The 72089-nt window shown below is 34.8% G+C and overlaps 1 protein-coding gene, 1 long non-coding RNA gene and 1 pseudogene across 3 annotated transcripts in view; all 3 read right to left on the reverse strand.

Annotated features, from left to right (window-relative positions):
- Window positions 1–1906, reverse strand: part of LOC136232204 (uncharacterized) — a 2249-nt gene extending 343 nt beyond the window's left edge. The window contains exons 1-2 of the long non-coding RNA XR_010690393.1: window positions 1681–1906; window positions 58–162 (exon numbers count right to left, since the gene is read on the reverse strand). This is a non-coding gene — a long non-coding RNA (uncharacterized lncRNA). The remainder of the gene's footprint in view (window positions 1–57; window positions 163–1680) is intronic.
- Window positions 1907–16423: 14517 nt separating this feature from the next.
- LOC136233626 (ethylene-responsive transcription factor ERF105-like) lies at window positions 16424–29217 on the reverse strand (annotated as a pseudogene).
- Window positions 29218–31776: 2559 nt separating this feature from the next.
- Window positions 31777–33296, reverse strand: LOC136233387 (peroxidase N-like). 2 transcript variants are annotated; one of them, XM_066023025.1, is made up of 4 exons: window positions 32883–33296; window positions 32620–32802; window positions 32377–32542; window positions 31777–32295 (listed from the first exon to the last, which is right to left on the reverse strand). In XM_066023025.1, the coding sequence occupies exons 1-4, from the start codon at window positions 33192–33194 to the stop codon at window positions 31892–31894; spliced, it is 1065 nt and encodes a 354-aa protein (XP_065879097.1). In that variant the 5' UTR covers window positions 33195–33296; the 3' UTR covers window positions 31777–31891. The 2 variants fall into 2 exon arrangements, with proteins under 2 accessions (XP_065879097.1, XP_065879096.1); XM_066023024.1 differs by having other exon boundaries at window positions 31777–32310.
- Between the last annotated feature and the right edge of the window lie 38793 nt (window positions 33297–72089).

Consider the following 72089-nt stretch of genomic DNA (forward strand, 5'->3'; position numbering starts at 1 on the left):
CTCTGTTTTTTATGCAGTGAATTTAAGTGTTATATGAAAAAGATTCTCAATACTTACATCATAAAATGTATCAACAATCTTCAGTGGACCAGTAAAATTAGAGGATCTGAGCAGCTATATTCAACTTTAAGAGGGTCACAAGAGCGGTGCCATCTACCTGAACTGTACAGGGATGTGCAAAACACTAGAATAAGTAACATTAGGAACATTTTTTTTGGGTTAGAAATCGAAATATCAGTCACTAATTAGATGATTGGTAAAGATTGACAAGTGGTTTTCAATGCACAAATCGCAAAGTTTAGCAAACATCTAATTGTTTTGACCAAAAAATTAACATGATCAATATTATAGTAAAAGCATCTAGGCCTTTAGGTGCATTTTTCTAAAATGGATGTGAATTCCCGTGACATCATTATCATGGACATACATCAAGTTCAAAGTATGAAACTCAATAACATATTAGTTCACACATTTAGTAACAAGTCATTAAATCTAATGATTGATCAACATCAAATATTCTCAAATTCGGGAAAACATTTCAAGCAATATAAATGATGAAATTATGATCACCGATCAGTAGCAAATATTCTCAGATGAGACATCCTTATTGTTCAAGAGGCAAGTCAGTTTCAACTTGACTTAATGATAACTGAATAAGCTTCTAGTGGTTGTGTTCCATTAATGCTAACAATATTGGTCTAATGCTAGGTTGGAAATATCAATAAATAATAATACATAAATGGAAACCTCTGCTAAATAGCTTGTCAAAATCCTTTTTGGACATTAAGTAAAATAGAAACATAGCCTTGTTTGTGAATTTAAAAACTATAAAAGCCTCTGCAACTTGTTTAGTGTTCAATGTACTCAAGTTTAGTCATTCATATGAATTTAAATATCATCACTTGCTCCACTTTTAAATAGCAGAAGGTGTTGTTCATTCCAAATATAGGACCATCTTATAGAGCTAATCCTAAACATGAAAATCAATGGCTGCCTCAAAAGGAATTGATCAGGAGTAAGCAATCCTACATATGGCCACTTCAAGTAGAAATCCTACTCATGTCTAAGAACCGCAATATAGAAATCCTAAACATGAATTTCTATATCCATCCTTAAATATTGAACTTAAAGAACAAGATAAGGCATCGTTGCTTAGCCTTTTAACCCCAAAAGCAGAACCAACTATCTACACTAACCCCACAGTCAGAAACAATTATATATATTAACCCAAAAAACATAACTAATTTGCAGGTAACCGAGGATAGCCGAAAAGACAATTGTATCTATTTAAAACTATAATATCAAAAGCTAAGTTCAAGACTTCATTCAGGATTCTAGCCAACATTTTAGCATTTAAAATAAACTAGAGACTCCACCATAAGTAACACCCATAATGGAAATGACCTAACCAGTAAGTTATTAGCTCATCTTAACTTTTCAGCAAACCTAAACTTTTCGCACAACTGGAAAAGGTAACAACAGAAGCATAATGGAAACCACGTACTATAGACCAAACTAAAAACACTTCAAACAAAATGAATGCTTCAATGCCAACATCAAACACTTCAAGCGCTAGAAGTAAGAGTCAATCAAACAACTTATTTAAGATAGCAGAAACCCTAGAAATAAGCAATTAAAAGTCAATTAAAAGGACAAAATAAGAGTAAGACTGAGACTGACCTCCCTCACAGCCTCCATTAAAGAGAATGAGAAGCTTAAGAAGCAGATAGTTCAAACCCCATCAAAGGGAGAAGAAGCTTAAGAAGCGGAAGCCATCATCGACGACTTGAAGAATCACCATTATTGAAGGGTACAAATCGCAATTGCAAGTGGGAAGAATAAGAGGCAGCAACCCAAAGTTAGGTTTTCAGATTTGAGAGGGGAAAGAAGTCGATCTGGTAAAAGGAAAAAAAGAGCGGCGGAAATAAGTGGGAGAGAGAAAAAGTTAGGTTTCTATATTAGGTTTCAATCTCAAACCGTCCGATCGGAGCATTAGTCAAGATTTAATCATGTTAGTGAAAAAAAGATCATTTTGCCCCTTTTTCCTATTATATAAATTACATTTTTTACACTTGAACTTTGATACGTTTATACTTCAATATCTCAAATTTAGGGATAAGTGTAAAAATACTTCTGACGTCTAAAATGGTACGAGACCCCTAACGTTGGCAGCTAAGAGCAATTTTACCCCTAACATTTGCAAGCTGTGTCAATTTTAAACATTTTTTATAAAATACATATATTTTGTTTATTATTCTGCACCAATTGCATATCAGTTGGTTCTAAAAAAATTATATTTTTTTGTGATTTAATAATAGAATTGGAGTTTAATATTTATAAATTCGGCGAAAGATTTTTTTTGTCCATCTCATAGAAAAGACAATATTTTTTTAATTTTTTTCACGTCTAATTATATGTTTATGAACTGTTAGTAATAAATGATAAAATGAAACACATGTGAACTGTATATAATAAGATTCATAACCGATAAGACAATTTGATGAATTATTTATCAAATTGACCAATTTGTCAACTTTAGGGGTAAAATTGATATTCATTGCCAATGTTAGGGGTACAATTGCATCATTTTGGATAATAGGGCTAAATTGCTAATGGATGTAAATGTTAAGCGTATTTTTGTACCATACCCCCTCAATTTTTTTTTCACTTAAAAACTATTACTTTAAATATTAAAATACAATTTCATATTTTTTTTTTGTTTAAAAATATATTACCGGCATCTCTTTCCTTTCTTCTCTATTTAATTTGAGTCAAAATATAATTCAAATATCCAAGTATATATTATATGTAAAAGTCCCTAAATGGTCTTAAAAATTTACAACCATAAAATATATTTTGAAACAGTGTTCAAGTCTCAAATGTATTTCACAAGTGAGATTCTCAACTTCGCAACCGCAAGTTGTGCTTTGCAACTGACTTCAATTCGGTTGCAAATATCGGTTGCTATTATATTTTTTTCTTGTAGTGTTTGTTGGAAACTTTAGCAACGCAATATGTGCGTTTAGACCACATAAATTAGCATAAAAGTACCTAGTAAAGATGAGTTGTGGAATTTTGTACAGGTACAACCCTTAGTCTATTTGTTTAATTAAACTATCACATATTTTTCCTTGTCCTTTGTGATTTAAATAGTAATATTATTGTATCGTTTATGTTAATGATGATTGATTTCATGAATTCTATAGAAAAAGTATATTATAAGTGAATATGGAAAACCATGGGTGATGCGGACTATGCCCGATGCTTGGAGGGTATACAAAAGCCGCATCAAGAAAAAACATTACAAAGCCTATGATAATGATAATGATAGGAGGAAAAACAAATCGAACTTTTTATCAGACAAAGAATTTGATACGCTCCTCCAATTATGGAATGATGTCAAAGTCGAGGTAAAATTTTAAATATCTCAAAACTCAATTTGATATTGTAATGATGTTTTCTATTTCAAATTTTCAGAAATTGGCAGCACAAAATTCAACAAACCGAAAACAAATTAAGGATCAACATACTTGCGGTCCAATTGGATTTGCACGAATCCGCAAGAAGTTGGTATGCATAAAATGAGTTATATAATTTTGTTTACAATTAATATGATTATTTTATACTGAATAGTGACATTCAATTTCATTTCTGATCCATGTAAGAAACTTGAGAAACCCGATCACGTGGAATCGTCAAAGGCAGAACTTTTTATAGCAACACGGAAAAGAAAAGAAGGTCACCAATACAAAGATGAAGACAATTCAACTATTGACAAACTTGTAAGTCAATGATGGAATTAAGGTGTTTGCTATTTTTGTTTCCTTATTTAATTTTGGAAGCTACTTGTTGGATGTTACTAAGCATGGTTAGCTAATATGTGATATATACCGATGAGAGTTAATGATATTTCGAATTCCATGTTGTGATATTATGTGATTTTGGTCTTTGATTAAATGCTGAAATGAGTATAGTTTAGGCAACAAGATCCACTTTAGTTTTAGATTGGCTTTTTGCTTTGGGTTTCCTATAATTAGTGCTGATATAGTTCCATGCTATGATATTATGTGATTTTGGTCTTTGATTAAATGTTGAATGAGTGTAGTTTGCAACAAGGCCCACTTTAGTTTTAGACTGGCTTTTTGATCCGAGTGAAGAATTAAATTAATTAATAGACATGTTAATTGAACGAACGTCTACATGCGATTAATAAATATTTAGAGCTGTAATTTATGTTATCTATAGATATAGTTTGAAGAATAATGTATACTGTCTGGATTTCTATAAAAAAACACCTTATTTTTGTCTTTATATAACCTGGAATTAACAAATTTGCAGATGTTAGTGCAACTTTCTAATTGGTTGAGAACCTCTAGAGAAATCTTTGCTTGAGATAAATTCAAGACAATACTAAAAAATATGATAACATTTGCATTTTTTTAACATGTTTCATTTGCATTTTTGTAAGATCTCAATTTTCTTATTATGATAACATTTGTAAACTGGTACATGTGCATATAAACTGTATGGTTGGATGGTTTACTTTTGGTTTCTTTTGTAGGTTAAAACTAATTTGAGTCATTAAGGTCAAATATTGATTGAGTTTTGAAGATTGGATTTACTAATTTGAGTCATTCTTTGAGTTCAATTTTCTAATGTTATTTCATTCAATAATGATTTTCATTATTTGGATTTTAGGCCAGGATTGAAGAAAAGTTGTCATCTGGAGGTGAAAATATGGAGATAATTGAAGAAGTAGAAAAGAATCATCTCATGGTCGTTCATGGCTTGTTCGTAGGATGTGCCACATCAAGAAAACAAAAATGATTGCTGAAACTTCATCTTCTATTAGTAAGACAAACATTTCTGATGAGACAATCAAACAAATAAAAATCATAGTTAGAGAGGAAATGAGGAATGAAGTTAGATAGGAATTAAGGAACGATGTCAGAGAAGAAATAGAAAATACCATGCATGCCCAACTAAAGAGTGAAGTTAGAGATGAAATGAAAAAGACCATGGAAGCTCAAGTTACAACTATTATACAACCTTGAATTTAAATTTGGATGGGGTTGTTGCTTCTCCCAATACCGCTGACTCTTTTGATTCATGTTGATGAAGGGGAAATGATTTATTTATGCGTATGATTATTGAATTGTAATATTGGGTACTTTTTGATAAATAGTTTCCTATTTTGATGTTGAATTGTAATGTTAAGTACTTTTTGATAGACAATTTCCTTTTTTGTAAACGAATGTTATGTTGCCTTGTACTTGAACTTTTGTTGCCTTTTAGATTATCAAAGTGTTGCTTAACATATTTTAAATCGTTGCTTTATATAATAAGATATATTGCATTTAAATCAAACATCGTTGCATTTGAATGTTGCTCTTGGGTATAAATAATGTTGCGTTTATGATCAATATCATTGCATTAGTAAAACAAATAACTATTGCTCACAATAAAGTGTTGCCTATACTATACAATGTCGTTGCTTTTGCTAATAAAAAAAGCGTTGCTTTTGGCAACATAATGTTGCCTTAGGTCTAAAATAGCATTGCATTTGTATAACATGTTGCTATAGGTTACGAAACATTACCTTTACTCTAAATAATCGTTGCTTTGCATTTGGTTAAAAAATGTTAACAAAAGCAACAATTTATTCATCTTACAAGTGTTACTTTAGGCTAAAAGAATGTTGCCTTTAATATGCTAAGGTATTTCGTGGCCTTTGCTGTAAAAATCGGCAACGTTTTTAGTTACTTTGCATTGAGAAGGTAAGTGTTGCCTCTGACAGCAAAGGCAATGGTGAATATACCAAAGGTTTGAATATGGCCAAAAGTGTTGCCTTTTACCATTTTTTGGTCTATCGTAACACTCTTAGGCTCCAAATGCAAGACGTTGTTGTCGTTGCAATAGGCCATCTATGGTGTAGTCCCCTGCTGGCTCAACATCACCAACACCATTCCCAGCTGAGTAGCTGTCCAATTAGAGGTTTCGACCTTGGTAGCCCTACAACGCATTCTTGCTTGATCTGCCTCGTCACTCCAACTATCAACAGTCCCATTTCCTCCCTCCTAGAGCACTCACACGCACACAATGAATCTTTATAACTTGACTCATCAATCCTTGGGCACAACTCATGAACATGGTTTGGTTGATCCTACTTGCTTTTCAAAGGCAAATAAAATTCTGAAATGGAGACGTGCAATGTTTAACTAGATTAAAGCATTACTCGATAATGAAATGTGGGAGCTTATTCCCCGACCATCCAATTGAAATATCATGACTTATTGATGGCTATTTCGTACAAAACATCTTGTCAATGGTATAGTTGAACGTTATAAAGCACGTCTGGTTGCTTGGGGGTTTTATAACATTTTAGTCTGGATTACAAAGAAACCTTTATCTCGGTTGTTAAGGCTATAACCATTCACACAATTCTTGCTCCTGTTGCATCCAATGGATGGTTCATCAACCATCTTGAAGTCTCCAACACATTTCTTCACTGTAATTTGACTGAAAGAATATCCATGGAACAACCTCGAGGGTTCATAGACACCACTCATCTTGATTTTTTGTGTCGCCTGGAAAAGTCCCTTTACAAACTCAAACAGTCACCCCACAAATGGTTTACCCGTTTAAAAGAATTTCTCGTTCAAATTGGTTTTGTCATGTCTCTAGCGGACAATTATTAATTCATTAAAATAGATGATGTTGCAAAGTTCTACACCTTATGTTATGTCGTTGACATTCCCATCCCTGGCACACTCCTGACTCTCATATAGCAAACCATTGCTCAAATTGAACAAGAATTTCCAATTCGGAATCTTGGTAGAGCATCATATTTTTTGGGCCTTGAAATTTGCTATCTTCAATCAGGAATTTGTATCTGTTAGACCAAATATGTCAATGATATTTTAGATCGGGATGATAAGATGGTTGATAGCAAGCATTGTCTAACTATTACATCTTCTAATCCACCCTGTCTAAGGAATTTTGAAAACCACTTTCCTCGATACAATGTATCCTAATGTAGTTGGTGCACTTCAATATCTCACCATCACTTGTCCAGATCTTTCATTCTCAGTCAATAAGCTTTGTTAGTTCCTTCATGGTCCGACTGATGAACACTAGAAAGCAGTCAAACGCATTTTGTGTTACATTTAAGGCACTTTTGACACTAGTCTTATGTTCTCCCCCGACCCCATTCGTCAAATGCATTGCTACACTGATAGTGACTATGGTGGATGTCCAGACGATCACCACCCCACTAGAGCTTACTACATCTATCTAAGTTAGATCCTTGTGTCCTGGCACACCAAAAAGCAACCAATCATTGCTAGGTCATCCACTGAAAGCGAATACAAGGTCGTTGTGAACACCACAGTTGAACTTTTATGGCTTCACTCCCTTCTCAAGGAGTTGGGACACCCAATTCCTTGACCTGTAACTCTCTAGTGTGACAATGTTGGGGTCATCTATTTAACTATCAATCATGTGTTTCATGCTCGTACTAAACACATTGAATTATACTATCACTCTATTCGTGAACAAGTTCAGTCTGGCTCACTTGACATTCAGTTTATCTCTATAGATGATCAAGTTGCTGACATTCTAACCAAGCCTCTCCTGACAACTCGTTTTCAACACTTATGCGAACGCCTTTGTCTCACATCTCGGTATCGGCTTGCAAGGGAATGTCAATGATAATTATTTTGAAATAATTATCTTAATAACTTTGTAATTAAGTAAAGATGTAAGCTTTATAAATAAAAACTAGTTGAATGTTTAATATTTTTGAATATTAATGTGAGGTATGTATGATATAAGCCTTATGAGAAATTGGTAAAAACATAATTGAATTAAGTATTAATCTGATGGTGTTATTTGAACTAAACACTAGAATATGAATATGCCAAATCTATTGACCTAACACCTAGCTAGTTTTACTACTATTTTAATAAAATAAATCATATCTTATATCTTATGGTACAGCTATAAATAGATTCTCACATAACTTACTAATGTATAATCCAAATACATTAATACAACAGAGGGTGGATTAACCCAAATAAACCTTCACTAATTACGACATTTAACTTAATTTAATTTAGGGTAAATTACAAAAATGGGTCAAATAGGAGGTCCGTTTACATATTTAACCCATTTACTCAACCTACTACATATCTAGACTGATTTTGTGTGAATTTTCCATAATACACTCAATATTTACGCGCGTCTGTCTCCCTCCCGTCTGACTTCGCAGATTTGATCTTATGCGAAGCCTGCGAAGCTAATGTTTGGGTTTACTTGATGAATTTAATTAGCATATGTGAAGCCTGCAAAACTAATGTTTGGTTTAGTTGATGAATTTAATTAGCATATGTGAAGCCTGTATGTGTTTTGAAGCTAATTCGCGAAGTGGTATATAACAAAAAAAAAAAAAGGCAAACAACAATGAATTCTATCATTAAAATCATAACATTATCAAAATTTACCATAATATTGCTACAATAAACTCCTAACAAATCATTTCATAATACATAGGCTCATATTCACTACCGATGGATGGATGTGTCTCACGGTACAGAACAAGATTGCCACAATAAACTCCTAACAAATCACTTCATTATACATAGACTATTATTCACCACCGACGGATGGATATCGCACGATACATAGGCTCTTATTCACCACAGGGATGGACGTGTCCCAGGGTGTAAGCTCTTATTCACGACCGATGGTTGGAAGTCCATGCCTTTTGGAATGGATGTCTCTCATGACACCCTAACACGCCGGTTTCCAGGAATGAATATTATGTATTCAACCACCTTCAGAAAAAATTAATCGTGTTAGTTAGAAAAAATGAAGATTTGGCTTCGCAAAACGATGATTCGCTAAGTATGCGAACATAAATGTGCAAGGAAGATGGTGATTTTATTTAGCGAAACAATGATTTCGCGACGTCTGCGAGGAGGAATGTGACGCTCTGACTTCGCGAAACGATGATTTCGTGGAGTCTGCGAGAGAAATTTATCGAATTACCTCGCAAATTTCGGGTAATCATCGTTTCGCGAAAACCGCATATGGTAAGTGGATTTATGGGAAAAACGCAGAAAAAACAGTATATACTTACATTTTTCGACGAAACCAATATGATAAACTGGGAAAAATAATGAAAATAACGTAGAATCACCATTTCTTCGATGGTCACAAGAAGAAAAAAAACCAAGAAACGAGCAGAAAATGGAAGATGAAGAACCATGGCTTCGTTTTCTAGGATTAGGAAGTTGCAGAATCAAGAGATGAAGAGATGAAGAAGAGAAATACATTGTGATTTGGAGAAATGGTGCAGATTTCATGCAATTTAAAGAAAGATAGGAATATCAAAAGTCTTGGAATCATTAAGGGTATTGCTATATACCGCAATATTTTTTCCACCCACCGCACTCTTTTGATATTTATGCCCTTGTCATAATTTTTTTATCAAAAACCAAAACTTTTTTTTCCTCTCTTTCTCTCCCAAGCCTAAAAACCCGAATTGGACGAAAATGGACTCGAGCATTCCCGAAGACCATGATTTCGAACACGAGGTAATCCTACGATATAAATTTAAATTAAAATTTCGTTTTTTGAATTTCGATTTTTTTAGCCTAAACGGGCAGCGCGCACCGTTCCACCGTACGGTGGAACGGATGCGCCGCTCGTTCCGCCGTAAGGCGGAACGAGCATGGCTCTCGTTCCATCGTACGGTCGGTGGAACGAGAGCGCCGTTCGTTCCACCTTACGGTGGAACGAACGGCCGTGCCGTTTCCACCACGGGTGGAAGGGGCAGTTCGTCCGTTCCACCCGTGGTGGAAACGACACGGCGATTCCGTTTACCTTATATTCATATGGGTTCCGCTTCCGATTCGGAGGCGGAACCCGTGATTTCTGAGTAATTTAAAAAAAAAACTTAACGGAGATTTCATGAAGCCTCTACCCGCTCCTGGCTTTGGCGGCATGTTGTTTTAGGTCGGGTTTTTTGAAAAACCAAAAAGCTAAAGAGGATTTGAGATTTTTGAATTTTTGAGTTTAAATTATGAGGAGGGCAAAATTGTCAAAAAAGTGCGGTAGGTGGAAAAAATATTGCGGTATATAGCAGCCCACAATCATTAATGGAGGAGCTGCCAACCGTTTCGCGCAACCAAGGAGAAGAGGGGAGAGACTGTTCACGTTTGGGGAAGTGAGAAGGTTAGAGGTATTATGGGAAAGTCACACAAAATTAGTGTAGATATGTACAGTAAAACCTCTGTATAGGAATACTCTATATAGGAATAACCTCTATTTTGTTATAAAAAAAACTCGGTCCCAACTTGGGCCAGTTATAAATAGGAATAACCTCTCAAACGTTATTTGTTTTACACTTTTCAAGTCTCAGCTTTAGAAATTATGTCTCCATATAGTAATAATTACATATTTATATGTATATATTAAGAATTCAAACTAAATCATAAAATATTAAAAAAAATTATTGAAATTATCTATGAGTTGAAACCCAAACTACAACTTGAAATTATAAATATTTAGTATTCTCATTGATGTTCACATTTTTCACATAAAACTCTTTCAATTATCTATATATTGAAAACCTAAACTCTAAATTGAATTTTTAAATATTTAATTTATTCCATTAATGTCTATTGTTATACATTATATATAAACCATGCATGCCTATGATAATCTTAACCAATTTCAAGTGGTATTATTTAAAATTTAAAATTATATGTATTGAGAAATTTTATTATACTAAACTCTATTTAGTAATAACCTCTCAATTGTTATACAAATAGTCCGATCCCAAGTGTATTCTTATATAGAGGTTTTACTGTAGTGGGTTGAGTAAATGGATTAAATATATAAATGAGTCTCTCATTTGACCTAGTTTTGTAATTTTCCCTTTAATTTATACTAATTAAACTTGATAATATCCTTAAATTGATCTACCCATATATATATTATATTCATTTAGTTATATACATACATGGTGTGAACAATGGGATATCGAGTCAATACATGAGATGGAAAAAGCCAAGTCAACCCTTCATGATCTATTCTGCTACATCACATTTTATTATAACCTTTTCTTTTTCTGTGTACAGGTGTTTGAACTTTCTTTTGGTTTTGCCTCCTGGATTTTAATGAAAACATTGAGCTTGTCTCTTGGGCACATTATTATTATTATTATTATTATTATTATTATTATTATTATTATAAAATAATATAAAGAGAAAATTATAATTATTGGACTTTTTTTTTGTGAAATTAAAAGCACCTAGAAACTTCATGGACTAGCAAATACGTTGTCATAATCAGAAATGTATTTAATTTAATTTAATTTTTGTTTTATTTTGGTACGTTGGAAATATTTATAGAAGATTAAATACGTAATTGAGGCCGCCAAACTTTAATATAGGTTATACTAACTATATTCAACTTCTTCAATTAAGTAGTTTGGTCACATATCGTTGCTAATGGCTTATATTATATCATATATAATGTGAATTGTGAAGTAGCTAGAAAAATGAAATAAAAATTAATTCAAATAAGCAAGTATCATGATGATAATATTATATGTATTTTTTGGCTAATTAGTAGTAGTCATAGTAGTATAATGAGATAAGAGTCGATAAAATGGAGATTTGGTCCTAATGTATGAAATGGTTCAAATGTAATTCTAATGTTTCTAAACAAAATCAATTTTAATACTACGTTATTTAAAAATTGAAAATATTAGTTTGACTGTTATTTAACTGTCATATCGGATATTTCAAACATCAATTACGTCTAAGATATTTAATGTGTCACTAACACAGTTACAAAAAAAAAACTTATTTTTTTTTTGTAATAAGGGAGGGGTTATAACCCCGGAGGCAGAAACCGGAAAACGAAAACGGAAAAAAGAAAAACTATCCGGTACGAGTCATCCTAGCGAAACACGTACCATATAAATCTGAAAAAAATGATGTCCTGGATGCTTGCAAGAGGCACCTCACACCCGTGAAGGCCCAAAGCCAAACTTCCTACGTAGTTCGCCATCCAATCAGCATCTTGATTACCCTCGTGTAATACATGTATGAGCTCAACCTCCCAGTCCCAGCTATACAGCTCAACTAAGTCTGCCACATACAAGTTAATCATCAATTTTTTTTGTCAATGTTTTAAATTTAAATGTTTACTATGTTATTAATAAAGTGATAAATAACCATAAAAAAAATGTAAGAAACTATTTCAATTTATCGATAAACTCGTTTGCAGTGTCTGATGTAACAGTTAAATAACAGCTAAATTAGTTTTTTCAAAAACATTTGGTAACATTGAACTAAAATTGATTTAAATTTGCATTTACTATGGCTAAATATACAATGTTAGGGTCAAATTTATATTAGTATAATATTAAAGGTAGAGATTATGGGTATGAAGAGATGAAAAGGAGTAATTTGATGGTTTGAGGTGATCAAAGTTATTGAAACTTAAAATCACATTGAAGAGTATTGAAGTAATGATAGGTGTTTATGATATTTTAGAAAGTTAATTATATTTCATGACTATAAATAAAATTAAAATATTGATATGGAAATTGGGTATTGTGTTGTGAGTCATCATTTCCAAGAGGTTTCATGGAATGAGGCGCATTTCCTTGGTTTGAAGACACTTCCTTACACCAACTTTACTTAATTCATTTCTTTAACCTTAATCTAACCCTTTCATCTTCTTTCTCACTATACCTATAATACTAACCCCTCTATTTCATTTCTCTTTTTTTTTTCTATTAAAAATAACTATATTCCATTTTGTTAACAATAAAGACTTATAATTTGTGTAGATTTTCAGTGGTCGGATTGTTAATTCTGCTTTCACGTCTAGTTGCTTTCTATAAAACAGAGGAAACACGAATTATCAGATAGTGGACACTCCAATAAAAGAGAAAAAACAAAGTAGGTTAGGAGTTGTAACTTACTTTAAGGGTCCGTTTAGTTTACCTGTTGTTTGTTGTTGATGTTTGTTGTTACTGTTAAAAAATGTTGCTTTTCTAAAAAGCAAAGATTCTTTGCTTTTTGTAAAAAAACTGTTTTCCACCTATGAAAGACAAACATTGAGTGTCTAGCTAAACACTTAAAAGTCTCCATTTTAGGATGAAAAAATAAACAGTGGGAGAAAATAGAGTCACCAAACACCCCTTAAAACTCTGTAAACCTATCTTTTACAATCTCATTCCAGTTCTAATTAGAGTAGGTATTCACTTTCTATTCTGAAACTAATGTGTTGATACGAAGCTACCACCATCTCTCTAGGGAACTATCCACGATGGACTCTCAAGGCTTGTGTTTCTTAATCACTCTTCTTCCTGTAAGATCTGAATGTCCAGACATCCAAGTGTGGACTATCGAGCTCAAACTGCTCATCGGCACCCAATAGATAACATTCACCTCTTATCAAGGGAGTTAATTGCACCCGTGGTTCTTCAAGTATTATGACTAGAACACTAATGCCATAAAACTTAAGTTTTTGACATCAAAATCATCCAACTTTATAGTTGATTTATCCTATAGTCGTTTTCTCCAAATTCGATAGGTAATAGTCACCCAAAAAAACCACATGAACGACATGTAAACCAACTTTTTTTATGGCTTAAAAATTAATAAACGTACAATAAGTTTAGCCTTTTTAGTTTTATTAATTTGAAAATCGATAAGGATGTGTCATCTACATGTTATCATCTGAATATGAATAAAAGAGTTACAGGAGAAATTAAATGTAAAGTTGGATGATTTTAGTGTTAAGAAATTAAGTTTTGTGATATTTTTTAGTCTACTCATCAAGATTTCGATCCTTGATTAAATGATTAAATTGATCCAGTACTGTAACCATATGACCGGAGTGCTTAATAGTAAATTTTGTGATATTAGTATTCATCCATGATAGTTGAATGAGCATAAATGTAAATAGCCCCTTATGAAGGACAAAAGTATAAAATTTGTTGGAGTTTGTTTGGTTACATTAAATTTCTACAAGCTCCACTCCACCATTTTGCTACGGTTAACCCACCACTTTTGCTTTTCCTCACGCAAAAAGCACTCCTAACCATTCCTAATTACAACCCACAATGTAAAGCAACCAATTAATTATTAATTACTACTTTTTTTTATTTAATCAATATCATTATTTCCCTATTATTTAATTATTTATGGTTTAAGCCTTACCTTAATATTAACAAAACTTTCTTTTCAAAATTAGTTCAAATAGCTATATAAATTTAATTATCCCATAATCTTTTTTTTGGTAATAATTATCCCATAATCTAAATTTATTAAAATGAAGATGAGAGATTATTAAAATTCCAGAGTCATTTTGGTGTTATTATAATATTTACACTATTGCTTGAAAGAAAAAAAGTGATGATTTTGTATAGTAAGGTTATCTAATAATGACTAGACTAATCAAACAAATGAGGAATTAGTGCAATCCTAATCCTATAGGTTATCTAGAATATGTACATAATTAATTAAAGGGGAATAGATTATATTATCTCTAATTAAGTGTTTGATGGACTAAATGTGAGCTACCAAATAAGAGAGAATGGAAGAATTATTGAAGAGCATTTGGGTTTGTGGAGAAAGTGGTGTGCTATTACCTAAACCAAATCAACCAAAACTTTTGCCCCTTTTCTAATTGCTAGATGACCCCATTAATCTTGCCTAAGTTTTTTATTTTATTTCTAATTAAGCTAGCAATGTGGTCCCTAGAAAATTTTCGTTTCGGGCCGAATATTCATCCGTTATTATTTGAATGGACCGGATCCATATTTAGGTTCTTGATACATGATCTCCTATTTGCTTCCGAGATTTGAAGGAATCTTGTTTCTATAACATTTATTTTATAAAATAGTTTTAAAAAGCTATAGAATTGTATATCCTTTGCATTTAATTCATTTACATGTATATGGTCCGATGAATGTGAGGACTAGGAATGACGCCTACTATTTAATCACTTTGATGTGGTTAGACATATGATGACTGAAGCAAATCTACCCATTTGTACATGGAACAACTTATAGGTTTCATTGTACAAGGTTGCAAGAAAAGGCTTTGTGAATTAAGTAAAACAATTATTGGCCTTAAATAATATTCTGGATAATGACACATTCAATTTCATAATAAAATGATATCAATAAGTTGAAATTAATTTATGAAGTATATCAACAAGTTGAAATTAATTTATGAAGTATATCAATAATTTATCAATAAGTAAATCAATAAGTTGAAATTAATTGAAGAAGTATATACAAAACATTCTGAAAGTAAATTTATCATTCTATTATTATATATTCATAATATTATTATAGCTTGAAATGTCATTGAATAGGTAAATCAAATCAAAGTTTGACTCAACTCGAGTTTTGAATTGAAAGATATGGGAGAAACATCGTATACTATTGGAGTTAAGTTGAAGAGATCGTTCAAAGAAATATTTTATCATTGTCTTAATACACATGCATCAAAAAGGTCATCGATCTTTTAATATGCAAAATTGCAAACTCATTGATAGCTTAATGGAAAAAGTATAACTCTTAGCATTAAAATGCATCACCAAACATAATAAGAGATCAATGATATGAAAAAACGATCTCTATCATATATAGTATCATAGGTAGTCTGATATGCGACATGTTTTGTACAAGAACTAGTATCTGTCACACTGTAGGGATAATAAGTAGATATTAGTCGAACCTTGGATAAGCATATTGGACTAATGTGAAAAGAATACTAAGGTGTCTCAAAGAAACTTTGGATTATTCTCTGTGTTATTAAGGAAAAGATCTTTATATGTTTAATTCCGTTTAATGTTTTCTTAAAAAAAATCAATTATAAAAATAATTCATAAATAAAATTAAGGGAAAAGTATAAAAATAAACTTTGTAGTTACATCTGTTTTCAATCGGCATTCTTGTGGTTTAAAAGTTTGTAAAATGGTACTTTAAGGTTCATTCCATTAGCAAACACATGCCAAATTGACTAACGGTGTTAAAAGTCAAAGGAAAAAAAGTTAATTTAGTTCTTATATTTATTTATTTTATAAATTAACCCCCTTATTATCTAATTATCACAAACATACCCTAACATAAAAAAAAGTAAAAATCAAATACACCATCTTCTCCATTTCTCTTTCATTTCATTTCTTTCTCTCTTTTCTGTGTTAATTTCTTTCTCTAAACACAATTGAATTTCCATCTCTTTCTAAATCTAATCTTTAATTAACTTCCTACTTTAAATCTATGACCAAATTAATTCTTTGTTTTGGGGTTAATAGTTGTTTTAGGTCTGGTTCAACTAGGGTTTGGAGCTGCTTTGGTACCAATGGCAAGAAAGTCCTTTTATTATTACTTATTACTGTTTCTATCATCGTTAGATGAGTCCACGCACTCTTCAATTTTCTTTTTCTTTGTGGAAATATCATTATTCTGGTTCTTTGATGATACGATTTCAGATTCTTGCTGAGAAATTGAGTGATCGGAATCGGGATTTGAATTTGAATTTGAATTGTAATTTGATTTTGAATTACTGATTTCAAGAGGAAAATTCAGGATCGCTTTGCTTCCTCGTAATCTAAACGCAGTACTATCGTAAGCTTTAGGAGCTTCAATGGTGGTATCGAAAGTCCCAAGCCAAACACAAGCACCATTCTTATTAGGATCGTGAATCTCCGCAGCGTATTTTCCCCACGGCTTACGACGCACACCTCTGTAATGCTTTTCTCTGTTACTATTGTTATTAAGCTAAGCAGGCAGCTGTTGCGGCGGGAGGAGGACGGCAGTTGCCGGAGAAGGAATAGTGATTTTCGTCATAGCCGGTTTCCTCTGTCTGAGAGTGGTGGAAGGAGATTTCAGAGATTTAGGCACAGGCTTGGAGTAATTGGTGTTTTGCGTAAGGAAGAAATCAAAATCTAGAGATTTAGGTTTGACGAAAAGATAGGAAGTAGAAGGGGAGAGATTGAAGTTATCGATGGAAGCAAAATGATCAGTGAGAACATGTTGTCTAATAAGCTCCAAAGCTGAAGATTCATCTGAAGACGCCGTTGATGAAGAAATGAAATGAATTAGAATTGTAATTGGAATTTGGTGATTTAGAGTAGTAAACTAATTAAAGATTAGATTTAGAAAGAGATGGAAATTCAATTGATTTTAGAGAGAGAAATTAACAAAGAGGAGAGAAAAAGAAAAGAAATTAAAGAGAGATGGAGGAGATGGTGTATTTGATTTTTATTTTTTTATTTTAGGGTATATTTGTGATAATTAGATAATAAATGAGGTTAATTTATAAAATAAATAAATATAATGACTAAATTAATACTTTTTTCTTTGATTTTTAACACCGTTAGTTAACTTGGTCTGTGTTTGCTAACGGAATGAACCTCAAGGTACCATTTTGCGAACTTTTAAACCACAAAGATGCCGAACGAAAACATGTGTAACTACAAGGTTTATTTTTGTACTTTTCTCTAAAATTAATATATAAATAAACATAGGGTTAAGGTGGAAAAATACCCCTAACGTTTTGGGTCAGGAGCAATTTTACCCTTAACGTCTAAAATGATGCAATTTTACCCCTAAAGTTTGTAACCAGGAGCAATTTTACCTCTAACGTTGATAAATTGGGTCAATTTCAGACATTATTATAAAACACATACATTTTTGTTCTTTATTTTGCACCAATTGCATATCAATTCATTCTAAAAAAGATTTCATGTCTTTTGTAATTTAATTATAGAATTGGAGATAAATATTTATAAATTCGGTGAATTTTTTTTAATTTTTTTTGTCTAACTCGTACAAAAAACAGTATATTTTTTTATTTTTTTCACATCCCACCATATGTTTGTGATTTGTTACTGATAAAATGACACGTGTGTGAAGTGTAGATGACAAGATTCATGACTGAGAAGACAGTTTGATGAATTATTTATCAAATTGACCCAATTTATCAACGTTATGGGTAAAATTGTTCTTGGTTACAAACGTTAAGGGTAAAATTGCATCAATTTAGACGTTAGGGGTAAAATTGCTCCTGATTCAAAACGTTAAGGGTATTTTTGCACCTTAACCCATAAACATATTATATTATAACATATATAAATTATTTAAAGGACCAATGCATTATTATATTATACTATATTATATTATATAAATAAATATATTATATTATAACATATCGTAGAATCAATATATATATATATATATATATATATATATATATATATATATATATATATATATATATATATATATATATAAAAGAGATCATGTGTGACACATTGCTTATGGTGCGACAAGCCTTATTGTGTGATAAAGATTAATTTTGTAATTAACTAAAAGGAGATAGTAAATTTGTAAATAAAAGGAAAGAGAAAATTGTTTTATTTTTTTCTTTAAAATGCATTTTTCCAACTTTTCCAACCTCATTTTTCAAAAAATTTTATACTGTTGGAATCGTCTTAATTAAACGGTCATTTTAAGATCCATGAAGTTCAAGTAAAAAAAATTTCGATGAACGAAATCCGGGTGGGCATTTTTCGGCAAGAAAAAAGTGTCCAGAAAATTCTCAAAAAATTTCAAAAAATGTAAAACATTATTCTAAGAAACTTTAATTCTTGGATCGGAGAGATATTTCTTACGGTTTAGTCCTAATAAAACGTTTTCCTTAATTTTATCATTTTACATGCTTCAACAATTTGTTGCGTAAAAACTGTAAGGAATCTCACTTTGAGCCAAGAATTAAAGTTTCTTAAAATAATGTTTTACATGTTTTGAAATTTTTTGATAATTTTCTGGATATATTTTTTGTCCTACTTACGTTGTTCCAAATCAATGTACCATTGTTCCAACATAATACTTATATTGTTCCAACAGAAAATTGTTTTATTTCTTTTCTTTAAAATACATTTTTCTGACATTTCTAACCTCGTTTTTCGAAAAATTTTAAACTATTAGACTCGTCTAAATTAGACAGCCATTTTAAGATCCTTGAACCTCAAGTAAAAAAAAAATTCGATAAACGGAATCCGAGTGGGCGTTTTCTGGCAAGAAAAAAAGTGCCTAGAAAATTCTAAAAAAATTTCAAAACATGTAAAACATTATTTTAAGAAACTTTAATTCTTGGGTCGAAGTGGGATTTCTTATGGTTTTGTCCCAATAAAACTTGTTTCTTAATTTTATCCATTTTACATGCTTCAACAATTTATTGGGTCAAAACGGTAAGAAATTTCGCTTTGAGCCAAGAATTAAAGTTTCTTAAAATAATGTTTTACATGTTTTTGAATTTTTTGATAATTTTCTGGGCACATTTTTTGTCCTACTTACATTGTTCCAAATCAGTGTACCATTTGTTCTAAATCAGTGTACCATTTGTTTCAAAATAATACTTGTATTGTTCCAACAGAAAAATGTTTTATTTCTTTTCTTTAAAATACATTTTCCCGACATTTCTAACCTTGTTTTTTGAAAAATTTTATACTATTAGACTCGTCTAAATTAGACGGTCATTTTAAGATCCCTGAAGCTCAAGTAAAAAAAATTCCGGTGAACGGAATCTGGGTGGGCGTTTTCTGGCGAGAAACAAAGTGCCCAGAAAATTCTCAAAAAATTTTAGAAAATGTAAAACATTATTCTAAGAAACTTTAATTCTTGGGTCGAAGCAGGATTTCTTACGGTATAATCCCAACAAATTATTGAAGCATGTAAAATGGATAAAATTAAGGAAAAAGTTTTATTGGGACTAAACCGTAAGAAATCCTGTTTCGACCCAAGAATTAAAGTTTCTTATAATAATGTTTTACATTTTCTGAAATTGTTTGAGAATTTTCTGGACACTTATTTTCTCACAGGAAAACGTCCACCCGGATTCCATTCACCGGGATTTTTTTTACTTGAGCTTCAGGAATCTTAAAATGACCGTCTAATTTAGATGAGTCTAATAGTATAAAAATTTTCGAAAAACGATGTTAGAGATGTCGGAAAAATGTATTTTAAAGAAAAGAAATAAAACAATTTTCTCTATCCAATTTTTAATTTTATTTACCAATTTGTCACTTTGCCCTTTTAATTATCATCAAAACTACGTAGTTTTGTTATGTCACACAATAAGCTCATTGTCACAACTTAAGCCCTTGTCACGGTTCGAACCCTAACATCCTCACTGCTTACCACTGAGCCATTTGCTTTCCTTATGTATTCTGCTGCGCGCTGATTAATATACCAATGCCCTTGTAGCTTCTATTGTTTAATATTTAATGCATGCACTTATTAATATTGATTAAATTCGCATAATAATTATTAATAGAAAAAAACAAATGTGCATAATAACTAATTATTAATAGAAAAAAAACCAAGAACATGCTCTAATTTCTTATTTATTTAATTCCTCTATATTTTTGTAATTTATGTTTTAAATTGTTAAGGACGATGTTCTAAATATTGTTACATATGTTCTAAACTTTATAATTTGTGTTCTAAAAATTAAGATAATGGTTTAAAAAAAATAGTAAATATATGGACCATTTTTTTTGTTAAAAAAAAACTCACATTCTAAATAACATAACGTATGTTCTAAAAAACATAACATATGTTCTAAAGTTTATAGTTTGTGTTCCAAAAATTAAGTATAATTTTCTAAAAAAAGCAGTAGATATCTAGATCGTTTTTTAACTTGTTCTATAATATAATTTATAACTCATGTTCGAAAAAACATAACACGTGTTCTAAAAAACATAACGTATGTTCTAAAAAATATGTCGTACGTTCTAACTTCATAGTTCGTGTTTTAAAAGTTAAAATATATGTTATAACGTATGTTTTAAAAAATATATAGTTTGTGTTCTAAAAATTAAGTATAATGTTCTAAAAAATAAGTAGGTATCTGGATCGTTTTTTCATTTGTTCTATAATATAATTTATAACTCATGTTCGAAAAAACATAACACATGTTCTAAAAAACATAACGTATGTTCTAAAAAATATGTCGTACGTTCTAAACTTCATAGTTCGTGTTTTAAAAGTTAAAATATATGCTCTAACGTATGTTTTAAAAAATATATTTTCTTATATAACCTAAATTACAAAAATATAAAAGATATTAAATAAATAAGAAATTGGAGCATGTTTTTGGATTTTTTTCTATTAATAATTCATTATTATGGACATTTTCTTTCTATTAATAATTCATTATTATGCAAATTTCTTTTTTTTCTATTAATAATTTATTATTATGCACATTTAATCAATATTAATAAGTGGATGCATCAAATATTAAACAATAGAAGCTACAAGGGCATTGGTATATTAAGTAGTGCGCAACATAATACACAAAAAAAGAAAATGGCTTAGTGTTAAGGAGTGTGGAGTGTGAGTGAGGAGGTCATGTTTCAAACCCCAGTAGCATCAGTGTTTTTTATTAATTTTTACACTCAAAACTACGTAGTTTTGAGTGGTTCTCACCTAAGAAAGGGTTCTCACAAGAGCCATCTCCTACATATATATATATGAGAGATCAGGTGTGACACATTTCTTATGGTGTGACAAGGACCAATTTTGTAATTAAATAAAAAATGTGGCAAATTTGTAAATAAAAGGAAAAAGAAAATTGTTTTATTTCTTTTCTTTAAAATGCATTTTCCCGACTTTTCCAAACTCGTTTTTCAAAAAAAATTTATACCATTGGACTCGTCTTAATTAGACGGTAATTTTAAGATCCCAGAAGCTCGGATAAAAAAAATTTCCAGTGAACAGAATCCGGCGATCTGTTTTTCTGTGAGAAAAATATCCAGAAAATTCTCAAAAAATGTCAGAAAATATAAAACATTATTCTGAGAAACTTTAATTCTTGACTCAAACTGAGATTTCTTACGGTTTAATCCCAAATCAACGGAATCTGTCGATTAGATAGGCGTTTTCCGGTGAGAAATACGAAAGTGTCCAGAAAATTCTCAAAATATTCCAGAAAATGTAAAACATTATTTGGAGAAACTTTAATTTTTGACTCGAAGTAGGATTTCTTACGGTTTAGTCCCAATAAATTGTTGAAACATGTAAAATGGATAAAATTAAGGAACAAGTTTTATTGGGACTAAACCGTAAGAAATCCCGCTTCAATCCAAGAATTAAGTTTCTTAGAATAATGTTTTACATTTTCTAGAATTTTTTGAGAATTTTTTGGGCACATTTTTCCTTGCCAGAAAACGTCCACCCGGATTCCGTTCACCGGAAATTTTTTTACTTGAGCTTCAGGGATCTTAAAATGACCGTCTAATTTAGACAAGTCTAATAGTATAAAAAATTTCGAAAAACGAGGTTAGAAATGTCGGAAAAATATATTTTAAAGAAAAGAAATAAAACAATTTTCTGTTGGAACAATATAAGTATTATATTGGAACAAATGGTACACTGATTTGGAACAAATGGTACATTGATTTGGAACAATTTCGTATACTATCGGAACAATGTAAGTAGGACAAAAAACGTGCCTAGAAAATTATCAAAAAATTCCAAAACATATAAAACATAATTTTAAGAAACTTTAATTTTTGGCTCAAAGCGAGATTCCTTACAGTTTTGATCCAACAAATTGTTGAAGCATGTAATGGATAAAATTAAGGAACAAGTTTTATTGGGACTAAACCGTAAGAAATCCCGCTTCGACCCAAGAATTAAAGTTTCTTAGAATAATGTTTTACATTTTCTAAAATTTTTTGAGAATTTTTTGGGTATTTTTTTCTCGCCAGAAAACGCCCACCCGGATTTCGTTCACCGGAAATTTTTTTACTTGAGTTTCAGGGATCTTAAAATAACCGTCTAATTTATACGAGTCTAATAGTATAAAATTTTTCAAAAAACGAGGTTTGAAATATCGGGAAAATGTATTTTAAAGAAAAGAAATAAAACAATTTTCTGTTGGAACAAGTATTATGTTGGAACAAATGGTATACTGATTTGGAACAAATGGCACACTGATTTGGAACAATTTCGTAAACTGTCGGAATAATATAAGTATGACAAAAAACGAGCCCATAAAATTATCAAAAAATTTCAAAACATGAAAAACATAATTTTAAGAAACTTTAATTCTTGGCTCAAAGCGAGATTCTTTACAGTTTTGACCCAACAAATTATTGAAGAATGTAAAGTTGATAAAATTAAGGAACAAGTATTATTGGGACTAAACCGTAAGAAATTTCGCTTCGACCCAAGAATTAAAGTTTCTCAGAATAATGTTTTAAATTTTCTGGGCACTTTTTTTCTCGCCAGAAAATGCCCACCTGGATTCCGTTCACCGGATTTTTTTTTACTTGAGCTTCATGTATCTTAAAATGACCGTCTAATTTAGACGAGTCTAATAGTATAAAAAATTTTGAAAAACGAGGTTAGAAATGTCAGGAAAATGTATTTTAAAGAAAAGAAATAAAACTTTTCTATTTTCTTTTTCCTTTTATTTACAAATTTGCCACATTGCCCTTTTTAATTATCATCAAAACTATGTAGTTTTGTTATGTTACACAATAAGCTCATTGTCACACTCTAACCTCTTGTCACACTGGATCTCACCCCAAACTTTTAAACCACAAAGATGCCGATCGAAAACAGGTGTAACTACAAGGTTTATTTTTGTACTTTTCTCTAAAATTAATATATAAATAAACATAGGGTTAAGGTGCAAAAATTCCCCTAACATTTTGGGTCAAGAGCAATTTTACCCTTAACGTCTAAAATGGTGCAATTTTACCCCTAAAGTTTATAACCAAGATCAATTTTACCTCTAACGTTGATAAATTGGGTAAATTCCAGACATTATTATAAAACACATACATTTTTATTCTTTATTTTCAATCAATTGCATATCAATTCATTCTAAAAAAGATTTCATGTCTTTTGTAATTTAATTATAGAATTGGAGATTAATATTTATAAATTCGGTAAATTTTTTTATTATTTTTTATGTCTAATTCGTACAAAAAAACAGTATATTTTTTATATTTTATATTTTTTTCACATCTCAACATATGTTTGTGATTTGTTACTGATAAAATGACACGTGTGTGAAGTGTAGATGATAAGATTCATGACTAAGAAGACAATTTGATGAATTATTTATCAACGTTAGGGGTAAAATTGCTCTTGGTTACAAACGTTAATGCTAAAGTTGCACCAATTTAGATGTTAGGGGTAAAATTGCTCCTGATCCAAAACGTTAGGAGTATTTTTGCACCTTAACCCATAAACATATTATATTATAGCATATATAAATTATTTAAAGGACCAATGCATTATTATATTATATTTCACTATATTATATTATATTATATAAATAAATATATTATATTATAACATATCTTAGAATCAATATATTTTATATAATATATATATATATATATTATTTATTGTATAGTTATTTTTTAGGAAAAAGTATAAAAATAAACCTTGCTGTTACATCTGTTTTCGATTACAGCCATGTGGTTTAAAAATTTACAAAATGGTATATTGAGATTCATTCCGTCAGCAAACACATACCAAATTTACTAACGGTGTAAAAAGTCAAAAGAAAAAAAGTTAATTAGGTTCTTATATTTATTTATTTTATAAATTAACTTACTTTATTATCTAATTATCACAAACAAACTTCAAAATAAAAAATAAAAATCAAATACATCATATTCTTCCTCTCTCATTAATTTCTTATTTTTTTTCTTCTTCTTTCTCTCGCTTCTCTCTTCTTTAATTTCTTTCTCTCTCTTCTTTAATTTTTAAGTGACAATTCATTTTCTGGCAATCTTCCAAGTTCTGTGGCTTGGAATTTATCTAGGTTGGAGCTTAGTAACAATCGATTTTTTGGTCCAATTCCTGGAGATCATTGACTACTCTGAATCTGTCAAGAACAGAACAGAAACTGCTGGAAGAAGATTTGGAAGAACAGAAACTGCGACAATAAGCTAGAAAAGGAATTTCTATCAGAAGTTGAAATCCTAGGAGGAATTAGACACGCAAATATAGTGTTGTTGTTGTGCTGTATTTCAAATGAGGACTCAAAAGCTTCTTGTTTATGAATACATAAAGAATCAAAGCCTTGATAGATGTCTTCTCAGGAAATTAACAACTTATTTTATTGTTTATTCAATTGATTTTTAAAGTGGGAAAAATTAACAAAGAGAGAAGAAAAAAATGAATGAGGGAGGAAGAAGATGATGTATTCGACTTTTATTTTTTTTATTTTATGGTTTGTTTCTGATAATTAAATTATAAAAATGGGTTAATTTATAAAATAAATAAATATAAGGACCTAATTAACTCTTTTCCTTTTGATTTTCATCGTTAGTCAATTTGGTATTTGTTTGCTAACGGAATGAACCTCAATGTACCATTTTGTAAATTTTTAAACCACACGTCTGTGATCGAAAACAGATGTAACCACAAGGTTTATTTTTGTACTTTTCCCTATTTTTTATTGGTTTAATGTATATTTACATCCTTAAAATTGGCAAGTTTTGTCTATTGGTACCTTGAACTTTTTAAATATCTTATCACACACTTATAGTTGGCTTTAAAAACCTATCACACGCATATAGTTGGCATTAAAAACCTATCACACACTTAAAGTTGGCTCATTCGGACCCCTTTCACACAAAATCATTGATCTGTCGTCTTTGACAGACGATGTCGCATGTGAGTGATATAAAAAAAGAAAAGTGTATTAGTTCATTATGTATGTCACCTCTTATGTTAAAGATGACAGATCGGTGATTTTGTCTGCAGGAGATCCGAATGAGCCAACTTTAGATTTGTGATAGGTTTTTAATGTCAATTATAGGTGTGTGATAGATTTTTAAAGCCAACTATAAGTGTATGATAGGTTATTTAAAAAGTTCAGGATACCAATAGGCAAAACTTGCCAACTTTAAGGGTGTAAATATTCATAAACCTTTTTTATTTGTTTTTTATGGTGTATGAAGCGCTTGTGAAACGTGGGTTCTTTCTTTCCTTTTCCTTTTTTTTAATTAAATCAAAAATCTATAAGGGAATGAGAATTATATTTGATTAAAATGGAAGGATGAGGGAATGTTTGATTCACATAGTGAGGTGAATGTGATTCTCATTCATATATTAAAACTTTCATAATTAGTACTCGATAAATTAATAATCTCTTTAAGATAATCATATTTGATTAAAAATGGAAGGATGGGGGAATGCTTGATTCACATAGTGGGATGAATGTGATTTTCATTCATATATTAAAACTATATTAAAACTTTCATAATTAGTACTCGATCAATTAATACTCTCTTTAAGATAATAATTTCTTCTGGTCCCAACTTGGGTCGGTTCAAAAAATGATCAATTTTAATAAATTAATAAGATAATAATTTTTTGGAACAACCCTTTATAAATATATTGTTTTATTATCTCTACAAATTAATAATTTCTCAAATACATATGCCAAGTATATATAAATATATTCTTAGGATAATTTATCAAAATATGACTTTATAGTACTTTGTTTTTTCTTGAAATTTAAATCTAGTTGAATTTCATCTCTAACTATTCCAAATGCATTCAAAAGTTCTGGTGTACTCTTGTCAAATTGTAACAAAAAGTTATAAAAAGTGGTCGATGCTATAATTACTTCATTTCTTGTGGGTTCCAAATGTACCGAATCATCCACAGCTTCATCCCCAATTGAATTTTGCATGACACTCTCCACAATTTCTTCTAAACTTTGGACTTGTGAGCATTCATTGTTTTCACCTCTATAAATTAATAATTATTAATTTATTGATTAATTAATATCTCTATAAATTAATAAAATTTCATGGTCCAAACATTATTAATTTATAGAAGTTTTACTGTAGTACTGTTTCCGCGCATTGCGCGGGATAATAAATTATTTATATAAAAATCGAAAATTAATATTTTTTTAATTACATATCATTGAATATAATGATATTAATATTTTATGTTAAAATGATTTCAAGTTCAAAGTGTTAGGATTCAGACTAAAAATGTTTATGGTGTTTGAAGAAAATTCTCCAATTCAAAACTCAATTTTTATTTTCAAATAAAGCCTATGGCTGATCTGTTTTCCCCAACTCAAATAAAGCTTATATCTGATTTTTATTTAATCTGATCTAGAAAAAAATTATTTAGAGAGAGAGATAGATAAAAGAGAGAGTATATGAATGAAAATGAGAGATAAGGTTGAAATGTAAATAATACATTGTTTAAAGGTTAATGTAGTATTTTTAGGTTAATTAATCTATGATAGGTCCCCTTTTTAGAAAAAAAACCGTTTGACCGGTTACTTACTTAAGAATTGTACTAAATTGTCTGGTCACCTTTACTTGGGTTATATTTTTGGGACAACATATAATTCATGTACCAAAGTGTGAATTGGAGTATAATTCAGGTATCATTGGCGTAATTTATCCTAAAAAGAGATCAATTGTTCACTTTACTCGTTGGGAAGACTTGCTACATTGTTTCCATATCAAGATTATCAAAAAGTCTCTTCAAATATTATTTGTTGAGATCAAAGATTGAGTGTTCACATTTTCTCGTAATCAATTCAATCATCTTATAAACATTTCTTAAGTAAGATTGCAAAACACACTAGGTTGTATTTATGATAGTTTAATCCTTTGAGCTAGAAAAGTGATAGGTGGTGTAACTCTTATGGAAGAAAAGAATCGTAATAGCCAGTCAAGCACTCGAAAGTCTTGATAAGTTTGGTACTAGAACTTTTAAAAAGTAATGTCAGGTTTATTAAGAACTAGTGAGCTTAATTCAGGTTTGTTAAGTGCCCGTAAGCTTAACCCATTTTTGTTAAGCACATGTAAGCTTAACTCAAATTTCTTAAGCACTCGTAAGCTTAAGAGAGGTTTGATATGTATACTTTTAAATGGATTGTAATACAAATCTTAAGACGTAGTCTTGAGAAGTGGAGTAGCCCTCCGAACCAGTATAGACTTATATGTGTCACAATTTCTCTATCCCTACTCCTTTTACTAATTAAACAAGCTTGTTATCTTCTTTATCAGTTAGAGAAATTACTATCTCCATTCAACTGCATTTAAACTATTTAATAAGGTTTCCAAACACTCAGTTCCGCATTTTGTGTAACACCAATTTTAAAGGCTTAACACAGGTGATTTAAAAAGATTATTTTTAATAATATTTTATTTCAATTAAAACTAATTTTATGTATGCATATATCATATTCACCCCTTTAAGATATATGCTAGCCTTACTAGGACCATCAACTCGGATAAAAAGTGATTGAAGCAAACACAAAACCAATACATAAGCAAACATATAATGAATTATAAAACAAGAGAATTAAACCAAAGTAGAACTAAAATATGGATTTATTAATAAATGGGTTCAAACACTATGCACATCATAAAAGTTCTCTTAAAGTTTAAACAAATGCTACATTCCTAAGACGGGAGAAAATCTATCATTAGAGCACCGTTATCTCCAACTACTGCTTCGCCGGAGAAATATAAGAGATATAACCTTTTCTTGGTGAAGAGCAGTTGGTGGAGGAAGCTTAAATAGAGGATGACCAATGGAAGACCTGAAAAAAATCTTGGGTGTGTTTCTTGAATAGTAGCTATTACCTAATTTATGAATGCTTAGAAATGATTTCTAAGTTTGTTTAAATAGAAAATACAAGCCTCAATGGAAAATTTGTAAATAAAACATAACAAAACTAAACTAAAAATCTCGATAATAATAGACTAGCACGGCGTGTTATGCTTGACACGACGTGTTGACTGAGCTAGGGCAAGTATTGGATTGCAATTAGCATATAATGTCTAGAGTTGACACGATGTGTTGAATTACTCGATACAAAATTGGGAAGCTTTTACCTGATGGCACAACATGTTATAAGAGACTTGGCACGTCTTGCCAGCCTTCAATGCAGGGTCTATGACTGCATTAATTAAGGATAGGCTCGTTGCAAAGGGCTTTCATCAACGGCCATGAATTGATTTTGAGCAAACTTACAGTCCAGTAATCAAACCAACAACTATTCGATTACTGTTATCTATAGCTATATCCCATGGTTGGACGATCACACAATTGGATGTTTCGAATGCATTTCTCCATGGTTCTCTTGTTGAAGTTGTGTACATGGAGCAACCACTGGGGTTTGTCAATCCCTAATTTCCCGATTATGTGTGTAAACTGAGAAAAAGCATGTACTGATTAAAACAAGCACCCAGAGTATGGCACAAATGTCTTACCACAACACTTCTTGACCTTGGGTTCGTGTGTTCCAAAGCAGACTCATATCTATATTATTTTAGAGCTATGCAGTTGTATTGCTTAATTTATGTTGACGATATACTTGTTACAGGAAATGATGGAAATTGTCTCGACTTCAAACAAAGTTTGCAATTAAAAACTTAGGAAAATTGTCATATTTTCTTGGTTCGAAGGTTCATTGGTCTTTGAATTCCTTGACACTAAATCAACACAAGTATATTCAAGATTTACTACAGAGGTCTAAAATGCATGACTCCAAGGCCATTGCTACGCCCTCATGCACTGCCACAAAACTTAGTCTCAAAGACAGTGACTTGACGATCCCTTCCTCTATCGTAATGTTGTAGGTGAACTGTAATATGTCACCATTACACGTCCAGACGTGTCTCACTCAGTTAACAAGGTTAGTCAGTTCATGCACCAACCCACAAGTAATCACTGGAAAGCTGTAAAGCGCATTCTCTGCTACCTTCAGTCTACACCATGTCATGCCATACAATTGCATCGAGGAAGCAACTTTGATATCAACGGATTTGCTGATGCTGACTGGGGAGGTGACTTGGATGATGGAAAATCAACCTCGGGTTATACCATCTATATTGGTCCTACTCTTGTCTCTTGGAGATCTCACAAACAACGGATAGTGTCACGTTCAACAACCGAAGCAGAACATCGGGCATTAGCATCTCTTGCATTCGAGGTATCATGGTTGTCTATGCTACTGACTGAAATCTGCTGTTTTAGGACTAATACTCCAGTGTTATGGTGTGATAACTTGGGAGCTACGTATGTAACAACAAATCCATTTTTTCATGAACACAACAAGCATCTCGAACTTGATTTTCATTTTGTCCGTGACAAAGTCGCCAAAAAGGAGCTTCGGGTTTGCTACATTCCCACACAGGATCAAACCGCCATCTGCTAACCAAGCCACTGTCAAAGTCTCGGTTTCTGCAGCTAAAGGACTAACTAACTATTCAAGCACTATTAGTTTGAGAGAGAGTGATAACCGAATATATTGAAATATATTTACCTGTTAATATTTCCCCTTATAATTAGCTCAGTCTGCTCCTATCTTTATCCATTCAAATAAATTAATCTATTTGTAACAACTTATCTGTACATGGCTATTTAAGATAGCTTACATTTACTCAAATATATACAAGAGATGATATTATCTGAGTGTGCCCATGCAGCCCTCTCACGCAAATCTAGCCCCTATGAATGAAGCCCATATATGCCTTACCACCCTAAACATCCCAACTTCCTGTTTACCACATGAGAATTCACCAACATCCTTTCTCTTCATTTTGGCCCTTTAAACCTATCTCGTTCATCTAAGTAGCCTGAGACCTTACGAGATCAAGTCTCATCTTTTAAACAAACACCAAATGATAACTAGGTAAAAGAAAACATGGTCCTTAAAACCTAAACCAATGGCACTCATTCACCAATTACCCTCAATACCAACCGCTCATTCACCATATATATATATAGCTTGATTTGTTTTGAAACGTTTTCGAAGGTTGATTTATTTTAAACCTATAGTCCAACCATCAAGCCAATAACAATTCGGGTGCTACTTTCAATTGTTGTTTCTCTCAACTTAGACATCCCGAATGCCTTTTTAATGAAAAGGTTTATATGGCTCAAGCTCCACGCTCAGTTAATCTCTCTCGTATGGACTAGAACGGTCAGGGACGCTAGATATGGTTGACATATATATGCCTTGCAACGTCTTGGTTTTACTGCCTCAAAATCGGATGTTTCTCTCTATGTTCTGGTCAAAATCTTTTGCTTAATGTATGTAGATAATTCCAAAATCATTGCTTCATTGGTGCTTAAGTAATTATAGCAACTATTTGCTATTTGAAATTTTGGCAAATTTGAAGCATCCTAAGAGTCACTTTCTTTGTCAATCAAATGGTATATTGTAAGGGAATTTCCACTCCTATCTGTACTAAAGAGATTTCAACATGGCATCGGGGATGTTACTCATTACCGTGCATGGTTGGTTGTCTATGATATCTCAATTTGACTCGGCCAGACATTAGCTTTTGCAGTCAATAAATTAGCCCAATTCACAACTGAATATGCCATCTATCTTGGTTGAAATCTAATCTCATGGAACTCGAAAACGTAGAAACTCTACTGAAGCTGAGTTAGCTAATGGTGCATCTGAAATTGGGTGGCTAGTGGTATGCAACAACTTTTGTGCGAGATTGGGTCAGTAAGGGCTCACTTCATGTTGGTATGTCTTGACTATTGACCAAGTTATATAAGCATTTAGTAACCTTGGAGAGCCGTTTAATTTAAAAGAAAAAAAGGGAAAAGAATTGATGAATTAATTAATGTATATGTATGAGAGGGTGGGATTGTAAAATTGAATTCTTAAAGGAATATAGAGAGTGATTCATCCACTAAACACCACCACACCACACCAAGATGCATATATATAAATAATAAAAACAAGAGTAGTGATTCATCATCAAATTCAATATTATTTTTACATAGTTAAGCAAATTACACACGTACATGATTTTAATTAACAAGTCTGCAGTTCCTTCTAACCTCTCCAAGAGAGCCCGTGAGAGGACTAATATTTCCCATTTTGAGCATGGAATTTGCAAAGTCATCAAAGAAAAGCTTGCTATTACTGCTGTAACTTTCAACAATACTTTTGGTTGTGGAAACAGCTTCAGTACTGGAATATAGAATCTGATCAGAACCCAAAAGTCCTTTGTTGTTTAACAAGTTGTTGAAATAATGATTATCGAATAGATCGGTTGAGTTCCTATCAAGGGATGTTATCTTGTTTGCATCTCCATTTAATGGACAGAAACTTTGTAGATCGGATAAAAGAACTGAATCTACAGTTGGATCAGCAACACCAGTCTGGTTGAAGTCAAACAATCTATTGTTGAAGGTGCCACATTTTGCTTGACCTATTGTATGACCACCTGCACGTACGTACCTCATTAATCCAAAAACATATACTAACTATCATCTCTTGTTTCATTAATTACCTGATAAGGAAACAACATCAGTGATGTTGAGGCCAACAGCTAAAAACTTGTTAATGATAGCATCAAGTCCTTCAAATGGAGAAGGCAGTGAGAGATTTGCCAATGTCTGGTTAGCTACCAATCCATCTCTCCTTCCAAGCGCTACTTTCCATGATGGTCCTCCACTCTAGTACATAAAACTAACTTATCATAATTATATTCCTAATTTGCAATAAGTAGAGATGAGATGAGAGATGAACAAACCAAGAGCACAGAATCCCGAGCAGCAATGGCTAGTATGTCAGCACAAGATACAACTCCACTGCACTGATTTTCCAAAGCAGTTTTGATAGAGTCCACCACTTCAAATCCTCTTGCTGAGTTTAGATTAGCCAGTGCAAACTTTTCTCCATCATTTCCATCCAGCAATACTGATCCATCACACCCCTATATAAATCAACAACACACATGAATATTACTATTAACTATTAACATGTCATGATCTGAGTTGATCTAGGAACACTTACATTAACAAAACAATCATGGAAATGAAGTCGGAGTAAAGAGGCAGCCATTCGCGTTTCAAACTTGATAGCATTTTGAACCTCTTTCCGAACTATTTGAGCAACTTTAGGACACGATTTTGAGTAGAAATCTGTTGTTAATTGGGATCTGACATCCAAACATAAGGTTAAAATTGTTGCAAAGAACACATAACGTTGATACAAGCTGCTTAACTTCTCCATATATATCCTCGGATAGCACAGTTGTATGTCATGAAATGAAGTTAATTCAAACTTGTATTTATACCATTTGTACAAATTGTTAACATTTGACATGTGGAATTAATAGTGGTTGTGATGTATGACGGTTGTGCCTTGCCTTGCCTATAGGAAAATACTAATATATACAAGGACCAAGTGGGTTTGTGGTTATCAAACTCTATATGTATTATATGATAAGTGTATTATGCATAGAATTTTTAATTGATACTTAACTCAAATGAGTGCTTGATGATTAATATAAGTAAGACAAACAAATTTATATGCATGGAATGGAAGGGATATTATATAAAGAAAGATCACAAGGTTTATAATAATAAATATATATGATCCAAACACAATATGCATGCTAATACATTGAACATGACATAATAAGTTGAGGGTTTTTTTAGTGCAAACACCAACTAGTGCACCTCGCACTACTCCACAAACTCCTAAGGCAAGGCACCAGGTTTCAATCTCTTATACATTCCAAATTATCCAATCCTACACTACACTCACCTGCTCATCTCTTCTGAAACTCTTCAATTTTATATTTAACTCAACAAATCTCCTTTTTACTGCATTAGTAGATGCATACAACATATTAACTGGATTCTTTGAATTAGAGATTTTATTCACCAAATTCAATATATAACAGTAATACTGAATGTCAATATGTTGTGGTCTCCCATTCCATTGGACATATAATCTTCAGTTAAATGAATAATATTCTCACTATGTATCCCAATCTTTAATGAATAATATACACAATTTTATTTGCCCATTTTTCTCAAATAATGCCATGATCTTGAATTCATTCTATGTTGTTAAAACATTAGCCACCCGATCTAACGCATAACCCACAATTAATGATTTTTGTTTATCAATATCTGCTATAGGTAGGCAAAATAAAACCCAACTAGACTACTACATGAAATGTAACGCTAAACTCTAAATACTAACAATATTTACAAGCTGCCTCAAAATTCATTTTACTAGTTCTCGACGAGCTTTTTTAGGAAAGAACACATACTATAGGTACATACGAGTCTCCGATTCACTTATATTAAATAATGAACTATATACAACTAAATATAGTTAGTATTTGTATCTAACTAGGAATAACATAATTAGAAAAATACTATACAAACAAGGAGTTCTCACTATGCCATTTTCCCTTTTACATGATGCTACGATTATAGTCTTCTGTCATCGCAAAGAAACGCGGTTTTGATTGAAAAGTCACCTAACCATCAGATGACACTTATTAAATTGAACTGTCATTTTGCGAGTAAACAAAAATCTAAAATTTACTAACTTTCGCGGGCGGAGCAAAAAGTATCAAAAATTAAACTCGCGCCCAAAACTCCAAATATACGATGTTACCCCTTCAAGTATTTGGACTAGAACACTAGTGCTATAAAACTTAAAATTATATTTGTGGTCCTTCAAGTATTATGACTAGAACACTAGTGCTATAAAACTTAAAATTTTTGAAATCAGAATCCAACTTTGTAGTTGATTTATCTTGTAGTCATTTTCTCCAAATTTCGCGGGTAACAGTCACCAAGAAAGCCACATGAACGACACGTAAACCAACTTTTTGTATGGATTAATAATTAATAAACGTATACTAAGTTTAGCCTTGCTAGTTTTATTAATGTGAGAATCGATAAGGATGTGTCATCTACATGTTTTTTTTCAGTGAATGTTATCATCTGAATATGGGTAAAAGAGCTACAGGAGAAATGAAATGTAAAGTTGAATAATTTTAGTGTTAAGAAATTAAGTTTTGTAACATTTTTTAGTCTACTCAGAGTAAGATCCGATCCTTGATCGAATGATTAAGCTGATTCAGTACTTTAACCACCTAAACCAAGTAGTGGGGAGGCCATGATCCAAGTCTCGGAGGAGCTTGACCGTATAAAAGAAAAAAAAAATTAAATGCTACTTAAACATGATGGAACACCCCTATTATGGAGTTTTCTGGAGGGCCGGAGGGTCGACCAACCCTCTGTGATCCTTCCTAGCTCCGCCCCTGAAAGTGCTTAATAGTAAATTTTATGATATTCGTATTCTATTCATGATGGTTGAATGAGTATAAATGTAAATAGCCCCTTATCAAGAAGAAAAATATAAAATTTGTTGGAGTTTGTTTGATTACATTAAATTTCCACAAGCTCCACTCCACCATTTTGCTACGGTTAACCCACCACTTTTGCTTTTCCTCACGCAAAAAGCACTCCTAACCATTCCTAATTACAACCCACAATGTAAAGCAACCAATTAATTATTAATTACTACTTCTTTTTATTTTATCAATATAATTATTCCCCTACTATTACATTTCCCATTATTATTTAATTATTTATGATTTAAGCCTTACCTTAATACTAACAAAACTTTCTTTTCAAAATTAGTTCAAATAGCTATATAAATTTATCCCATAATCTAAATTTATTAAAATAAAGATGAGAATCAATCTCTTCAAAAATTCTAGAATCATTCTGCTTCAATTATTAAAAAAAGTGATGATTTTGTATAGTAAGGTTATCTAATAGTGACTAGACTAATCAAACAAATGAGGAATTAGTGCAATCCTAATCCTATAGGTTATCTAGAATATGTATATAATTAATTAAAGGGGAATAGATTATATTATTTCTAATTAAGTGTTTGATGGACTAAATGTGAGCTACCAAATAAGAGGAGAGAATGGAAGAATTATTAAAGAGCATTTGGGTTTGTGGAGAAAGTGTTGTGCTATTACCTAAACCAAATCAACCAAAACATTTGCCCCTTTTCTAATTGCTAGATGACCCCATTAATCTTGCCAAGTTTTTTATTTTATTTTATTTTATTTAGCCTAATTAAGCTAGCAATGTGGTCCCTAGAAAATTTTCGTTTCGGGCCGAATATTCATCCGTTATTATTTAAATGGACCGGATCCATATTTAGGTTCTTGATACATGATATCCTATTTGCTTCCGAGATTTGAAGGAATCTTGTTTCTATAGCATTTATTTTATAAAATAGTTTTAAAAAGCTAATAGAATTGTATATCCTTTGCATTTAATTTATTTATATAAGTATGGTCCGATGAATGTGAGGGCTAGGAATGAGGTTTACTATTTCATCACTTTGGTTGATGACTATACCAAGTATGGTCACGTTTAGTTCATCTCACACAAGCTCGAAGTCTTAAACTGCTTTAGAAAATTTATATACCTTGTCGAGAATCAATTAGATAAAAACGTTAAAGCTTTGAGAACTGATTATGGTTGGAAATATCGTTCAGATGAATTCAAAGTTTTATAGGATGAAAAATGAATTGAACATCAATTGTCAATTATGCGCACTCCGCAACTAAATAGTGTTATTGAAAGGACAAATAAAACTCTTCTTGATATGGTTAGGCATATGATGGATGAAGCACATCTACCCATTTCCTATAGGGAATATGCCTTGCTTACAACCATTTATGTCCTTAACTGAGTGCTCCCCGGTCTATCACCTCCACTCCATATGAATTATAGACATGTCGCAAACCACATTTAAGTCATCTTAAATTGTGGGGTTGCAACATTTTCACACACAATACCTCAAGTGGGTTTGAAAAACAAGGCCTGAGAGGTAAAAAAAAATATATTTATAAGGTACCCGGACGTATCTAAAACATATATCCTAATGGGAGAAAACGATAAAGGGCGAGTGATAAAATACGAATCACGAGACATTCTCTTCTTAGATAACGAATTTCTTAAGTTAGAGAGAAGTTGACCATGATCTCATTTTATTCGAAGAATTAGATTCAAACGGATCTGTCCATTGAAGTGGGAGAAATATTGAAGAAGAAAAACATGTTCCAGTACCTCAAAAAGATTTGAATGAATTAGCTCTTATCTTAAGTGAGAGTATGATTCCCGACTCCAACGAGAATATGGAACATGGTCCAAGTGGGAGCATTCCAAATTACGACAAAATTATAAAGATTAAGAATGACGTCGTACTAAAAGTTAAAAGTTGAACTTCATCGATTCATTATCAAAGACATGACTCTTTTAGTCACTCCATAACATGATGTGGAACCTAGAAATATCAAAGAGGTTATCTCATGCCTTGAAAAAAAATTTGGATTAAGGCAATGAAAGAATAAATCATTTTCATGATATCAAACCAACTTTGGCAGCTGGTTGATCTACTAGATGGACGAAAAGCCATTGGAAGAAAGTGGATTCTCAAAGTAAAGTGAGAGGTTGATGGAAGTATAAGATACAAAGCTTGCCTGGTCACCAGGGCCGGCCCTAGGCATAGGTCCGAGGTGCACCGGCCTAGGGCCCACGACTGGAGGGAGTCTAAAAAAAATAATTAGCTTTTATATGTATATATAAAATTTATTTATTTTTAATATAAATAGTGATAAAATGATATAAATGACTTATTTCTTTTCAAAACTCCATTGATAAAAAAAATTAAAAGACCTATTTTGTTATGTATATATTTTTTATTATTAAAGGGGCCCTTATTACTTATTTTGTCTAGGGCCCCTAAATTGTCAGGACCGGCCATGCTAGTCACTAATGGTTATACAACACGAAGGTAGATTTTGAAGAGACATTCTCACCTATTGTGAGGTTTACATCAATAAGACTAATTCTAACTATAACGGCAAGTTTGGACCTGAGTTATATCGAATAAATTTAAATACTGTTTTTCTCAATGGATAATTAGACGAAGAAATCGGTCTGAAACAACTTATAGATTTTATTGTACAAGGTTGCAAAAAAACGTTTTGTGAATTAAGTAAATCAATTAATGGTCTTAAATAGTATTATGGATAATGGTACATTCAATTTTATAATAAAATGATATCGAATGACTTGAATCTAATTGAAGAAGACAATTGCGTCTGTACAAAACATTTTGAAAGAAAAATTATCATTCTATCATTATATATTTATAATATCATTATAGCTGAAAATTTCATTGAATATGTAAATCAAATCAAAGTTTGACTTAACTCGAATTTTGAAGTGAAAGATATGGAAGAAACATCGTATATTATTGGAGTTAAGTTCAAGAGATCGTTCAAACAAATATTTTGACATTGTCTCAATATAGATGCATAAAAAAAGGTCATAGATCTTTTAATATGCAAAATTGCAAAAGCACATTGATAGCCCAATAAAAAAAGTATGGCTCTTAGCATCGAAATGTGTTACCAAACACAATAAGAGATCAAACATATGAAATATGTTCCATATCCTAGTGTCATAGGTAGTATGATATACGACATATTTTGTACAAGACCTGATATTTGTCACATTGTAGGGATAATGAGTAGATATTAGTCCAACCTTAGACAAGCATATTGGACTACTATGAAAAGGATATTAAGGTATCTCAAAGAAACTGTGGATTATTCTCTGTGTTGTTAAGGAAAAGTTATCCAACTAAGAGGATGCATAGATGAAGATTTAGAAGGAGACTTGGATGAGAGGAAATTCACATTAGGCTACATTTTTTTTTGCTAGGAAATGGTATCATATCATGGAACAACAAGAAACAAACTTATGTAGGATTATCCATCATGAAAGTAGAGTGTGTCATACTCGTCTGGGGCTCAAGAGACAGTATCGTTAAATAGATTCATACATAACATTACAACCTCACATACTTATATAATAGTAAATAATAATAGTCAATATGTTATTACTTTTGCTAGGCACACTAGTTTCCATAGAAAATCAAAGCAAATAGATTAAGTATCATTTTTGTTATAGATGTAATTGCACGCAAAGAAATTAGTATAAAGTTGTATTTATTCATGACATGGTATATAATACAAGATTTAAAACATGCCAATTGAGAGGCTACACTTCTCCAACGATTGCATATCACTAGAGCTTTTGATTGTATGTCTATCATATGAACTATTTGCAATATGGGACGTGAAATCATAGGAAATATTCTATTCGGACCGAATATTTATCTGCTCGTAACTTGAATGGCCATATCCATGTTTAGGTGAGTAATTAGTGTTTAACCTAATTACTAGATATATAAGGATATCTAAACCACCTAAAATCTGAACCCTATCATCATATTCAAATGTGAAACAAAAGAGTTGCCTCTCTCTCCTTCCTCTCCATGTGATGTCCCCTCTCTCTGTCATGAGATTTCTGTTAGTTTGTGGACTATTGCTTCTTCTCTCGAACAACTTTGTTGTAGGAGTTTTGCGATCAACAATACGTGACTATATTTCCTATTCTTCTATTGTAATTATATCTGCGGATTATTTATGAAACGAGAGATAATCCGATAGTCCGTGTTTTATATTCGCATTTAGTATGCATTAAATCCTTTGAAAATTGACTTTATAATAATAATAAATAAATAAATTGAATTAGCTAGGGCCTTGTTTAATAGCTCACCTAAATGGGAGACACAAGTTTTGGAGGAATATAAATAAAGAAGTTAGAGAAAGAGAGAAATGAATGAAAATGTCAGTAGAACAGGGTGGGTTTGTTGGTGAAGTGCCATAATTTTAATGGGTCAAATTGAAACTTGTGTGTTTTTTCTGTGATACCATGCCATCATGCAGCTACCTCATGTTCCTTTTATTTTTATGGGAAAGGAAAGGGATCTAATTACTTAAGGAACCAACACCAAAGTGTGGGGTGGGGTGCCCTTTTCCTAATGGGTCTCCTCTTCTTTTACTCTTATTCATTGCTTTGTTTTCATCTATACCTCCATTTTTTATTTGGCCCTTTTCCCCTCTTTTATTCAATTTCATTTCTATAGGATTAATTCCATAAATACTCTCCTTTTCACTCAATAAATGATATCTACGGTGACGAATCCAGTATTTTATACACAGAGGGCTAATTTTAGCATTATGGTTAGGGTTAGAGTTAGATTTACGGAGATGGAGGAAATTTCTGAACTCAAGCCCGTTAGGGCTAAACAAAAATTTTTTAGCCTCCAACACTCTAAAATTTCCATCATTTCGGTGTGTTGAATAATAAAAAATTAAAAGTGGTTAGCCTAAAAGAAGTAGATATATTTAATATTTTATAAATCAAACACTAATTTTTTAAAAATTATATAACTTTTATCTTTTTATTTTTTATTGTAAATTTCTTATAATTTTCATAAAGTGTAAAAATTGATTTAGGAAAAAAAATAGTACACAAAAATTAGAAAATACAAAAATTGATTAATAAAAATAAGAAAGTTATTTAGGAAAAAATTCAAATACCTATATAATGAACCTATCAAGTCCATTTATCAAAAAAAACCCTATCAAGTCCAAAAAAAAAAAATAATGAACATATCTTTTAAGGAGGCTATCAAGTACGAAATCAATATTAGTCAAAGGTGAAACCGAAACCGAACCCAAACCCTGAGTTGGATACGCCTCTGGATATATACTGTACTATACTCTCCATCCAATTAATTTTATTATTATTTTCAAATTAATACAATGTTTTCCATCACTTAATTTAGATTGGAATTTCATAATATTAAAAGATGGATGGTACAATTTGAATGAATTGGATTTGGGTTTGGCCCGACAATTAAATTATTAAAATAGCTAATCCACAAAAATAGAATCATCATCATCATCTCCTGCTTAATTACAAAGGTTAAGTAGTCATAATTATATAGTTCTGAAATTAAATTCAGAGGGCATCGAATAGCATGATGAAAATGTAGCAATTTAGGTTAAGAACAAAAGCTATAATTATTTTAAAAAAAGAAAAGAAAAGTGGTCCTATGTAATTTATTTATAGCCGAAGAAGAAAAAATGATCCGAATACCAAAATAGAAATGGTACTACCAATCACATCATCTTAAATAAATAAAAATGAAACAGTTTATAAAATTAAATAGAGAACAGTGCAGTGCACTCACTCTCTGCCTGTTCTGAGTCTCACCAAATAAAATAAAAATAAAAATAGATACCCACTACTTTATTTTATTGGGACCAATTTTTAGCAACCATGTATGACCCTTTCTTTTACTGCTTCCACAATAATATTATTATTATTTCCATTTTTCTACAACTTAATTTTAATAAGTAATTTCACTATTTATTTGAAATTGTGGGACTATTTTTTTTGCAATTTGTAATTGATCCAACAACTGTTATTAATTATGCAACTACAATGTATGTACAACAAACATAAATGTACGGCATTGAGTTCAACATTCATCCATGTAATTAAAGAAATTAATGCCTTTATTGTTTACTCAAGAAACATATCAAAATATTTAGATATGTTCATTCATGTCTATTTGATATTTGATATCTCACAAATGTGAGGTTTTAAATTATTTCACAAGTTTATAAATCTTACTGAGAATCAATTAGCGCAAGAAAATAATTTAAGTTTTATGTGATGAAAAATGAATAAACATCGGTTGTCATTTCCTCGCACTCCGCAACAAACTAGAGTTGTCGAAACGAGAAATGAAATCTTTCTCGATATGGTTAGGTCAATGACGATTGCTGTAAACTTACCAATTTTTTTATTTATTGTGGACATGTTTTGCTAACAGTTATGTATGTCCTAAATTGAGTTACTCCAAGTTTGTCACCTCCATTCTATATGAGTTATTAACAGGTTGCAAATCCAATTTAAGTCATTTTAAATTGTGGGGTTGCACCGTGTTTTCTCATGATACCTCGAGTAAGTTTGGAAAACTATGACCTAAAGGTAAAAATAGTATCTTTGTAAGATATCCAGACATATAAAAAACGGTATGTCTTAGTGAAAGAAAATAATAAAGGGCGAGTGACAGAATTTAAATCGTGAAACATTTTCTTTTTAGAGAGCGAGTTCCCTATGTTAGGAGAAGTTGACCAAGATCTCACTTTATATGAAGAATTAGATTTGAATGGAGCCATTCAATTGGGAGAAATATTGAGGAACAAGAATATGATCTTGTACCTCAAAAAGTTACGAATGTATAAAATCTGACCTTAAATGGGAGTATGATTCCTGACTCCAATGGAAATATGAAACTTGGTCTAAGTGGGAGCATTTTGAACTATGATGAATATACACGACATGTTTATCAAGATTCAACACTACGTCATACTAAAAGATAAAATGCCAAACGTTGATGATTCAATATCGAAGGAATGTCTCTTTTAGCAACTCCACAGGATGACGCAAAGACTAGCAACATCAAAGAGACTCTGCCATGCTTGGGAAAATACAAATGGATTAAGACAATGGAAGAAGAAACAGTAACCATTAGAACAAACCAAGTTTAGCAACTGGTTGATCTACCAAAGGGACGCAAAACTATTGAGAGAAAATGGGTTCTTAAAGTAAAGTGAAAGGTTGATGGTAGTATCAAAAGATACAAAGCTCACCTAGTCACTAGGGGCTATACGCGATAAAAAGGGATAGATTTTTGAGGAAACCTTCTCACCTGTTGCGAGGTTTACATCAATAAGGTTATTCCTAGCTATAGTGGGAATTTCAGACCCTGAACTACGTGAAATAAATGTAAGGACTAATTTTCTAAATGGAGAATTAAATGAAGATACATGGAACAACCTGCAAGTTTCGTCGAACAAGGATGCGAACAAGAGGTTTGCAAAGATTTTCAGAAATAAATTTGTCATCCGCACGTTATATGTTGACGACATCTTCATAATTGGAAATGACATTAAGTATGTGAACCAAATTAAAGCTTGGACTTAGCTCAAGTTTTAAAACTAAAGATATGAAAGAAGCATATATGCCCTTGGAGTTAATATTCCAAGAGACCATTCAAAGAAAATGTTGCATTGTTTCAATAGAAATATATCAACAAAGTCCTTCATCGATTCAATATGCAAACTTGCAAACTCATTGATAGCCCAATGTCAAATGGTATAACTCTTAGTACAGACATGTGTCCCCATACATAACAATAATTGAACATATGAAAAATGTCTCATATGATAGTGTTGTTGGTATTCTAATATACACCAGGTTGAATATAAGACCTTATATCTGACACACTGTTGAGATGGTGAGTACATAGCAGTCTAACCTTGACAAGCACATTAGAAAACTACTAAAAGGTTACTAAGGTAACTTAAGGCCATTATAGATTATTCTTTGTGTTATCAAGAAAATTATCTCAAATTTAGAGGATATAAAGATGTTAATTGAACAAGAGACTTTGATGAATGGAAACCATATTGTGCTATGTTTTCTTACTAGGGAATGGTCCCACATCATGTAGAAAAAGAAACAAATTTGTGTAGCTCTATCCACCGTGAAAATATATTATGTAGCATACTCTTCTGTAGTTACAAGAAGAGTATGGTTGAATAGATTCACTAATGACTTAAATGCTACTATCTTGAACACTCTTGTAATTGTAAACAGTGATAGTCATGGAAATTCAAAGCACGTAGAGATTACGTATCATTTTCTTAGAAATTTAGCTATATGTAAAGAAGTTAGTATGAAGTAGTGTATCCACCCATGACATGGTAACAGATCCCCTTAGTAAATCTTTCACGAGAGATGTTCATGTTAAACATGTTAGATCCTAAGGTTTATGTCAGATCTAGATATACTTCTATTTCACATAATTTTGAACATGATTATTCAATAAAGTTTGATTTTTTTTAACAGAGTGTGAATATTATTTGTTGATAGTTTTTGTTATTTTATCAAGAATGTCAAAAAGATACGATCTCAACTTCTCCTAATGTGAGACCCACCTCCTAAAACTATGGTTTTTCAAAATTTTATCCTTAGGATCCTTAACTTACTTTGAAAATATAATCTAATATGTCTATTTTGGAAGGATACTCTAAAAGGGCCATGAATAATTTGGCTTGGAAGAGATCGACCAAACAAGTGAGCTGGATTATGATGGAATGAATATAGTAAGAGTGAAAGATTTCTACATGTTCACATCTTTGAGTTTCCATGTTTCGCTATTTGGACACCTATGCACATGTGCATAATTGTAAAATAGAAAATTGTAGAGATAAAAAAAAATTACAGTAGCTATGATATGAAATCTAGGATAAAAGATACAATCTGTTACTATACACGTTCAATAAAAAAAATCTATATATCTCCAACGACTATATATACTAGTTAGATTTGTTTAATGTGAGCCAAATATTAATCCGCCCATAACTAAAATGCACGTTGTTCCATGTTATGTGAGCTATTAGTTAACCTAATCGGTTTTGATCACATGCACCTTAATGACTATGTCGAATTTGGTCATTCACCATTAGATCAAAGCTTATTAAAATTCTAAGGTGGAGATTCAAAACATCCTAAGGCTTATATTTAATAAGTCTAGATCTAACGGTGAATGACCAAATTCACTTGGTCATTAAGGTCCATGTGAACATTCCTGTTACGGATATTTACGCTACGAGAGCCACCCAGTAACCTGTTTTATATTCATATTTATATTTATTACGATTTTTTTTTGTCAATACTTATTAATCAGCTAAAATCTAACAATAACAATTAACGGCTGTTAGAAACAGCTAACCGCAATTCCTACCGAAATGACCAATACGAGATATTATTTAAATTGAATTATAATAATGAGTTAATTTCTAAAAATGGTGACTGCTACAGACACAGGTTTCAGCCATTTCTTTCACAAAAGGGCCAAATCTCAATACCTCTCTTTCTCTATAATTCATGATTCACACTTTGATTATACTAATTACTGTCTACCAAAACAATTATGGATATTTATTCTTATCCTAATAATAATATTGTGGTTTAATTTAAGTTGAGTTATGTTTGGTGTAGTTAGTTTTGTTATTATTTGATTTCATTTAATTTAATCTTTGTAATTCAAATTCAAATACACTTTGTTGAAATGTAAACTCTTGTAAAGCTTATTTAAGCTATTCTAACTTCACGAAACAACTCATTTAAAATTGAAATATCACATGGTATTAGAGTTTCTAGGTTCTAACCACCTTGAAAGTTTTGTTATCTTGTTCTCTCTTAAAAAAAAAAGGCAAATATGGTTGTTAATGGCTCCATCGCTGCGGCTGCCTCCAACACGTGTGTCCTTCCATAGTTAGACAATTACCTACCAAATTTCCTACAAATTATTGACATCCAAATGGGTTAAGGCTGTTGAAATAATAAACTTATAATTAATAGAGTCTTTAATGTGGTTCAGTGTATTATCCAAAGAGTCATTTCTGTATCTGTATTTATAGAGTATCCAAGAGTCATTTCTGTATCTGTGTCTGTATTTATAGAGAGTTAATGTGGTTTACTAAGAGTCATGTTTGTAATCTATAATACATATCAATACAAGTAGTAAGACAAGAGAATTTTCTTCCATCAATTATACTCTTCCTCTGTTACCTTAGAAAGTTTATTTATTTGATCCAACAAATTGGTATCAGAGCCAGCAAAAATTCTCTACAATGATGAATGGAATGATCCCATACAAATATCCACAATTATCAAAGGAAAACTATGATAATTGGTGCATTAGAATGAAGGCTTTGTTGGGTTCCCAAGATGTATGGGAAATGGTAGAAACTGGATATGATCAGCCAGAGAATGAGGAGGAATTGACGAATGCTCAAAAAGTGAAAAGGAAGAAAGACCAACAAGCACTCTCTCTAATCCACATGTGTCTGGATGGGAATATGTTTGTGAAAATTTCGACTGCAACAACAGCGAATGAGGCATGGGAGATTCTCGAAAATTCCTTTAAGGGGAAAGATAAAGTAGTGAAGGTGCGTTTGCAAACCTTGAGAAGTGAGTATGAGAAACTCAAGATGAAAGAGTCAGAGAAAATTGATGAGTTCTTTAATAGAACTTTGGTAATTGTCAATCAGTTGAAGAGATATGGAGAAAAAATGGAGGATGTTCTTGTGATAGAAAAAATCCTTCGTTCTTTGACTCAGAAATTTGATTACATGGTGACTGCCATTGAAGAATCAAAGGATCTGGAGACTATGTCTGTAGATCAACTCTTGGGTTCGTTACAAGCCCATGAGGAGAGATTAAAAAACAGAGAAGAACCCGTGGCTCAGGTGTTGCAAGCGAAACTTGATTTGAACGATAAAGAAGAAAAGAAACAATTTGTAGGTGGATATGGAAGAGGAAGAGGAAGAGGAAGATCAAGAGGTAGAGGTCGTAGCCGTGGCTGGAATCGTGGATATAATGGAAGAGGTAGAGGTGGCAGAAATTTCCACAATAATGAAGCCACAAATAATCAGCAATGGAATGTAAGAGGACGTGGTAGAGGCAACAATTTCCAAGGCCGTGGAAATAATTGGCATGGTCGTGATAAATCTCGTGTGCAATGTTACAATTGTTAAGAATTTGGGCATTATGCGGCTGAGTGTAAATCTGAACCTTTTAAAGTTGAACATGCCAATTTTGCCGAGGCCGACGATGAAGAATCAACTTTGTTACTGACATGTAGCGAAGATGAAGCAAGGAGCAAGGAGTCTTGGTATCTAGACTCGGGAGCAAGCAATCATATGACGGGAAATAAAGAACTTTTTTATAAGCTTGATGAATCTAAGAAAGGAAGTATTTCTTTTGGTGACAAAACAAAAGTTCCAGTTGTGGGAAGCGGTGACATTCTTATCAAACTGAAGAATGGAGATCATCAATTTATTTCTCATGTTTATTATGTTCCAGCTTTGAAATCCAATATTTTGAGTATTGGACAACTTTTGGAGAAAGGTTATGAGGTGGAGATGAACAGGAATGGGCTGGTTATGAAAGAGGGAAAGAAAAAAAATGATTGCAAAAGTTCCTATGTCTGCAAATAAGATGTTCAAATTAAAAATCAGCACTGATCATCCTATGTGTTTGAAAGCCTCATCAGATTCTGCATGGCTGTGGCATCTCAGAATGGGTCATTTGAATTTTGGTGGACTGGAGCAAATGTGCAAGCAACAAATGGTGCATGGATTACCTTCTATAAATCATCCCAATCAGATTTGTGAAGGATGTATGTACGGGAAGCAATCCAGAAGGAGTTTTCCAAAGGAGTCTTTGTCAAGCACATCAAAGCCACTTGAATTGGTGCATGCAGATATTTGTGGTCCCATTAATCCGAGTTCACATGGAGGAAGCCGGTATTTCTTATTATTTATTGATGATTATACTCGAAAAACATGGGTTTATTTTTTGAAGGCAAAATCTGAAGCATTTGAAGTGTTTAAAAAAATTTAAAGAACTAGTTGAGAATGAAAGCGGCTTGAAGATTCAATCATTGCGAACTGATCGAGGAGGAGAATTCACATCTGAGAAATTCAATCAGTTCTGTGATTATAATGGTGTTCGTCGATTGCTTACTGTTCCAAGATCTCCTCAACAAAATGGTGTCGTGGAACGGAAAAATAGAACCATTCTTAACATGACCCGAAGCATGATGAAGTGCAAAGGTATGCCAAAAGAATTTTGGGCAGAAGCAGTAACATGTGCAGTCTATTTAAATAATAGAAGTCCTTCAAAGAAGCTTTTTCAAAAAACCCCTAATGAAGCATGGTGTGGAAAGAAACCAAATATTTCTGATGTAAAAGTATTTGGTTGTCTTGGTTATGTTCATGTTGCTGACGATTTGAGAAGCAAATTGGATGATAAAAGTGAGAAGATGGTGTTTATTGGCTATGCAAAAAATTCCAAAGGTTATAAATTTTATAATCCTCGGAATGGAAAAGTTGTGATAAGCAGAGATGCAGAATTTCAAGAAGAAAGCTCTTGGAATTGGAAGATTCCAGAAGATGAAAATTATGATTTTCTTCCTGTATATGATGATGATTTTGCAGGTCAAAATGAAGATGTAATTATCACACCACCGAATTCACCTTCCACATCTCAGACAAATATGTCAGACTCATCCCCAGAAAGTTCATCAGAAAGGCAGCCTCGAATGAGAAGCTTGAGTGAGATTTATGCAGAAACTGAAGAAGTAGATAATGCTACTTTATTTTGTTTGTTTGCTGATACAGAACCTGTGCAATTTGAAGATGCTGTTCAGGAAAAGAAATGGAGACAAGCCATGGATGAAGAAATAAATTCCATAAAAACGAATTGTTGAAACACCTTTCCACAAGATTTTGATTTGACAAAATCATCCATGATTAAGAGGCAATTAAATTTAAATGCTTTGATTTAATTGTACTAATATGTTTGTTCAATATTGAGTGCAAAAATATATATATAAAGTTAGACAGGTCAAAAGTCAGCACAAGCCAAAAACTGAGTGGAACGGGAACTCAGCATGAAAGAATGGAAGCTGAGTGGAGTGGAACTCAGTCTCAGAAGTTTCCTTCAAAGTTGCCAGAACGAAGCTGACTAAATTAGAAGACTCCTTTAGAATTGTATAAACAGAACGGAGCTGACTAAGAAGGAACTCATCATGGAAGTTGAACATTCGAAGATAACGAATGAAGCTGAGTGACAGCATGAAAGATTCGTTCACTAAAGGACAAAGTCTGCAATCTTCTGCACCAATAATTGAAGCCTCGAAAATACAAAGAAGACTAATTCCAAGAATCATGGGTCAATGGATTATTGGTAAAAGACAACTGGCACAAAAAGACAAGTCTGATGCAAAAAGACAAAACCTGACGCCTGAAGAAAATAGAGGAAGGGAATGGCGGAACAGACTGAAGCTGACCAGAAGCTGTCTGCTAAAAGAGTCGTTTTGGACTTAACGGCTAAATCATCTCAAATGATCCAATCCTCAGAATTTCATCTATAAAAGGACAATGGTAGTTCTTGGATCATTTGCCCAAGCATCAAAAGAAAAATACAAGAGAGAAAATTCTAATGCACTCAAATACAAAAAGATCTTACACCAACTTTTCTATTCTCTATGTAAATGCTAGATTGATTGTTTTGTAATCATCTAAGGTGTTCTTTAGTTGAAAAAGAACAAGTGTGTGATCAATAGGAATATTGAGATTGTTGAGCTGAGTACTTGGTTGTAAGTATTCAGTGGTAGAAAAATCTAAGTGCTGGGTTGTAGTACTTAGTAGGAGCTGAGTAGACGAATAGAGGACGTACTCTTGCATACTCACTACCTTGTAAAGGGTTTGTGCTCTACCTTGAAAGAGCTCAGTATTGGATTGAAAATCCTAGGAGGAACTGGGGACTGGACGTACGCAGAGAGGCCGAACCAGGATAAGTCGTGTTGAGTAACTTCTAAACTCTCTCTCTCAATATATATATATATATATATATATATATGTGCATGTGTTGCTTGTTGTATTTACTCAGCTTATAAATTGTTAAAACTGAAACTGAGTAAATCTGAGTGCTAAGTTGGAAGCTGACCTCTCAAGTGTCAATTCTCAACTCTCAAGTCAAGCAGTCTTAGTCAGCATAGAACTAAAACTGTCTGACTAATCAAACGCCCGTGCTGACCAACACGCTGAGTTATCAAACTCTTAAAATAACATTAAGTCAGCATAATTAAAAGTGAAAAAGTTACATTAGTTCCTAACCCCCCCCTTGGAACTAATTAGTAGGGACCAACAAGTGGTATCAGAGCATCACTACTCAAAGATCTAAGAATCTTGAGCTGATCCCGAAAAATGGGTGAGAATAGCACTCGTTTCCTCCCAGGAAACCAAACAACACAGATACTCCCTGAGGGATTATCAATCACTAGACCTCCCCTATTCTTCGGATCTAATTACACATTCTGGAAGAACAGGATGAAGAACTTTACTCAAGCCACAAACATGAGTGCATGGCTTGCAATAGTTCAAGGTCCACATGCACCTTATAAAACTGTTGATAATGAGAAAGTTATCAAGAGTGAAACTGAGTGGACAGAGGATGACCTCAGAAAATTACAAAATAATGCTTCGGCTATCAATATGCTTCACTGTGCTCTTGATGCTGCAGAATACAATAAGATTTCAGGTTGTGAGTCAGCACAGGAGATCTGGAAAAAGCTGGAAGTAACTTATGAAGGCACCAGCAAAGTCAAGGAATCCAAAGTAAACCAACACATGCGATTGTATGAGCTGTTCGAGATGACTGACAATGAGGACATCTCAGCAATGAATGCCCGGTTCACCAACATAATAAATGAGCTTAAAAGACTCGGTAAGAATTTCACTGAAGAAGAACAAGTGAAGAAGATCTTACGAAGTCTTCCCAAATGCTGGCAAGCCAAGAAGACAGCTGTAGAGGAAGCTCAGGACCTGACGACATACAAATATGATGAGCTGATCGGTTCCTTGCTGACCCATGAAATCTCTATGAAAAACTTTGAAGCTAAAGAAAAATCTGAGGACAAGAAACAGAAATCGCTAGTGATGAAAGCTGACTCCACAGAAGGTGAGTCAACTGATGATGAGGAAATGGCCATGTTTACTAGAAAAATGAAAAAGTTGTTCAGAAGAAATGAAAGAAATAGTAAGCGGCCATACAAGAGAGGAGACAGATATAAAGCTGACTCTAGTGACACCAGATACAAAAAGGACAGCTCCAAGCCCGTCACATGTTATGAGTGCCATCAAACTGGGCATATTAAGTCAAGCTGTCCTAATCTGAAGAAAGATAAGAATGGAAGCAAAAAGACAATGGTGGCCACGTGGAGTGACAGTGATGAGTCAACATCATCTGAAGTTGAGCAAAATGAAACTGCCAACATATGTTTCATGGCAGATGATGGAACTGACCAATCTCAATCTGAGCAAGCCGACCTCTCTGGAGATTCTGAGCAGGAGGAAAACAACAATGAGGTAACATCCTTACTTTTGCTTAGAAACGAAATGGTAAATGCCCTGAGTGACTTATATACACTAACTAAGAAGTGTAACAAAAGGATTAAGGCACTCAGCAGGCGCTGTGACGAGATTGAGGAGGTCAAGCTGAGTGACCTCCGATATCTACTCCAGGACAACTCAGATTAACATACGAACATGCAAATCTTACATAAGCTTGTCACGGAGGTTCAAACTGAGTCAAAGAAACTTAGAAAGGATGTCACAACCTTAGAGAACCAAATAAAAGGTTCAACTAAGAATAAACACCATGTTGAGTACTCAGGTACTGGTCAGCATAAACAGTTTACTCAATGTAGCTGTTGTAGGAAGAAAGGACACACAAAAGCTGTGTGCTGGCATAACAAACAGACTGTCCAATGTGACTTCTGTGGTAAGAAAGGTCATACTACTAAGGTATGCTGGCATGCTCAGCACAACAATGCTGTCCACACTCAATATCACCCTCAAAGGGTAACTATGTGTGGCTTTTATGGTAAAAGTGGTCATACTACAAAAGTATGTCGTCACAAGTTAAAATATGACTTTGCACCTAGTTACACTAACAAGAAAGGACCTAAAAATAATTGGGTACCTAAAAACGAATAGTTTAAAATGCAGGTCAGCTTGACATGCATGGAGAAATCAAAACTTTGGTATATAGATAGCGCATGCTCAAGACACATGACAGGTGATGAAACTCAGTTCATCACACTAGAGCTTAAACGAGGAGGTAGTGTAAGCTTTGGAGACAACAAGAAGGGCAAGATAGTTGGCTCAGGAACTATCGGAGGTAACCCTAAAATTGAGTCAGTCTCCTTAGTTAAAGGTCTCAAATATAATCTTCTAAGCGTAGCTCAGCTTTGCAAGAGTGGAAGGAAGGTTATATTTGATGATACTAAGTGTCAGATACTCGAGGGAAAAACAAATGATTTGATTTTAACAGCCCCTCGTGTAGAAAATGTTTACATGTTGAGTTTGGAAAAACAATTTTCAAAAAGTATATGCTTAGTGTCAAAAGAGGACAACTCCTGGCTATGGCATAGGAGACTTGGGCACGTCAGCATGGACCTCCTTGCCAAACTAGCTAGAAAGCAATTAGTTGAGGGATTACCCAAATTAAAGTATGAAAAAGATCAACTTTGTAATGCTTGTCAGCAAGGTAAACAAATCAAAAAGTCATTTCATAGCAAAAAGATTGTCTCAACCAAAAGACAATTGGAATTACTACATTTGGATCTTTTCGGACCTATCCAGCCACTCAGCATGGGAGGTAAGAAATTTTCCTTAGTTATTGTAGATGATTTCTCTAGGTATACTTGGGTCATCTTGCTGAGTAGCAAAGATGAGACATTTGAGATGTTTACCACATTAGTCAAAAGGCTTGAAAATGACAAAGACCTAAGAGTAGCTCACATTAGAAGTGATAATGGTGGAGAATTAAAAAACCAAATGTTTGATGAATTCTGTGAAACTAATGGTATTGACCACAATTTCTCTGCCCCTAGAACTCCTCAACAGAATGGAGTTGTTGAAAGGAAGAATAGGACAATAGTAGAAATTGCTAGGACAATGCTGAGTGAAAATAGGCTTCCAAAGTATTTTTGGGGAGAAGCTGTCAATACAGCATGTTATATATTGAATAGGGCATTAGTAAGACCTATATTAAAGAAAACCCCTTATGAACTTTGGAAAGGACGAAAGCCCAATATTGGATACTTTCGTGCCTTTGGGTGTAAATGTTTTATACTCAACACTAAGGATAATCTGGCAAAGTTTGATGCCAAAGCTGACGAAGCGATCTTTTTGGGATACTCAACAAACAGTAAAGCATATAGAATTTATAATAAAAGGACCCAGGTTGTAGAAGAGTCAGTCCATGTAGATTTCGATGAAACTGACCCTGCAGGAAGAACAACTCAACACACAGAGGAAGAACCCAACTCAGCTTCTGCTGACCAGAATGGACATGCTGAGTCATCAGTACAAGAACTGACCAAAGGTAAAATCGAAACTGAAATTACCTTTGCTGACCAATCTGTCCCTGTAGAGATTGTAGAAACACCTATTCTAAACAACTCAACATTACCTAAGGAGATAAAAATTCCAAGAGGACATTCAGAAAAGTCCATCCTTGATGATGCAAACAACAAAGTAATGACTAGAGATCAGCTTAGGAAATTTTTTAGCAACGTCGCTTTCGTATCAGTCTATGAACCAAAGAACTTTGCTGATGCTGAGCATGATGAGTATTGGATCAATGCCATGCAAGAGGAGCTTGACCAATTCACGAGAAATGAGGTATGGGATTTAGTACCTAAACCTAGGAATCAAAAATCCATAGGAACTAAGTCGGTTTTTAGAAACAAACTAGATGAGCATGGAAATGTAATTAGGAACAAAGCTCGACTTGTAGCCCAAGGCTATAGTCAGCAAGAGGGCATTGATTATGGTGAAACCTTTGCACCAGTTGCTAGGTTAGAAGCTATACGTATATTGTGTGCATATGCTAGTTTCATGAACTTTAAATTGTATCAAATGGATGTTAAAAGTGCATTTCTTAATGGCTTTATAAACGAGGAGGTATATGTTAATCAACCTCCGGGCTTTGAAGATCCAAAATTTCCAAACCACGTTTATAAACTCAAGAAGGCCTTATATGGCCTGAAGCAAGCTCCAAGAGCTTGGTATGAAAGGTTGACCAACTTCCTGCTGACCGGGAATTATATCAGAGGAAAAGCTGACACAACCTTGTTCATTAAGAAAAAGGGTAAACATACCCTACTTGCACAAATCTATGTAGATGACATAATATTTGGTGCTACTGACGAATCCTTGTGTCAAGAGTTTAGCAAACAGATGCAGACTGAGTTCGAAATGTCTATGATGGGAGAACTCAGCTTCTTCCTTGGACTTCAGATCAAGCAAGGTAAGAACAACATCTTCATTAGTCAGTCCAAGTACACCAAGGAGATGTTAAAGAAATTTGATATGGAAGATTGTAAGCCCATATCAACCCCTATGGGTACTGATACTGTCCTATGCAAAGATGAGAAAAGTAAGTCAATAGACAGTAAACTTTATCGAGGTATGATAGGCTCCTTACTTTATCTCACTGCTACTAGACCTGATATACAGTACTCAGTATGTTATTGTGCAAGATATCAAGCTGACCCAAGGGAATCTCACTTAATTGCTGTAAAAAGAATTTTTAGATATTTGTAGAGCTCAGTTGATGCAGGTTTGTGGTATCCAGCCTCAAATGACTTCACACTCATAGGATACACTGATGCTGACTATGGATGGGATAAGCTAGAACGTAAGAGTACTTCAAGAGGATGCCATTTCCTTGGAAGCTGTCTAGTATCTTGGTTCAGCAAGAAACAATCATCAGTTGCTCTGTCTACAACTGAAGCTGAGTACGTTGCTGCTGGAAGTTGTGTAGCTCAAGTCCTATGGATAAAGCAACAACTTGAGGATTATGGAGTAAGAACTGAGACAATACAGATCAAATGTGACAACAAAAGTGCCATTGATCTATCCAAGAATCCTATTCAACACAGCAGGATGAAGCATGTCAGCATAAGGCATCACTTCATCAGAGATCACGTACTAAAGGTTGAGATCAAGCTGACTTATGTACCAACAAATGAACAGCTTGCAGATATCTTCACCAAGCCTTTGGCTCGTGAACAATTTAACATACTAAGGGAAGCTATCGGTATGTCTAATCCTCTTCAATAATTCTAAATATTTGAATAAATGTTGAGTGATTGTCATGCTAACTGATATCAATCTAGTAACTACTGCACATTGAGCTTAATAGTCTATGCTGAGTAGATACAAATGCTGAGTAAATATTCTGTGCTGAGTAGATAGACATATTGAGTAATCACCTTATGTTGAGTGAATGTACATGTTGTGTGATGAACGTATGTTGAGTTACTAAGAGATAGGAAATCCATCTACGTAGAATTAAATACTCAGTATCATAAACGATTCATATTCTGGCAAACTGAGTAAATGCCCACTTGCACCGATAAATAATGACACGTGTAACAAATCATACCTAGGAAAACACAAGTAATGATGAATACCCATGCGCCGAACCTGTCATAAATGGCAGAATCTTTGTCGATTAAAGTCCCAAGATGAAAACGGCTAGTTCATTAATGACTTAAAACTCTATAAGTAGTGGAAGGATCCCCACTCATTACTCTTACGCTTACGATCTTCTGAAATCAAATTCTCCTCTCTCCCTAAATCTTAAAAACCTTTCTCGGTAACAATGGCTTCCGGCAAGAACGAAATCCCTAACCTCACCACTCAGCCTGGCCAAACCTCTGGCAAACCCACTCAAGCTGACCCCGCTGGTTCTTCGAGGCAAATCGAGAGGAATATGATCAAGGTCTATAAAAAGGTCAATAACTTGGAAGTATTGAAATGTAGATGGTTCTCTCTAGGTTTCGTCACTTCAGAGAAACCGTTCTGCGACTGGATCGAGAAGAACAAATGGACCGGTCTATTCTCACTCACCGGAAAAACGTACCCCAGGCTGGTCAGAGAATTTTACTCTAACATGCTTGTTGATGAGGATGATGCTGACTACTTGGAGACTACTGTCAAAGGTCAGAAAATCACCATAACCCCTGCCTATCTAGCTACTTTGCTTGATTTACCAGACGAAGGAATAGAATTTAGGACAACAAAAGAGAAAGTACGAAAGGAAAAACTTGACAAGATCAAGGGGTTCTGCAAACCCAAAGATCATAAAGGGGAAATACCCAGCACGTGTATGAGGCAAGACTAGAAGATGGCTCACTACATGATGACCAACTTCATCTTCCCCAAACTCAACTCAGCCTCATCTGCCTCCAATTTTGAACAGTGCTTCATATGGCACATGTTGTCCTACACTCCACTCAACATGCCCGTCTTTCTGGTTGGAGCTCTTCAACGCAGTGGAAAGAAGCTCAGGCTGGGTTCTTTGATCACTAAGATCATTGAGGACAAACAGATTGAGACAATCAATGAAACTGACACTTTGGGAAGTGAGATCACAGCAACTCTGCTGTTTGGACTGTTGTACAATCAACCGTTGAAGGGATATGAAGAAGTTGTTGATGATGAAGCTGAGCTAGACATTGAGCCTGAAAATGAGCCTGAGAAAGAAGTGGAGGTTCCTGCTGAGTCACCTAAGGAAAAGAAGACGAAGAAGAGAAAGGCCATTGAAATATGCTCCAAAGACATCCATGCTGTCCCAAAGAAAGTGAGACTAGTGTCTCAAGAAAAGGTTAAAGCTGACAAAGCAAAGGAAAAAGCTGAGTCGGCAGAGAAGAGAAAGAGGCTAGAAGAGCCTGAGGATGAAGAAGAGGGTACTCCAGAATCCCCCTTGATGAAAAGGAAGAAGGTTAATTCCTTAAAGACAGTTGAAGTTGATCCCCTAGATTGGGTTGTATCGTCCAAAGGTCATGGAACTGACCTAGAAAAGGAAGCTGAGAAAGAAACTGAGCAACAAGCTGAGAAAACAAATGTTGAAGTAGAAAGGGAAGCTAAGAAAGAAACTTATGTTGAGGAACACATTAATACTGAGCAGGAAGAACCTGCTGATGTTGAGCAACCTCAGGCTGATGCTGAGCAAAGAGTTGAGGAAGAAGAAAACGTTGTTGTTGAGGATCATGCTGAGCAGCATGAGCATCCAACCATGGTAGAAGAGATAGTTGATACTGATGAGGAAAACATTGATGCTGACCCTTCTCCTCCCAAGGAACAAAGGTTCAAGCGGCTTAAGAAGAAAGCCCATAAAACTCAAGTTATTGATCTTCTTGCAGATTCTCCTCTTCTAGAACAATTCACTGGCATGTCTGAGCTATAGTTCGCATATTTTGTAAACGACCCTGAGTCTCCCTCAAAGGAAAAACAAGCCTCTGTTACTCAGGATGAGGAACAAGCCAAAACCCTTGAAGATCCAAATCCAACTGTTCAAGAAGGAACAAATACTGCTTCAACTTCACCCACTCAGGATGAGCAGGTCAACATGACTAACCAAACTCCACCTCCAACTCAGCATGTTGACAACTCAGCTCTTGAAGGTAATCTGCATCAAAGTCCAGTCACCAATCAAGGTGATCAATCTGGCAAAGAGCAAACTCCTCCACCATCAAGCTCAATTCCAGCCTCTGAGACAAATGCGGCTCAATTCACCTACTTGAATACCACTGAGTCAGGCCGACGCATCATTGCATCTGCTCAGTCCTTGCTTCAAGAATTGAACCCTCCTCAAGCTGATGCTGCTAGATCTTCTGATACTGAGTCCTCTCAACTGCCTGGAATTACTCAGCTTCTCAATGAGCTAAAAGGACTCAAGGATCTAGTAAGCGTTATGACCACCATTCAGACTCAGCAACCAAGACAAGGCCAAATCACAAAGTTGACTGAATTGGTTCTCACGATGGTCAACCATCTGAACTCTCTTGAAGGCAAAATCCAACAACCATCAGAAGTTAATCCAGGGTATGCCACTTCTTTTGAACTTCAAGGATATTTTGCGAAGTTAACTGCAGAACTGACCAAATCAAGCACACCTGGCAATGCTGAGTTTTCCATCTCTGCTGAACTTCAAGAATGCTTTACCAAGCTTAATGCTGAGCTGACCAGTACGCGTGACTTAGTATCTTCCTCTTCTCAGTGTATAATTGACCAACTGAGTGAAGCAGTCAGCCTACTCAACATCAACAAAGCACAGATGGATGTTGATCCAGTCTCCAACAGTGAACTCTTGAGCTTTTCCCAAGCAATAATGAAGGCAATGCGCATCAACAATGCCCAGCGCATATTTTATGACTCTGCCTTGCTCAAGATGTACCACCAATCTTTTGGTCAGCTTACCAGCTCGCTCACCTGGCTTAGCAAATCTCATGAATGCCTGCTCAACATGATTAGCAGTTCTCTTCGAGTTTCTCGCCATGTCCAAGATGACAGTGTTCCTATAATTAATGGCTTGCGAGAAAGTACTAAGAGGCTCCAGCGTTACTCAACTCACCTCTCCTCTCATGCTCGCACAGACACATTCATTTATAAACCCGATGATGGAAAAACGGGGGAGACAAGTCAAGGAGGAACTCAACTTACAGGTAATGCCTCAGGAAGTAAAGACAAAGGCAAAGGAATAGCTCAAGCTGACCACTAAGCTCAGAAGAAGAAGAACTAGATATAGTCTAGTAAAAGTTTAGAACTTAGCATAGAAATCTTCATATATGTGTTTGCTTTATTTTCTTGTTCAATCTATGCCAAGTACTATTTTCTCAATATAGTCGATAAAATTGAACAAACAAATTAAGAAGTAAAACATACTCAGTATACATTAACACTAAAACACTTAGGTAATAAACTGAGTAACAACATACTTCTAATATTTTTGAAAGCTGACTTAAAATTCAAAAAGTTCAGATCTTGAAAAATCCACATTAAACTAAGTCAGTATACATAAGTGTCTTAAGGATAATTCAATTAAATCTTGGAAGGTTTAGAATTAAGTTAAGACAATATGTGCAACCCTTACGGGGGAGTCATTTCAAAAATATATCAATCATGGGGTAACTTATAACTGAGTTCCATAATTATGTATTTTGCCAACATCAAAATGGGGGAGTTTGTTGAAACACCTTTCCACAAGATTTTGATTTGACAAAATCATCCATGATTAAGAGGCAATTAAATTTAAATGCTTTGATTTAATTGTACTAATATGTTTATTCAATATTGAGTGCAAAAATATATATATAAAGTTAGACAGGTCAAAAGTCAGCACAAGCCAAAAACTAAGTGGAACGGGAACTCAGCATGAAAGAATGGAAGCTGAGTGGAGTGGGACTCAGTCTCAGAAGTTTCCTTCAAAGTTGCCAGAACGAAGCTGACTAAATTAGAAGACTCCTTTAGAATTGTATAAACAGAACGGAGCTGACTAAGAAGGAACTCATCATGGAAGTTGAACATTCGAAGATAACGAATGAAGCTGAGTGACAGCATGAAAGATCCGTTCACTAAAGGACAAAGTCTGCAATCTTCTGCACCAATAATTGAAGCCTCGAAAATACAAAGAAGACTAATTCCAAGAATCATGGGTCAATGGATTATTGGTAAAAGACAACTGGCACAAAAAGACTAGTCTGATGCAAAAAGACAAAACCTGACGCCTGAAGAAAACGGAGGAAGGGAATGGCGGAACAGACTGAAGCTGACCAGAAGCTGTCTGCTAAAAGAGCCGTTTTGGACTTAACGGCTAAATCATCTCAAATGATCCAATCCTCAGAATTTCATCTATAAAAGGACAATGGTAGTTCTTGGATCATTTGCCCAAGCATCAAAAGAAAAATACAAGAGAGAAAATTCTAAAGCACTCAAATACAAAAAGATCTTACACCAACTTTTCTATTCTCTGTGTAAATGCTAGATTGATTGTTTTGTAATCATCTAAGGTGTTCTTTAGTTGAAAAAGAACAAGTGTGTGATCAATAGGAATATTGAGAGTGTTGAGCTGAGTACTTGGTTGTAAGTATTCAGTGGTAGAAAAATCTAGAGTAGACGAATAGAGGACGTACTCTTGCATACTCACTGCCTTGTAAAGGGTTTGTTCTCTACCTTGAAAGAGCTCAGTATTGGATTGAAAATCCCAGGAGGAACTAGGGACTGGACGTAGGCAGAGAGGCCGAATCAGGATAAGTCGCGCTGAGTAACTTCTAAACTCTCTCTCTCTCAATATATATATATATATATATATATATGTGCATGTGTTGCTTGTTGTATTTACTCAGCTTATAAATTGTTAAAACTGAAACTGAGTAAATCTGAGTGCTAAGTTGGAAGCTGACCTCTCAAGTGTCAATTCCCAACTCTCAAGTCAAGCAGTCTTAGTCAGCATAGAACTAAAACTGTCTGACTAATCAAACGTCCGTGCTAACCAACACGCTGAGTTATCAAACTCTTAAAATAACATTAAGTCAACATAATTAAAAGTGAAAAAGTTACATTAGTTCCTAACCCCTGATAGGGGCGTTTCGTCCCTATCTTTTAGCGTGATTTACGGTTTAATTTTAGAAGAAATAAATAAGTTTAATTGCAAAAATAGAGTGTTTTAATAAAATAACAAAATAAAAATAAATTCCTTACTTTCGGTTAATTTTCCTTATTTTTGATTAATATTAGAAAATAAAACGTCAAGCTAACTCAGCTCTCAAGATTTGTATTTCAGGTACGAGGAAGGAGTGAAAATCTACTCAAATACGCGGGGCGTATCATTATTTATGCGGGGCGTATCGTCATTTACGCGGGGCGTAAAACATGGTGTCAGAAATAATTGCCTTATCCGCAGGCACCATGTGGAAATGACTCAGCATACGCGGGGCGTATGACACCTTACGCGGGGCGTATGACACATGTCGGAAATGATTGGCCTAATCCTGAAAGTCAGACTGCATTGTCTCCCGGAGTCAACTCTCCATACGCGGGGCGTATCACCATTTACGCGGGGCGTAAAAGGTAGTTCTTCAACGTAAAAAGATCAGAGACTCATTTACGCGGGGCGTACTTCAGCTACGCAGAGCGTATTTGAGACAATTAGACATAGAATTGGTCCATATGCAGGAGATTTCTGATGGAATGTGCACTTACGCGGGGCGTATATCACTTTACGTGGGGCGTATCATGGGATTTCTGCACCAAATAATGTTGCTCCATACTTGTACCTTGTGAAGTTACAATTCTACCCCTAGCTTGATGTATAAATAAGAGTGACTAGCACTCATTGAGACGACACCTTCTACTTTCTATCTTCTACCTCTACCTTACCTAGCTAGTTGTTGTATAGTTTTGGTTTTAGATTGGGTTTATGTAATAAAACTCTCCCACCTCGAGAGCTTGTTCGGTTATTCCGGCATTCCATCAACATTCTGCTCCATCATTCATCACCAAGCTCGAGAGTTCCACCTCCGAGTCCTAAGAGACGGCCTTGAGTCCGGTTGGCTAGTCCCGAGGGCCGATTCTTCCCTCTTCACTTGCTAACTAGCTTGCACTCTTCCTATGTACTAGGCTTGGTTGTATTCCTCCTTTATGCTTTCCATATTTATAATATATGATTTGCAATTTCCGTTTCTATATACGTGTTGATGTTTATTGCTTGTTTTGATACTCATAATTGACTATTGTGTAGGGGAACGCGATTTCCGATGCCATTCGGGCTATCTTTAGGGACTCATATAGGTGTTGCCTTACCGGAAGTGACAAACCGGAAACCGTAGGAATTGACAAACCATGAAACTTACGGGCCCTAGTTTCTGACCCCCAGCATTAGACACGCCTTGACTAGGAACCACGTAGTCTAAGTACTTCACGGGTCGGTCGAACTACACGTAGTCGTCTTTGCAAGAGTAAATTGTCAATCGAATATATTCGGAGTCATTGCCTTTTATATCTATAACTTATCGTCGCCCATATCATTCCGTGGAATTTTCCGTTACATAAACCTGTGTCGCCAATAGTTTAGAAGTAGTTTGTAGTTGTGTCGCACACCAATCCCAAAGTATACACCGCTTAGATAACATATAAAACCGAGTCGTCTAATACTTGCAGTTATAAATCCCGTGGATTCAATACCCGGTCTTAACCGGATTATTACTTGATACGACGGGGTACACTTGCCCCTAAGTAGTCGTAGCGTCTAGTAGAGTTAAGAGCAATTTATAAAGACCACATCCATAGTCATAGCACATTCATCGCAATACATATTTAAATCGTCGTAAGAAACTCTACCACTAGGCGTCGCGCCACCAACCCCCCCTTGGAACTAATTACTAGGGACCAACAAGAATGACACTTGGGAATTGACAACATTGCCAAAGGGAAAAAAAAGCAGTAGTAGTGAAGTGGATTTTCAAAATAAAGAAAAATGCCAAAGGAAAAGTGGAGAAGTATAAAGCTCGCCTTGTTGCAAAAGGTTTTTCTCAAAAGGCCGGAATTGATTATGAAGAAGTTTTTGCTCTGGTGGCTCGAATCGAGACAATTTGATTAGTTATTTCTTTGGCAGCTCAACAAGGATGGAAAATTCACCAAATGGATGTCAAATCAGCATTCTTAAATGGAACTCTTGAAGAAGAAGTTTATATCAATCAACCATTGGGTTATACTGTGAAAGGGCAAGAAGATAAAGTGTTGAAGTTAAAAAAGGCTTTGTATGGCCTTAAGCAAGCTCCAAGGGCTTGGTATTCTTGTATCGATGACTATTTCCAGAAGAATGGCTTCACAAGATGTCCATATGAGCATGCTTTGTATATCAAGGAGAATGAGGATGGAAAAATAATGTATGTATGCTTGTATGTTGATGATTTAATTTTCACAGGATCTGATCAAAAGATGATTGAAGAATTTAAGAAGTTGATGACAAATAATTATGAGATGACGGATTTGGGGCTGATGTCATATTATTTGGGCATTGAAGTTAAGCAAAGTGATGAAGGTGTCTTTTTGTCTCAGAAGTCATATGCAGAAGCTATTTTAAAAGAATTCAAGATGGATAAATGCAATTCAGCTTCTACGCCAGTGGATTGTCGAAATAAGTTGTCAAAGCATGATGATGAATAAAAGGTGAATCCAACTTTGTTTAGAAGGTTGGTTGGAAGGCTGAGATTTTTGACATGTACACGGCCAGATATCTTATATGGAGTTGGACTCATTAGTCGTTACATGGAGGTTCCAACTTTAACTCATATGGATGCAGCAAAACGAATACTTCGATACATCAAAGGTACACTGGATTATGGTTTATTTTACTCTTCCTAGAACAATTTCAGATTGTATGGATTCAGTGATAGTGATTGGGGAGGAGATGTTGATGATAGAAAAAGCACAACTGGTTTTGTGTTTTTTATGGGAACTGCTGTTTTTGCTTGGAGTTCTAAGAAATAGCAATTGTTACACTTTCAACATGTGAAGCAGAGTATGTTGCAGCAGCTTCTTGTGTTTGTCATGCAATATGGTTGAGACGGATGTTAAAAAGTTTAAAGTTTGCTCTAGATGGAGCAACTGATGTTTTTGTTGATAATAAGTCAGCTATTGCGTTGGCTAAAAATCCGATTGTTAGACGAGGTGCCGCGGCCTAATCTCCCGGGCGGACCGGGGGGTGGACAACCTCATGGCGACGTAAGCGGTGATTGGCGCCGAAAGCAACCAATCGCGGAATCAAGCTGCTCGGCAGGACCAGAGCTCGGAGATATGGAAGAGTCGCCACCCACGAATGGGAAAATGAACACCGATCCCTTGCGGGAGACCGGTGTGGGTTCGGAAAACTTAGGTACGAGCCGAGAAGGCTAGCTCCTTTCCGGAGAAAGGCTACTAGGCACCCCGACATCGCCCGGTTATGAACCACCGGCCTCCTACTCAGCATGTTAGGCGATAACGGACTAATCGTATACTTCTTTAAGTTTAAAATTCATTTGAAACCCTTTTCTTTCTCTTTTTCGGAAACCATTTTGAGCATATGATATCGAAAAGCCACATCAGTAAAGAATCACCCATTTATGTTTATACATACACAGAGAGGGGAAGAAAGAAGTGATTTATTTACAACCATATTTAAATGTTATGTTGTGTGTCTATTCTACATTAACTTATTTTCCCAAAACGATGTTTATTACATGGTTCGCACCTTAATCGACGTTGGAACGATTTAGGTGCGTTTTAAAACCCCGTTTGATGAAGCTTACCCGAATCGCCGTTGGAACGACTCGAGTAATTGAAAACGTTAAAGTAAAAGCCTTTTAATAAGAAAACGTGGTTAAACATACAAGTCAATTTTATTTTGTACAAATTCATTAAGAAAACGATTCAAAATCTCCATTATTAACAAAGAAAACGATTTTGATTACAATGTTCGCTTAATCCGTCGTTGGAACGGACTAAGGTTTTAAAACGTGGTGTTTTGAAGACGATTTGAAATATCAACCAAAATGACTCTATTTATCTACATTAGAGATTTAAGAAAGCTCATTAGCTTAAATAATTTAATTGAAAACTCTCTTTTTGTGACTTATTTTTCCCACTTATTTAATGAACTCTCTAACTATTATAATTACATCAATAAGCACATTTAGGCCCAAAAATTAATTTTTCCAAGTGAAGCCCATTTGAAACATGGACTTATAAATGACCAAAAGAAATAAAGAAAATAATATAGATATATATTTACACATTTTAGCCCAAAAGACATAAAATAAGAGTAAAAGAAAATATACTATCTAATACATATATAAGAAAGAATAATGAAAATAATATATTTATACTTTAAACATAAGAAAATAGTGAATGAAATTCATAAATAAGAAAATAGCATTTATCACTCAAAATAATTTTATTTAACAATAATTAAGATAACCCAAATATACCCCAAAACTATATATATACATAACTAATATAATCCTAATGTCAAAAAGACTATATGTTCATCTCCCAATATCTACTAATTATCTCCCAAAATGCCCAAGTAAATAACATTTAAAATAGAATTTAATGTAATTTAAATGAATAATAATAAAAAAGAAAATAATATATACATATACAAAAAAATTAGAATAAAAATGGAATACCAATCTCCTAAAATAATTATATATGTTAAAGTTTTAAAACAATTTGAAAAGAATATATTACATAATCATATATATATATATACTAAGGATTAAAAGTCTAAAAGTTAAGAAAAAGGGATTGAAATGGCATTTTTTACATTTACCGACGGAAAATCCGTCGGTAAACAGCATTTAGTGACAGAATTGGTAAATTACAGCAGCACTCCAATATTTTCCAGATTTGTTCAAAAGCTTTAAATTAAATCTAATTCAATCGTTTTGGACTTCCGAACTACCAAAGATGGATCATAGTCGAACACGGAAGTTCCTAAAACGATGTTTTTATTTTAAAACGTTATTTGGAAACCTCTTTTAAATAAAAAACTTATAATTACAACATTTTCGATACCCGAACTACCTTTTTATCGGATCACGGTTCGTATTGGGATATCCAAAACGAGGTTTTTATTTTAAAACAAAACCGAATTTTATTTAACACGAAACGAAAATTAAATAAATACGTTAATTAAATAAAACGTGACAAAATAAATAAATAACTAAAGGAATAAAAACTATAGCATAAAAAAAATAGAAGGAGAGAATAAATTAAATAAAATAAAGAGTCTAGTCCTCGGATAATACCTTTAATTCGGTATCTGACAGTCGAAGCCGATTGATTCCACGAACCGCGAGCTCCCGTTTTTATGAAAAATTTAGTAAAAATTGAACTTAGGAAATTTAGAGATTTTCAATTTTAGGAAAAAAAAATATTTTTTTCCCAAAAAATCCACTTCCTCTCTCTAGAAAAATATCTAGTGTGAGAAAGCTCTCCCAAAAAATCCCCCACTTTCACCTTGGGATCCGTGCCCTTATATAGGGAAACGGATCCCGGAACTTTGGGCGACGCCCAAATAAAATTGGGCGTCGCCCAAAGTTGTTGGGCGGTCGCCCAAGGCATGTTGGGCGGCCGCCCAACACTAAGTTGGGCTACCGCCCAACATTGTTGGGCGATCGCCCAACAATCGTTGGGCGATCGCCCAACAATCGTTGGGCGATCGCCCAACGCAACGTTGGGGCGCCCGCGCCCAACCATCGTTGGGCGTTCGCCCGACGTGGTTGGGCGCTCGCCCGACGACCTTCGGGGCGCGTCTCGCGCCGTCGGGCACGCGCAACCCGCGGCCGCCGAGCGCGCGTTTCGCGCCGTCGGACGCTCACACGTCGCGGCCGCCGAACGCGCGCTTCGCGCCACCGGGCGCGCACGCTCAATGGCCCACGAGAGCGCGCACCGTGCCACCAGACCCGGGCATTATTCGGACGTCAGGGGCGTGCCACTCGCGATGCGTCCGATGGACGCCGAGCGCACGTCCCGTGCCGCCGAGCGGGCTTTCGACCATTGTCGTCCGCGTGCAGGATGCCGCTAAGCACCCGTGCCCTGCCGTTAATTTTCTTTGCTTATTATTCTTTATATTTTTTTCAAAAACTTCCGGAACCAATCGCTTCGACCGTCTTGTTTCAGGTTTTCGTCACAGGTCCTCCGACTCGGTGTCTACAGTTGCCCCTACTTTTCTATTTTGACAGTGATGTGTGTGGTTCGAAAACGTTTTTTTGCTAACGTAACACATGCAATGTAAAACATATAAAAGTAAAAGACACGTAACGAGTAGGAGGAAACATACCTGACCTTTGCGCTGCACGCTCCGGCGTTGCTCTCTGACTGCATCAGACTCTGCTTCGGGCTGCACCCTAGTTCACGACCGCGGGGATAATGGCTAAATGGCTACCCTAGTTTACGACCGCGGGGATAATGGCTAAACAGCTACCCTATTTCAATATTGCGGGGATAATGGCTAAATAGCTACCCTGATTTACGACTGCGGGGATAATGGCTAAATAGCTACCCTATTTCAAGATCGCGGGGATAATGGCTAAACAGCTACCCTGATTTACGACTGTGGGGATAATGGCTAAACAGCTACCCTATTTCAAGATTGCGGGGATAATGGCTAAACAGCCACCCTATTTCAAGATCGCGGGGATAATGGCTAAACAGCTACCCTGATTTACGACTGTGGGGATAATGGCTAAACAGCTACCCTATTTCAAGATCGCGGGGATAATGGCTAAACAGCTACCCTATTTCAAGATCGCGGGGATAATGGCTAAACAGCTACCCTATTTCTAGATCACGGGGATAATGGCTAAACAGCTACCCTATTTCAAGATTGCGGGGATAATGGCTAAACAGCTACCCTATTTCAAGATTGCGGGGATAATGGCTAAACAACTACCCTATTTCAAGATTGCGGGGATAATGGCTAAACAGCTACCCCATTTCAAGATCGCGGGGATAATGGCTAAACAGCTACCCTAGTCTACGATCTTAGGTAAATATGGCTCAAAAGCAACTCCGGTCTGCGACCATGAGTCAGATAGCTCAAAAGCAACTCCGATCTGCGACCGCGAGTCAGATGGCTCAAAAGCAACTCCGGTCTGCGACCGTGAGTCAGATGGCTCAAATGCAACTCCGGTCTGCGACCGTGAGTCAGATGGCTCAAAAGCAACTCCGGTCTACGACCGTAAGTCAAATGGCTCAAAAGCAACTCCGGTCTGCGACCGTGAGTCAAATGTCTCAAAAGCAACTCCGGTCTGCGACCGCGAGTCAGATGGCTCAAAAGCAACTCCGATCTGCGACCGCGAGTCAGGTGGCTCAAAAGCAACTCCGGTCTGTGACTGTGAGTCAAAATGGCTCAAAAGCAACCCTGGTCTCTAAATCGACCGCAGGTGTGTAGTGATGCATATAGATGGATGAATGTAGCCTAGTCTATGGATGCATGTAAACGCCTATGTGTGTGTGTAGGTGACTGTGCGTGTGTTTGAATGTGCATAAGTGTGGCTTATGTGTTTTGCTTTATGCGGATGTATGGACATGCATGTATGCGAACTATGTACATGTGGATGAAATGCTCGGATGGATTCCCTTTTCATAGGCTTGGAGGATTTTTGTAGCTTCAGATCAAGAAATGATGTTTCGGGCCGTCCCCAAGGAGTGCGAGGATGAGGGCGAGGTTAAGTTTGAAACCAAAGGTTGTAAGGATAAGGATTTGGTCTTGATGAACTCGTGTCAAAGGGGCTCTCGCTTTTAACCAGAGTTTGACGTGTTCATTTTTTCCCTAATTTTTGCCTGAGCTGCCCTTTTCGGGTTTTCAACTCAACGGGATCTCTCCGATGTTCTCCATCTCTCCTTTTGCATGAACTGCCCCTAGGGGTTTTCAATTCATCTTTTCTATATCTCACTGATTTTCTCTATCTCTCCTTTTGCTTGGATCGCCTCTTTGGAGGTTTTCAATCCAACTTTTTTGTTCAATTTTTCTTCTCTTTTTCTTTCTTTCTTGATTGTGAATGATACCGGATAGCACAGGGGGTTTATATTCACGGGCCATTTCTATGCTAATCATTTGATGATGAGTTCATGCCCGATGCCTTCGTTAATGGAGAAGCTTTCGGAGTGAGATGGATGTTGATCTGATTGTAGGGCCGTGCCCCCGATTAAAGTTACCGTCTTGGTGTAGGTTAGAAGTTGGTGCGGGCGTATGCCCCTGCCAACTCGAGGTGAGATTTCGTGTGCGCCAAACTAGGGATACTGCCGTTGGGAGTAGCTATGGAGGAGAGACGCTTCGGTCGAAGTTTGACCCTTGAGAGGACCACATAGGAGCAGAGGAACCAGACTTCATGGAGCATGAGAGAGAGGAATAGTCTTTTTTTTTTTAGTTTTTCTTTTTTATAGATTTTGGATCGGTTTATGGGTGTTGGGGTGATTTCAGTTGAGATGGGGTGCCTATTGATGCGGGTGTTTTTATGGCAAATGCAACCGTCTAGCTTAAATAAAGCACCTGGCAAAGATACATTGAATTGTTTACTGCTCAGTTTATTAACCACTGTCACCAAAGCATGCCCTTTCGGGTTTTCACACTTCAGTTATTTTAACTCTCTCCTTTTACCCCGGAATTTTCAAATAAGCGCCCCGTGGGGTTTTCACTTATTGGGGTGTCCCTTAGTGTTGCATAGGCCGTCCTTTGCGGATTTTCAACCTATCGGGATTTTCTTTCTTTCTTTTTTTTTTATTTTCATGAGAAGGATTCCTCGGTTCCCTCGAGATTGATTAAAGTTCTGAACTTTGTTGCCGCCTTCGGCTTCCCTTGACTACGCATTTAATCTTTCTTCGTTACAGTGAGCTTTTCTCGTACATTTGATTACACATTTGTTGGACAATGTCAACCGCTCTTGCCACCTTGACGCCTCTTGGCTGATCACGTCAGCTTTTGATTTATTTTCTTTTACTTCCGATTGACTTGACTTTGCCCCAGGGCCTTTTTAGCATCATTTTTTTTCTTCTTCCTTTGTTTAACTTTGAGTCATCATAGGTCTAACCCTTTCGTTGATCCTGGAACAAAATACTTTATCGCTGATAGGTTAGTTGCCCCCGCCTCGTTCTAAATGGCGCACTCCTGTACTTGTGTCCCCCTTTGGGGGGAGAAATCTTTGTCGATGCCTCAGAGTAAGTATGGCTCTGAGGGCTTGTTGCTTGCTCCATATTTTCTTTTCTTTTTCTCTCTTTTGGACTTTGTTGATTGTCGCTCAATCTTCTTCTTGGCAAAAGCCGGTGAGAACCCTTCGTTTTATGGATCTACGTCCGACTTATCATTGTAGAGTCAGGGAATTGCTTCTCATGATTTATTTTGCTTTTTTTTTATTCTCTTAATTTTCTCTCTTCAGTGGTTAAGTACTGAACAATAAGTATATTCTAGAGCTTATGTCCGTGCCATGATAGAAGCGGGAATATCTCAATTAAGTGGATATCAAATGTAAGTACGTATGTTTAGGATAACCTTGCGGAAACGAAATTTCATTGAATTCAAAAGGAGGTTAATAACATCTTGTGGAATAGAAGATAAAATAAAAGACAAGGATAAAGACTACAAGTGCAATCCTCTCTCTCATACTACTTCAGGAAGCTTCAAGTTCTCCTGCTTCATAAGCATCCTCAATCTAGAGAACCTCTTCTTTCGTTTATTTTTTTTCCGTGGTAGACCTCACCGTTCAAGGAACAAGTCGAAGACTTCATCCGCTGAGAAGGATCTGGGTCACTTATCTTCCCAACTTCGATGAGATCTTGGATTTCATGCTTCAACTTCATGCAAGTGCTTGTTTCGTGACCATATTTCTGGTGGAAATGGCAGTAGCCCCTGCGTTTGACTAATTCAGTGGTTGGACCTCCCGTGGCTGGTAGGGGATGAAGTATATCATGCATTTGTAGACCCTCCAACACTTCTAATAAGGGTTGAGTGAAAGTGGAGAATTCCCTTCCCTCCCTTCTATACTGAGTGGGCGACGGAGGGCGAACAACCTTGGTAATCTCATGTCCCCGATGGCGTGGATCTGGTTGTGTTCGTGAAATATGGTGTGAGACTCCCTTGGTGGAGTGAATATTTGTGGATTAACTTGTGGCGCAAGCTGGAACATAGGTTTCTCCATAGCAGCTTTCGGGATCTCCGCAACCCGTGACTCGCTCAGGACCTCCCTGACCAACCTTTTCAGCTCTATCTTGAATTCATCTGAAGCAAGGATACCAGGAAGAACTCGCTCGATTTCTGCTCTGAGATTGAAATCTCCTATCATCTCTTGGGAATTTCCAACCCCCTCATGCTTAGTATTCTCCGGATCATTAAGAACACCTTTGAACTCATCAGAAAAGATGTATTTGGCTAAAGCCCCTTGCACACGGCTCTCAAGATTGTGGTTTGAATTGCTGGATTGGGCCATGAGTTGGGTTTCTAACAAGGAAAGAGAAAGGATCGGTGAGTGGAGCTTTTTAGGCATTATGAACTTTGATGATGCAATGTACGTGCGATGCGAATGCTAAAGCTATCTACTTGTGCCTCCTATAGATGGATGTATGCATGATTCGTGATCTGTGCTTTATTTCTCACAACACGACTTGACTGGAGCTGAACCCTTTTTCTTCTTTTTTTTTCCTTTTTTTTTACCAAAGCCGTTGGCAGTACTTCGATCGTTTGTGCTAACTTACCTGTTTGGAAGTGCCGATGCTTGAAACCATTTCGACTGTTATACACACATTAGTACGAACCCTACAAGTTTACCTTGCAATGCTTTATAAGATGTACAATGTTGAATGATGCTTGACACGACTGACACTTGTGAGATTGAGACGACCCTCATGATAAGTAAAATTCCCTAGGGCGCTAGGTAAATGAGAGTGTACCCCGATGAAATCCGTGACGTGTAGATACATTGGAGGGGTAGCGACATGAGTGGTGGGAATGACATACTTGGTACATTGATACGACTCACGATCTAAAAAGAACAACCTAAGCGACCATGCATGAGGTGTATGTGAGGGATTGCCATCCTTGGTAGCAATGACGTACTTCGAAGATACGCGGTGTTACATGGACTGATGTGACGCTCATGGTATGTCCGAGACTCAAACAGACCGTGACGGAGACATGCGGGGCACTTGTCCATAGTTTACTTGGTATTGATATTGATAACAGGGAAACGTCTTTTTGGGAAACACAAGTTTCCTGAAACAGGCCGACATAGAGGATGTGTCCTAAACTAGAAGCAAGCGGGACGAGACCACCGCATATGGGGTGTGGGTCAATGGTTAGTTTAAACCCAAGACACGAATACGTAGGCGTACCAACGGAACCTTGGCATGTTATGCAGAAAGTGGTGATGCACGGGACATGCCCTAAATAGGTTAAGGCATAGGGGAGACTCGAGTGACATATGTCATGTGCGCCAATCGTCAGCTTTTCCTGGAAAGCAACTATTACGATGATGGGTATTATCTGACGGGATAACGAACATGGAATTCCCGACACTCGAGGTACGAATAGGATGCATATGTCAACGTACGAGGTACGTGCCAATTATTAACTCCTACTTGGCTCACTAGCATCTTGACATAGTGGTTTGAAACGTGGTGCGTTCAGGAAATACGATGACGTACGTGGTATGCCTTAGAGGTAGCCAAAAGGCATGATGGGGGTCCCACTTGATGTGCCCCCACGATTGACTTATACGTAACTCACGAACGATGGGATGGCTTGATTTTGGGATTTCGACCATTGTGGGGGAAATCCAACATGCTAGGTACGAGACACGAATAGAGTACGCATATGACACACGTATTATCTGACCAACTTTGGGTATAGATGAAGCACAAAGATGACTCGAGAGGTACCTTCTAACAACATTGGAGGTGTAAGCTCGACACGATACCGACACGCAGGGTGTGGTTCAAGGATTAACTTAAGCTAGGGACCCAAATACCTCGATGGATTTGCGGACATCAGTGCATCCGGTAGAATGAGAGGTGTCCTAATCCGATCGAGGTATCAACGAGACGGAAATGAAGACTTACATGGTACGTGTCGAAGGTCAATTTGTTTCATAGCGCAAACCCGATGAAGATATGTTTTATGAGAATCACTAAAGATCTTACGCGGATATGTCTGACGTATTCGGTCCATCATTGATATTTGAGATACCAATGATGAAACACAGGGT

This window comes from Euphorbia lathyris, chromosome 6 (genome assembly GCF_963576675.1).
Source record: "Euphorbia lathyris chromosome 6, ddEupLath1.1, whole genome shotgun sequence".
Lineage (NCBI taxonomy): Eukaryota > Viridiplantae > Streptophyta > Magnoliopsida > Malpighiales > Euphorbiaceae > Euphorbia > Euphorbia lathyris.

What these genes read in the sequence shown, in the direction of transcription:
- LOC136233387 (XM_066023024.1), bottom strand. Translation starts at nt 33,194, where the DNA reads ATGTCAAATGTTAACAATTTGTACAAATGGTATAAATACAAGTTTGAA. An exon ending in CTCGGGATTCTGTGCTCTTG is followed by an intron (nt 32,543 to 32,619) that starts GTTTGTTCATCT and finishes TTTATGTACTAG; the next exon opens with AGTGGAGGACCATCATGGAA. An exon ending in TGATGTTGTTTCCTTATCAG is followed by an intron (nt 32,311 to 32,376) that starts GTAATTAATGAA and finishes ACGTACGTGCAG; the next exon opens with GTGGTCATACAATAGGTCAA.